The following is a 71,392-nucleotide window of genomic DNA, read 5'->3' as shown; positions in this document are numbered from 1 at the left end:
ACTCGTCCTCACCATGGGATGGTCCCCGGTGGCCAACGCATGATGGCGTGACTCCGGCCGGCGTAGCTCACATACATCGGCCACCAAATGGAAACACCAGCCCCACTATCGAGCCAACGAGCACCATGGAGCCAAGATGCAACCCTAGGTGGTGATTAGGAGTTAAACGGTGACTTCTACAGCGCTGCCCACGGCGGCGGCCCAACCACCATGGCGGCGCGAGTGGTCTGGCGAGCTAACGTAATCAACAGGCTAAAATGGGGTGATTGAGCATCAGCAGCTTACAATGAACATGGTCGAGGTGGTGGTGAAGTTAGAGACTGCCCCTGTGGCGCTGGCCACGTGCGAGCTGATAGGGTAGCGGTGCTCAGGGCAGACTCCAACACGTCAGCTCACCACCGGCGACATCCCAGGTGGTGCTAAGGCAAGCACTGACATAAGGGTATCAAGATGAGCCTATATCCGGATTGAATCGAACTAAAACCAAGCGTAACACCTTACCCCCAAACATGCCTTCCCATGGCGGTGGGATACCCGGCGGTGAGGAAAACCCAAAATTGACTACCAAAAGACCATGGCTGAGCTTGATGAGAATGGGATGTCCAGTGAACTTCCTATTCTACTCATAGACGTGAGGAATTGGAGTGGAAAGCTTTGAGCTAAGAGAATCAAGGGATGGAGAGGCAGCGGTCAAGTGCACGGGCAGTCGTGGAGCATGCGCACGAACGAGCCAAGCAAGTTAAGGCGGGGCTGCTCCAACCATTAGGGACAGTGCGAGTACTTATGCCTCGGTAACGCGACATGGGTGCTTAGCATGATGCGTTAGTGTTAGAGCAGCCAAGCTCAATCGGTCATGTCGGTGCCGGCTACCGGAGATAGGCGAGGCAGAGGGCATCACCCTCGCCATAGCGACCGACGCCAGCGACTCAATACGATGAACAGAAGGCATGCTGGATCATGATGTGGTAGCTGGATTCAAAGGTGAGGCAGGCGCCATGTCTACCAAGTCTAGCCCATCGCGGTCACGGTATGCTCTACGCGTGGCACCGTGGCCAACCGCCTAAGCACGACATGCGCGCAGTAGCGAGCCCAATCGCAGACTATGCATGAACTCAACCCTATGTGTGAGCTGAGCAACGGTAGTGGCCTGACCACAGCCTGAGCCCCAGCGCCAGCAGCGCCCTGTGCACGGTGACCACGAGTCCGAGTCGAGCGGCTGCTACCGATGTCCTGCATGAATTTCAAAGCGATGCAAAAATTGCTAACAATCATGACTGTGGTTCAACTAATTCCATGACTCTAAAGTTGATCTTATCAGCTATCTAATGGAGCAATCCGCACAACAAAAGGGCCACCCGAGAGGAAGATACATGCGTGCCAAGATGAGTTCATCCCCGAAGTTCCGGTCCGCGACAGATCGTTGACACAGAGCTCGCAGCGCGTTCTAATGAACTTAGGCAAATTTTTCTAAAACCCACATGACACTCAACATGACTATAACCTACAGCATTCTCGAGTGCTCACCTTGGGGCAACCAATAATGCTCCAACATAAAAAAATTGCTTAATCATTTTTGTTGGAATTTAATGTCAAAATGGCATAGTCGATTATCGTTACAGACATAGAAATAATGAGAGTCCCGCTTGAACTAAACAACCTTTAGCGCTTTTGTCGTAATTTTTTTAAAGGGTCTAAACCTTGCCGGATTCAACTAACAATTGTACCATTACCTAGTCCATACTTCATACTAACTGGTAGGAGCAAGGTATTTAAGCACTATTTAACTAATTCGCCCCATATAATTCACCAAAAATGGTACTTTAAATATAAATTCAAGTGTTTGCCGATTTAACGAAAAGAGCTTATCTTACGTCAAGTTAGATTTTAGAGCTCCCATAACACTAGTTAACAACATCTATTTTCTAAAAGTTAATGTTGCATCTCCATCTACTAAACTTGTACTTCAATTTTTATTTAAGTACTAAATACAAGTTATGTTTTATTCTTGTTTATAAAAATTGCTTTTTGTGCCAAACCATTAAAACTACTTTTCCTATTTCCTTGTTAGGTTTTCATTAGCACACTAAAGTAAACTAACTTACTATATTTATAGATCTACCTCTTAGGCCATAATCCTAGTGCTCAGCGAGCTCGTAACACTAGAGTTGTTACAAGCGGCGTCTAAAAATGCGCCGCGCGTGCCGCGTGGTGGCCGTACGCCTGCGCCGGCCCCACCGGTCAGGCCGATGTGGGCAACAAGGCCATGTGATGCCACTGCCCTCCCTCACTTGCCTGCATTTGTGCCATCATCGTCTCACCTCCGCTGAGCTCACACGTCACCGCCACCACGCCATTATGTGATTTCTCGCACACACCGCTTAGCCATCACCTCCTCCACCTCGTCGACCTGCCATTGCCTTAGTTAGAGCCTAGGTAATGCGACATTTTATGTCACCATCGCCGCCATGGTCACAGAGCGCCGCTGAGCTCCAAGCTCAAAGTGGCCAGCCTTATCCACCACTCCTCCCATCTCTCTCTCTCTTGATTCATCTTTATCGTAGGTCCAAGAAGCTATAGCCGTAGCTCGTTGAGCCGCTACCGCGTCACCGATGCCAAAACATGAGCCGCACCACCGTGAGCCAAGAGCGCCGCTGCCATGCACGCCGCCATGGCTGTGCATGCCCAGTTTTCTTTGAGCTAGGTCTAGCTCAAGACAAGAGCCTAAGGCCAATGCCGGCCTCGTTGGAATGGAACGCCGCCGTGCCGTCGTTGCGCTCGCGCCGCCGTACTACCATGCACGTGGCCAAGCTTTGCCACTGCTCCACCCTGACCTAATCCACGCCATAGAGCTTTGCTAGGGTTTGTAGATGCCATAGCGGTGCTCACATAGGCTCACCATCGCTAGAGACGATAGGCTCACCGCAGCGCGCCGCCACCATGTCGCCATGCTTGTCGGCGAGCTAGCTCCGGTGATCCTTTGAGCACACCGAGGGTACCTGTAGGTGCGCAAGAGTGTGGGGAACACGATGCCAGTGACCTCACCGCCGGTGACCTCGTCATCGACAAGTTTGTCGCTGATCAAGTCGCGTGCCTACTCTGTGTGTCGCTGATGGGTGGGTCCCGTTGACTCGCGGGTCCCAGCTGTCAGTCAGTATTTGAAATGTTTTTCTTGATTTATTTTCATAGATTTGAATACAAACTTTAAAAATTCATATCTAGAGCTAGGAGTATTCAAATGGGATGAACCAAATTTTGTTGGATTCATCTTGAAGTATACTATTTGATAAAAATATGAAATCTACTGTTTAGGGTATTTTTCTAGATGAATTAAATTGACCAAGATAAGTGCTTTTAAAATAGTTTCTATCTTGTAAATTGCATAACTTGAGCTAGGAAGGTGATAAAATGTGATTCCAATTTTGCTGGTCTTGTGTTGACATGCTCTAGCTAGAAAAAATATTAAACCTATAGTAAACATACTTGTAACATGGTCTTCATATTTAATCCTAATTAATTGCTAGTTTCTAGTGAAAATAAATGGGGGTAAAAATACATAACACATGATCATACAAATTTTTACATAGTATTCTCATGCTAGAAGGAAAGTAAGAAAAATATTAAATCTGTTGCTTGACACTTTTCACTATGCTAAACTATTTTTGCTAAAATAAGCATATGCAATTTGTCATTTTTGTAGTGGTAGATATACTAGTCCAAATGGCATGAAATTTGTACATTAGACTATTAGGGTCATGTGTAGGCTACTGTAATTTTCTTAGAATTTAGTAAGCACTGGAAATATTTATCCTTTAAATCACCTTATTATCTAAGGAAATTAATAAATGAATATAAATAAATTAGTTATGTTTAACCATGATGTTTTTTGTGGTGCTTATAATGCATATGATCTGTTGATGTTATTAGTTAGGCTTAGAAGTAATTGGTTTTTATGCAACTAGTTAATTATTTCTTTATAATTCAACTAGATGACTGTATGTATAGTTTCTGTTATGGTAATAATTTCATGATGATAATGACCTTTTCTGTGAAACTTATTAATAACAAAGTTATAGATAACTTACTTATCTACCTTGTGTTAAATTTTCATATTCATAGGCCTTATGGTCTAAGAATTATAGCTATTAGAAGTCTGCTGTCAGAAATGCTTGCTCTCTGGATAGATCTGAATGATTGAATTGTTTGGCCTAGATAACTACTGAATCACATTACGATGATTAAAAGAAAGTTGTAAAAAATTTTGTAAGATTTCCAGAAAGTCCACAACCATATTATTTTGATGTGTATAACTCCAGTTATGGTCAAAACAAATAGTTGTTGTCTTATAGTCCAGAAAATGATTTACATAAGTGTTTGTTTAAGTTACTAGAGAAGAGATATGCACCTACTCAGTAAAAGAAAATGTAACTTGTTATCACCATAATGCAATGCTGCTGAGAACACTTATGAGGATGCATTCATTACATCATATCATCTTATACATGTCATTATATATATGCATTCGTGATATCTTATTTCATGCTCATGCATATAGGATCTTCCGATGGGATAACTCTTTTGGAGTTCAATGAAGAAGAAGAAGAGGAACAACATAAAACACCTCAGGCCATAGCTCTAGAAGAAGAGGAGTAAACTCTAGAGGACCTCCCGGAGTGCCCATATCATAGGCCAACCTCTTTCCTCAAAGGCAAGCACCGGAGCATTTTAAGCCTCCCATGCTTTCTAAAATATCACTTGAGTCCTTTATGTTTGATGCATTAGGTTATAAGAGTTGATTGGAAACACTTGATGCATAGAACTATCTTGTCTAGATACATATACCTTTAACCCTATGTAGGTCCAGGATAGAATATATGCTTAGCTATGCTTAGACCGGTAGAAGTCAGGTGATTTTCTGTCACCTGCGAGATATAGGTGGATACCAAAGTACGGTTGGCTATATTTGCTATCATGGAATATAACCATGGGATAATGTAACTAGAGGCCAGGCGGAGTCTATATGTGGTTTGACTCATGTGATTCTGTCTGTGCTGCTTAAGGACCGTACCATTGTTGGCGACTCTATCGAGATTGAACGTATGCCTCTCACTTAGCTGGCCGGATAACTTGTTCCGATCGTGAAGCCGAATAGCTCAACTTAGGCCGGGCCTCATTCTATTAGAGTGCACACTCTAGATGGTAGTAAGGATGTGTGGGGAACCAGACATGAGCCCAAGGGCAGGCCGAGCCTAAATGTCCTAGCAGCTGGTTGTCCCTAATTGTGCGGCGCTAGGCGAACCCACGAAATATGGACCTGAGTTGTATCAAAGGTGACCTAAGGTGATCATTGATCTGGTCCGCCTGGGTTTGTGTTAGGAATAAATTTCCAGCTGGTTAAAATCGATTCGAATCGTCGTCTCTCCCGGATAGTGAAAAACTCTGACTCACACCAACATCGTAGTAACTGTGTTATGGAATATGAAGGTTCAGATGAACATAGAATTATTATACCGGCTACGGTTACTATTGTATGCTACTAAATGATATACCACATATTTGGCATAGGCTAGTTGCTAATCTAGAGATAAATAGCTATAATTAACTTGATGACCGAATTATAACTGTATACTTGAATTGGTAAGCTTTTTATGCAAAATGTTGTCAAGCTAGCTCCACTTATAAAGCCTTGCATAATCCTTGGAGTCACTTTATTTTTAGTTTATGACGGGTAAGTCTAGCTGAGTACCTTCTCGTACTCAGGGCTTTATTCCCATTGTTGCAGATGGTACAGTTTATCTTGGCTATTGTAAGAACTGCTTCTGTCCCACCATGGACGAGGAGTAAGTCCTAGGTAGCCATCTTTTATTATTCCCTCTCTTATGCTTTTGTGGAAGTGTGATCGTGAGTTGGCACTATATTTAAACAATGTTGCAAATGTTGGTTTTAAACTTTTAATTTGCTTCTGCTACTATTTTACTTGAACTTAGTTTGTAATAACCTAAATTCGTACTCTGATGGATGAACTGTATTTGTGAAGTTTTTGTAATGTGTCACATGTATGTTGAATCATGTACGATCTTGGTTGTATGTTGATGATTAATCGAGACCCTTCGTGATACTCGATGGACTACTGGGTTTATATGGGCTCAAGTATGATAGAGCGACCGCTTGCGGGCTACCATTGTACTTGTGCTCTTATAAATTGGTCGGTTCTGCTATAGTTTGAGCCAGGCGGTTGCTAAGTGCGCGGTGAGCGCGCCCACGATGCGACATCACGCGGCAGTTTTGCTATCTACCTCTTGTATCCGGTTTAGGCAATTGTTTAGCTAGTCTCTGTGTAATAGAGCTACTGGTATAAGTAGCTTAGACTTCTGTGTGTGTGTTAAGTCAAAAAAACTACCATTGTATCATGATGTACTGATCATTCCAATCTATGGAAAACAACACTGTCCTTTGACAGTTGCCAGTTCGTCACTCTATGTCCTTGTGTGTTCTTGATTCGTTCTTCATTTTTTTCTCTGGTCTAGGCTAGCCACTGCATATAGGGTTGTGATTTGCGTGTTCTAAAACCATCACATCCTAGGCCTTAGAAGCTGACCTTCTTCTTCTCTAGCAATGCCCTCGGCATAAGCTTTTGCGCTGTGGGCAGCCTGTGCTTCTTTCACTGCCCCCACCAGCACCGACACGCCATAGCCCATCGTGCTAGGAAGCACTATTACAACCAGAGGAGGATGGGCACCATCGTTGATCTGGATCAAGACGTGACACTGGCAGAGCTTGAGCGGCCAATGTCCGTTGCCGATGTTCATACGACCATCGACGTGTTGTGGTAGGATGGAACACGGCAGCATGGCATACCGTAGGGGTCGCTTCTCCATGCCCTATTGCATGACAACCAAGAATTCCTGCCCGAGCAGTGTGTCATCATCTACAATACAGCTCCGACTAGGCAGCAGGCGGTGGAGGCGTGTGTTGGCATCGTCAAAAGCTTCAACTACCAGGAACAGACTGCGTGCGTGTCGTGGACCACGGCGAGCACTAGCGCTACTATGGAAACAACATCGGAGTCTATAACACTCTAGTGTTAAGCATGCATTTGGCACTTGCATTTTATGAGCACAAGCATCATCCAAGCATTCATGAGCATGAGCATATGGAATTTCATCTTATTCTTTTCATATTATCACATCTGATGTTGATTATACACATGCATATGCTTGTGATCATGTGTGACCAATGTAAGACATGGTTGTGGGGTCACAAAAACACCTTAGGCATATCTAGGATGGTAAATGGAATAATGTTTGTATTCATGACTTGGTCCAACTATGCTTCTATGTGTTGGTTTGCTCAAAATGTTATTTTTCATGATCCTACTTTGACCAAAGTTGAACTATAGCATAGAGTGTTTGCATGGCAGTGCACCCTCAATAAAAGTTATAGTTCTTGACATGGGTAATAAACTTTGTTTAAGGGTCATAAGCTAATTCAATCCCTAACAGGGTCAAATAGGGCCCACAAGTAGTAAAAAAATGTTTTCAGAAATGAAAAATTTTGCTAAGTCAAAACTGATTTTTAGTTTCAAAGTAGCACACTTGGGAGCTTGTAGCTTGCTAACCATTGAGGATTAGATGATGATTCTTATATCAAAGTTGGAGATCTCACATAGCTCTACAACCTTCACTAAAACAGTTTTTGCTAATTTTGCACGGATTAGGAGTAACAGTGGTACGAAGTTGGGATGTCAGTCGGCCTGACGGATGATTTGAATCGACCGACCAGCCGTGTCATGGCTGCACGCATCGCATGGTGGCCACTCACTGGTGTTGGACCAGTCGGTCTAGCCAACAAAGGGAGTAAAGGGAGGCGCAACTGCTGCTCTCTCCCATTCCCACTCTCTCGCCCTGCCTCTCTCGCTCTTGCCCTCGCTGCCATTGCCGTGCCACCATCACCACCACCATGCCTGCGCGCCGTTCTCACCGCACCACCATCCAATCCATTTTGCCCATAGCTCCGCTTTGATGAGCTCCACCTCATCGAGTCGCTAGCACCGCCATTCGAGCAAGGGTAAGACCGCATTGCGCGTCACCGTGGCTGCCATGGCCACGGAGCGCCACCGAGCTCAAAGCTCACCATGACTAGCCCTATTTGCTGCTCCTCCTACCTCTTTCTCCCTTGGTCCGTCGTCGTCTTAGGTCCCAATAGCTCACGTCGTAGTCGGTTTAACCGCTATCACCACCGCCGCGCGAGAACGTGCGATTGCATCGCGCGCACCCACCATGGCCATGAGCTCAAGCTCATCATGTCAAGCACCGACTAGACCCTGTCATCCCCCCTCTAGAGTGTGTTTCCACATGGCTTTGAACCCTAGCATCATCACCAAAGATGGAGACCCGCGACCAACCACCGTCTTGTCAGAACGGCAAGCGCCGCCGCACACGCTGTGCGCCGTCGTGCCACCATGCATGTGGCCAGAGCTCACCACCGCTTCATCATGGCTCGATCCGCATCGTAGAGCTCCACTAGGGTTTGTAGAAGTTGTAGCCACACTCGCCTGGCCATGCCATTGAGTCCACCACCACGCACCGTCGCCGAGCCACCATGCTCGCCAGCGAGGTTGCTCTGGTGATGTGCTGAGCTAACTGAGGGTACCCCTCGATGCAGCTTGATGAGGCGAGTGTAGTGGTAAAGACCTCACCACCGGTGACCTCATTGCCGACGAGATAGGGCCAGTCAACCGTCGTGCCCCTGCTCTGTCTCTCTGTCTTGTGGGGTCCCATGACCCCTGGGAATCAGCAGCCAGCCATAGTGGGTGCATGGACCAGGTGCACTTTAGCTGCTGGGCCCCATTCGAAATTTGATTTTCTTTATTTAATTTTTAGATTTTGTAGCAAACTTCAAAAATCCATATCTTGAGCTAGGAGTGTCTAAATGGGTGATCCAAATTTTATTTAATTCATCATGAAGTGTACTATTGGATAAAAATATGAAATCTACTGTTTGAAGTATTTTTCTAGGGAAATTAAATTAAGCTAGTAAAGTGCTTTAAAATTAGTTGATATCTTGTAAAATGCATAACTTGAGCTATAGAAGTGCTAAAAATATGATTCTAATTTTGTTGGTCTTGTATTGATATGCTCTAGCTAGAAAAAATACTAAACTTATAGTAGGCATACTTTAAATATGGTCTTTCTATTTAATCTTAAATAAATGCTAGTTTCTGGTGAAATTAATTGGGGTAAAAATACCTAACATATTATCATGCAAATTTTTCAAAGTGTTCTTATGCTAGGATGAAAGTAAGAAAAATATAAAATCTGTTGTTTGACACTTTTCACTAGGCTAGACTATTTTTGCTAAAATAAGTATATGCAACTTGTCATTTTTATAGATATGGCTATACTTATCAAATTGGCATTAAATTTGTATAGTAGACTTTTGGGGTCATAGGTAAGCTACTTTAATTTTCTAAGAATTTATTGTGAACTGGAAGTATTTATCTTCTAAATCACCCTATTATATAAGGAAATTAATAAATGTATATAAGTAAATTAGTTGGGCTTAACCATGATATTTTCTATGGTGCTTGTGATGCATATGATCTATTGATATTAGTAGTTATGCTTGGAATTGATTGGTTATAGGTAGCTACTTAATCATTGCTTTATAATTCAATTAGATGGCTGCATGAGTAGTTTTTGTTGTGTTGACAAATTCATGATGATAGTGACTTTTACTATTAAACTTGTTAATAATAAAGTTATAGATAACTTACTCATATTGCTTGTCCTAAAATTTCATGGTCATGGGATTAATGGTTTAAGAATTATAGTTGTTAGAAGTCTGCTGTTAGATTTGCTTATCCTCTGGACAGATCTAGAAGATTGAATTATTTAACCTAGATAGCTACTGAATCACCTCAAGATGATTAAAATAGAGTTGTAGGAAATTTCATCAGATTTCCAGAAAGTCCACAACCATATTGTTTGGATGCGTATAACTCCAGTTATAGTCAAAACATGTGGCTGATGTCTTGTAGTCTAGAAAATACTTTTTATGGGAGTTGTTTAAAATTGCTAGAGAGAAGATATGCACCTACTCAGTAAAAGAAAAAAATAATCTTGTTATCATCCTAATACCTTGCTGCCATGGACATTTTAGAAATATGCATTTCATCATATCATATCATCCATGTCATTATCTATGCATCATTGATATCTTATTTCAAGATCATGCATATAGGCTCACCCGAAGGAGTAACCCTACTGGACTTCGAAAAAGAGGCGGAGGACCATCATGGGACACCCCAACCCGTAGCTCCCGAAGGAGAGGAGCATGCTCCTGAAGAACTACCAGAGTGCCTTGACCACCGACCCACTTTGTTCCTGAAAGACAAGCCCTGAAGCATTCTAAGCCTCCTATGATTTATAAAATATCACTTGAGTCCTTTATGTTTGATGCATTAGGTATAAGAGTTGATTTGAAAACACTTGATGCATAAAAGTACCTTGTCCAGATATATACTTTAAACGCTATGTAGGTCCAGGATCGAATATATGCTTAGCCATGCTTAGACCGGTAGAAGTCGGGTGATTTTCTGTAACCTACGAGATATAGGTGAATACCGGAGCACGGTTGGCTATATTTGCTATCGTGAAAAAGAACCATGGGATAATGTAACTGGAGGACGGGCGGAGTCTATGTGTAGATTGACTCATATGATTCCGTCTATGTTGATTAAGGACCGCATCGTTAGAGGCCCTCTTGTCATTTTAAACGCATGCCTCTCACTTAGCTGGCCGCATAACTTGTTCCGACCACAAAGCCGAGTAGCTCAACTCAGGCCGGGCCTCGTTCTGTCAAAGTGCGCACACCAGAGGTAGTAAGAATGTGCGGGGAGCCGGTGTGATGCCAAGGGCAGGTTAGAGTCCTGATCGACCTGGCATCCGGTAGTGTCCCTGAGGGTGCGGCACTGATCAAACTCGCGAAATGTGTACATTGTAACAAAGGTGACCTAAGGCTACTATGGCAGGTAGACCTGGGTTTGTGTTAGGAATAACTGCCCAGCTGGTTGCAATCGATTCGAATCGCCGTCTCTCTCGAATAGTGAGAAACTTAGCGGAGCCCCTTCATCGTAGTAATTGGATAATAGAATGTGATGGTTATGATGAACATGGAAAATATTACACCAGCTATGGTTACTATTGTATGTTACTAATAATATCCCACATATTTGGCACAGGTTAGTTGCTAATCTCGAGATGAATAGCTATAATCAACTTGGTTACCGAATTACAAAATGTATAGCTCAACCAGTGGCTTTTATGCAAAATGTTGTCAAGCTAGCTCCACTTATAATGCCTTACATGATCCTTAAAGTCACTTTATTTTTGGTTTATGACGGATAAGTCTAGCTTAGTACCTTCTTGTACTCAGGATTTATTTCCCACTTGTTGCAGATAACACAGTGTATCATGGATATTGTAAGAACTGTTTCTGTCCCGCCGTGGACAATGAGTAGGCCCTGGGCAAGGCGCTTCTCATTAACTCCTCTATCATGCTTTTGTGGGTTGTAATCGTAAATTGATAAAGTATTTGAACAACGGTGTGAGATGTTAGTTTCAAACTATATTTGCTTCTGCTACTACTTTATTTGAACTTGAGTTGTAATAACTTTAATCGTACTCTGAGGTATGGCAATGTATTTGTGAACTTTATATAACATGTGGCATATATGTTAAATCATGTACGATCTTAATTATATGTTGGCGATTAATCAAGACCTTTCACGGTACTCAACGGACTACCGGATTTATATGAACTTAAGTATAATAGTGCGACTGCTTCACATATTATTATTGTGATCGTGCTCTTATAAACTGGACGATTCTATCACAGAGTCGGAGTCATTGGATACCGTCGTCAGCGCGTACGACCTGCGCCGGAGCCACCACGATCTCTTCTACGGATATATGGTTGTTCGACGCCTGCCGCGGTCAAGCGGATCAGACGTGGTGGAATTGCAAGAGACGACGGCGACGGGCAAGGCTGCTTTCACCTCAGCTGCTACCACTGGCAATGATCTTTCATGGGTCGGCCATATTGTTGATCTTTGCGATGCACAATACATCCAGGTCAAGTGGGGTGACGGCAGCACGTCAAAGGTACGCACTAGGTCGTCAACTTTGATTTGATATGGCACTTCATCTTCTGATCGAACCATTCTACTAGTATACATCGGTACAGTAGTATGGAATAATAAGGACCATATGAGAGTTTTGACCAACTACTCATGATAACCACATCCATATCCAGGTTTTGCTTTATATGAGATAGTTCTCGTAAGACCACGGAGCGTTGCTGACATGCTCCAGGAAATGGGCGATTGGGTGGAGGACGACCATGACGACGCCTTTGACAGTTCTCGCCAGGACACGCCTCAAGAACCCCGGCCGGCCCCCACGGTGTCTCTATATCCTAACATCTGAATCATCCCCCTATCATATATAGTAGTTGTTTTTTTCGAAAGATCCGTTTTACCGGCTTTCATTGATAAGTGAAGAGCAATTTTATGTACAAGGGCAGCCAAACTTGGCAACAAGCAACACGAAAGGCGAAGCCAACCCACGCAGACACGACAGAGTGCACACTACCGCAAGTCATCCTTGGCGAGTATGGTTGCAAAGCAACCAGCAGCTTCGACTTCCCATGGCAGCTCACAGACGACCCAACTAAGATGTAAGACTGACAACCCGAAGCAGGAGGCCGAGGCGGTTATCGTTGCCAAGCTCAAGCACGCCGTGAAGAGCAGCTCCGACTTCCACTCACGATCTCCCACCCCGCCCGCGGCGATTGTCGTGCATCGGAAGCAAACCCAGCCGTCGAAGGGTGGACCAGACGCCGAGGAGCAAAGGGCAACCGCCACAGGAGACATCTCGACCGAGTCGAAGTTCCATAGCGACACCGTCGGGAAGGGTACGACGTCGAAAGCGTCGTTGTCGCTCATACAGGAATGGACCGGGTTTTCACCCGCAGAAAACATTGTTGGGGGGCACGACGCCCCCAACAGGGAAGCGGCACCCATAGACGTCGCCATCGCCAGGCTTTCGCCCGAGGACCCCCCAACAGAGACGCCGGCGAAGATGCCGGACCCCAGCCTGTTGCACTGTCGTCACTGCCAGTCGTCCCACAGAAGCCTCCCCAAAAGGGGCACCGACACGTCGGCTGCTCGCAGCAGTCGCCTAGCTGCGTCAACCACCCCTGCGGACCAGACAACATGCTGAACCCCGACCTCCCTCTGTCACGCGCGTCCCTCTACCGCACGCCGAAGCCATCACCGGTTGCCGCCGCCGGCTGAAGCACCTGCCGTTGATGTTGCCGAACACTTCTAGCCACCGTCAAACACATGCCCCATCAATGTGGGCGACGCCCCCTGCCCTGGGGCCGCCGGGTACGGACGCCAGGCCCTGAACCCGACGCCCCCTGCCGACACCGCCACCTCCATCTTGACCACAACCAGGGCACCATCCGTAGCCAACCCGGCGCAACCACGGCCACCCCGACCGTTACCCACCATTGGGGGCGAACCGCCGCTCGGCCGCGCCACGGGCAGGCCAGCCCGTCAAGACGCCTCCCCGGTCGTCGTCGCCGCAACCCAGGCCGTGAGAGGGAGGGGCAGGCAGAGAAGGAGAGCGCCGCCCCCAGCGCCTTCACAAGCCCGGTCGCCGCCGCAACCGCCGTCGGCCCCAAGCCAGATCGAGTTGTCTGGGGCCTGGATCCGGCCGCCCAGGCCCCGGATCTGACCACCCGGGCACTGAGCCCGCTGCCCCGGCCGTCGCCGCCATCGCCGTCAAGCCCAGGAGGTGAGAGACGCGGAGGAGAAGGAGAGTCCTGCCACCCTCCCCTGTGCTGGTTCGGGCACAGCCAACGCCACCATAGCCACGGCGGCCCTCCCCGGCGAGCTCCACGCAACTCGCGCGGGGGAGAAGCCGCCAGCCAGCTGTCGCACGCGCTGCCAACTCGCACGGGAGGGAGAGCCTTGCCGCCGCCATCCCTGCCGGCCGAGCGGCCATGCCAGCAGCCAGCTCCGGCGGCGGCAGAAGAGGGAGGAAGGGGGCGGCGCTAGGGTATGTGGGGCGGCCTCCCGTGTCGCCCGTGTGGGAGGCGACGCGGGGGCGAGAGAGTCTGTTCTGCATGCTGAGGATGTTCTCCATATATTGTAGTTGTAGACTACATTATTGTTCACCAACATTGAACATCTCATTTATGTGTCTGATTATATATTACAGGACAACAATAATGACTACGATACTGACAGTGGAAGTGATGCCGAAGACGATGGCCCAGCTGTACAAGGGACGCCGGCAACAATGGGTCGGGCTGGTACTGCGAGTATCATCCAGGCAGTGATTCGAATAGGCAGTGGAATGCTTGCACGGGGCAAGAAAGATATGGCGAGCCGGTCGGTGGCATCATCAGCTCCCTCGACAACGGAACCTGCTACCACAGAGAACATCGTCATCCGGACACGCTCGTCTATGTCCGGTGGTGATGGCGATGAGTGCAATGCCAAGGAAGCTGCTGAAGCTGTAGCACTGGCAAGCGATGATGCGGGAGTTGTCGATGGCGCCTTGATCGGCTTCAAGCATTTTGACGTTACGCAAAGTCCTCAGGATCACTATTACCTCCAGGAGAAGGTGCGTAACTCATTTGTCTAACAAGTATATATACTTATTTTTAGTACGTACAATCTCCGCTATTTGTTAAACTGCCGACAAAATCAAGTGTTGTGGGGTTAAAAGAGAAATCACAAAACTTCTTAAAAAGGCAATTATCTCTGTCAAATTGCTAGACTTTAAAATTATTCAAAAAAAAGAATCATTAGTAGTCATTGCTGAGTTGTAAGTCGTTGTTGTATCGTTGTACCCACTTTAGACTTTTCTTCTTTTTAATATAATCAGCAGCTCTCCTACCTGATTGGTTTAAAAAAAATAGTCGTCATTGCCGCTGTCATTATGTAAAACAGTATTTACGCAAGATTTTTTTTGGAATTATATCCTAATAACAATTGGAAATTTGACTCATCTTCTATTGGCATGTGTATTATATATATTTATATATATATATATATATATTTATATATATATATATATATATAATCAACTTTACATGGTGTCAATTATCTGTCATATCAGTTTATGGGGGGTACAAGTTTATATTATAGACGCACACATATCAAAATTTAAGCTTTACAATCTTTCACCAATAATTTTGGCTAACAAGTTTTAACTATTTGTAAATAAATGTACTTTCCAATAATTATAAGTTGTTTTAAAAAAATATAATCACTTCATAAATAATATAATATAAAAATAAATAAACAAACAAAGTGTAATTTAGAATATCATGCCATATCAACCTTCGCCTTATAAATTGGACCGAAGAGAGTAACCGATACTGTATATTGATGGTTGTTATTTCATGTTGATCCACTAACAGGGCACTGCTGGTGGTGGAAGGAAGTGGTTAAAAAGGGTGCAAAAGGAGTGGAAAATTCTTGAGAATAACTTGCCAGGTAAAGTTGAGAAAATTTCTACATGAAATCTGCACCGTACCTTGGCCCCGTTCGCTGGTCTGAAACTTGACTGAAACTGGCTGGAAAACACTGTTCCGACTGAATTATTGTGAGAGAAAAACACTGTTCCGGCTAAAAAAAAAAAGAAGCCGAACAAACCGAATATGAGGTAAGCCGAACAGTGCCATATGGCGTCGATCTTTAAATTATTCCTCTAAACGAATTTAATTTACCCGGCATGCAGACACCATCTATGTGCGGGCATTCGAGGATCGCATGGACCTCCTACGAGCAGTGATCGTGGGCGCGAGCGGGACGCCATACCACGATGGGCTCTTCTTCTTCGACCTACAGCTCCCACCGTCATTCCCTGCTACACCGCCGCTGGTGAGCTACCGGTCGTTTGGACTACGCGTGAACCCAAACCTCTACCCCTCCGGAACCGTGTGCCTCATCAGCCTCCTCAACACATTCGGCGGCAAGGGTACCGAGCTATGGTCGCCAGAAGCGTCGAGCATCCTCCAAGTTGTGGTCTCCATCCAGGGCATCGTGCTCACAGCCCAACCCTACTACAACGAGGCCGGTTACGCAGCGCAGGTTGGCACACCGGAGGGCCAGCGCAACGAGCTCCCCTACTGCGAGAGCACATACCTTCTGAACCTTCGAACCATGCTGCATCTCCTCCACCGGCCACCGGCCGGCTTCGATGCGTTTGTGAGAGACCACTTCCGCTGCCACGGGCAGCGCATCATCCGGTCATGCGAGGCGTACATGCAGGGTTGCCTTGTTGGCACGCTCGACGGGGAGGGCCGTCTCACGGATAGCAGCAGGGAGCGACCGAGCTCGACTGGATTCAGGCTTGCGCTACACAATGTCCTGCCGCGCCTCGTTGAGGCATTGGTCGTTGGTCGATATAGGCGCCAAAGGGTGCGAGCAGCACCGGACGCCACCGTCCACTTCGCAGCTTACTACCCACTAGACTGCTATGCCACAGTTTTGATTTGGTTAGTTTTGGGGCTACTTATTAAACTCCTAGTCCATCAGTTAAGTTTTTTGAGTAGTCACTGTTAGATTTGTTACTATTAGTGTTGATTTGGTAAGCTGTTAGACAGCCAAGTACTGGCTTTGAGATCCTAAGTTTCAACTGTTGTTTCTTAAATTCTGGTTGGAGTTTTTCGAGTTCTGATTGGAATTGAACTTTGTACTTTGTTCAAGAAAAGTCTCAGTATCAAACTTGTAGCCACGTAAAACTTGTAGCCACATACTCCCTCCATCCCTTTTAATATATTAATATTTATATGATACATAATTAGCATTACTAGATAGATATCTGAATCTAGTTCCATAATAAACTTATTTAGAGATACAAATGTTGCTAATATTTTCTAAAAAACTACACTACTGGAAACAACATTATTTCTTTGTGCCAAAAACCGTCAAGGAAACAGGAAAACAGTCAGAAAAATTCATTTTGTTCGAATTGCAACAGGCATATCCCATCAAGGATAGATGACAGAGAAATAGAATTTTTCCTGTGAGCGTCCCGACAGAAATATATTTGTGACGGTAATTTTTTTACGGTTGCTTGACAGTAAGTTGTACCATGAACAGGTTTAGTACATCGTTACGAATCGTCAGGTTAATTGTTTTCCTGTAGGCACGCTGTTAGGGATAGTGCTAATTTCTACAGGCTCACTTCTAATATATTAAAACATACATATTAGAAGTTCCATAGGAGATTACAGAGCATTCAGCACGGGCCAACATACCAAAGGTTTTGCCCTCACAAATTACATCTAAAATTCTACTACCAACATTCTACCACCAGCATTTGCTGCTCTTAATTTATACATGTATAGCCATGTCACCTACCACCACATCCTAGTTTTAGCTAAGTCCATCTAACATTCAGCTACTACTAAGTTAACCGTGCACAGCCATACATGTTCAAAAGACAAAAGACAACCACCAGAACCTATGTTGTTCCATGGAGCTACAAAAGTCACTTTGACAATCCATGTGCTATTTGTGTCAATAGCAACCTTACCATATATATATCCCAGATCACAAAAGTCATCGATGTTTGATCCAGCATTGCTGCCCCCATTGTTGTTGTCGATGTCCTCTTCATCCCTGTTCTCTTCGTTCTCTTTGTCCTCTTCATACATGTCCTCATTCATGTCCTCCGCCATGTCCTCTCCTTCCATGTACTTGTCATCTGTGTCCTCCAAGTCCTCACCATCCAAGTCCTCGCCAACATGAGATGAACTAGTGGGCAGCTGCAAAACGATAATACCATGTAAACATCAAATGGATTTTAGGATTGATACACACTAATTGTCTTCTTCATGATTACTTTTACACCAGCACCATACATGAAGAATATAGAAATGTCCAAACTAAATGACAGATAGTATTAGAGTCCTAATACTCATGCACAAGATCGGTGTAGGAGTAAGCAGTCATTGGTTGGACACAAAGCGACAAGACACTTGTTTGGTACAGCTTAACATGAGGTTAAAACTACGATGCAAAGTTGGAAACTACAGCAACCATCAACATGAGGCAACTCCCTCACTGCTGCACTGCGTGTTGTCATTCTGACATCAAAACATATCAGTTTACTTAAAATGGTTGTAGAACAGCTGTTTTTGCTTGTAAGAGCTTCAAGGCGCCTTTTCAGATTTTCTGGAACCTCAATATCCAATTTACAATAAAGATCCTACACCCAAAAAAGTATAGTAGTTCAAAAATAAACTAAGGAGTGGTGCTTTCTTAAATCATGAAAACAGACACATGAATTCACATCCATACCAGTATCAAGTCATTAGTAATAAGTTCCCCCATCTGGTCAAGGCATTCAGTATGACAGAAATTCCGATTGTCTTTGGCCATGCGTCGATAAGATGCTGAATTTGAAGATGCAAGATTTTTTTTTCTTGGCAGCAGACCGCACATCAGCCATTTTAACAGCACCATTTGCAATGGCTACACGACTATGGCGCAAGACATCAGACAGATCAAACAGAATTTTTCCACCAACTCTTGTTGCTCCAGCCCTTCTAGATGTGCAGCCTGGGACTTTGCAGTATACTCATCCTAGAAAGGAAAAGACATTAGTCAGTCAATTTTCAAGAACAATGAAATCAGCCATGTTTCAGAACTTGTTCTATATACAGGTCACATAATATTGTTCAAGAAATCAGCCATGTTCAACACTAGTTCTATATATAGGTGAAATAATATTCTGTTGTAAATATTCTCTTAGTGAGAACAGGGTGACCTATGTAAATTGATGCATTAGAGATTGACAGAGCAAGCCAACACTAATCTTTCAAGCACAAACATTCTCATATTGTCGTGGAAAATATTATAATTACAATGAGCTAATGTTAGACAACATAACTACAGTTGGCAAGCTGCTACAAACTGAAGATGATAAACACAACTTTTTAGTCTAAAACATCAAGCCAAGTATACAACAGACCCAAATTATATTTTAAGACAAACACTCTAATCTGTATTTTCTGCTAGATAGACCACTCTAATGTCTAAAAACCAAACCAGATTGAACATGAAGCATTATGTCAGAACCTACAAGCAGCAGCTTTTTAGATAAATACCACAATGTTTTGTGCTTTGCGGCTGCTGATTGCACCAGGTCACATAACAAATTTATTTTTGAGAAATACCACACTGTTAGATAAATACCACAATATTTCAAGATATTTCACCTCCATGGATTACAAAATGATATTTTTGAGGTAGGGAAACTAACAAAGAAAATTATTATGTGCGGCTTCAGCGATACCATAGCAACTTTATTGATTCAGTGGTAAATGCAAGTTGAGGACACATAACAAGATTAAAAAGAATGTTGCTAAGAAATTTCAAAGTTAGTGGATCATATTCAGCTCAAAAGAATCATCAAAAGGCACCAACCATGCACCTTCCATATGGTGGATTGAAAACAACTTGGTACAATACCACCAATCTAGGCTATCTAAAACTGGTGGTCAATGATCTTGATATGGCTATATCCTTCAGTGGCAGCAGATAATAGCACCTAGAAAAGGAAAATGGGAAAAACAAATAGAACAGTAAAAATACACAGGACTTGAAAAGTTGAATTTATGTTTTGTTGCCTAAGAGACTTACTGTTCGGCTGGCTGGAAAAACGGCTGATGCTAATTTGTTGTGAGAGAAAAACACGGTTATTTCGCTAAAACGGTACGGCTGATAAGTTCAAGCGAACAGGGCCTTAATATTTCTATAAGAGAATGGATAGCCAAAAATCATCATATTTCTTTACATGGGGGGAGTCGTTTTAGTTTCAAAGAGTGCAATATCTAATACTGAACAAGATGCAATGTTTCAAATGAGAGTTCACTTCAAAGTTTCCTTGTTCACCAAATGTGTCCACACAACCAAGATGTCATATTTGTTAAACGATTCATGGATCTCACACATGTTATTTGTCAAAGCAGGTGTGCGCCATCTAGTCACATATCAATAATCTTGAAACACGGAAAAGCTGGAATTTAACTCCTACATAGCCCTACAATTGCACTCTTTTGGATCATTCCCCTAAAACTCAGGGGAAAATGAATGCACCATTTCAGCACATGCCTCACAGAACAAAAACATGACATGACGCATAACAGGCCATCTGTGATAACTGCAAGGTGCATGCATACAAATGTAAGAGCACTACTTTACATAAAATCATCACATTGGAGAAAACTTTCCTCTTTCTTCCTATCTTTCACTCACATAGCTGTCCAAATTAATATCCTGATGTTCCTAATCACCAATCAATAATGCATCAAGGCGAATCGCAAAATGTGAAAAATACCACATTTCATTGAGCACCACAAACAAAAGCAGTGCACCTGGGCCACAATGGGACAGTGGGACTGCGAACAATACTAATGGCCGTGAAAATAGGCACCCTTAGGCTATTGTGCTTCAAAATTGCACAGTTTACTTTATTAATAGTATTTGCATGACATATTGGGCTCTAACAATATTTGTGAGCTACCTCTGCTCCACATTATTCTGATGAGAAATGTTACTATATCTTAGTCACGCCACATGATTTAATAAGTTCTATTTTCACAGCTTTGGATTTGACCACATGCAATGCATTTCTAGGACTATGCTCACTAAGTTATACTACCATATATTCAGTACATTCCATGGACTCCTTGCTTCAGCCATATTTAAAAACAAAACTTAAATTTCATTACTTTGAATTCAATATATGTTGCATACACGATCAACTTTCTCTCTTTAGTTCACAAATTTGAAGGGCGGGCCTGGTGCGAGCGGTAGAGTCTTACCGCCTGTGACCGGAAGGTCCCGGGTTCGAGTCGCGGTCTCCTCGCATTGCACAGGCGAGGGTAAGGCTTGCCACTGACACCCTTCCCCAGACCCCGCACAGAGCGGGAGCTCTCTGCACTGGGTACGCCCTAGTTCACAAATTTATGTAGCCGCAGCAAGGGTGCACTTAACTTGCAAAACATGCAGCATGATATGAATACTAGTGTTCACAAAATCATCGGATTTGGGCTCAAGAAACTTTCAATTGTTACAACTGTACAGCATTACCAATATATCTAAAGCTATGTTTTATCACTTACGTGATTTTTTAAAGTGGGAGAAAAATAAATACAGGATAACAAATTTATTACCATTTTCTATGGATATGTTGTATGTAAATATCATCATCAAGGGATAACATACACAGATGGTTCCATGGTGTAGTGGTAATCACTCCAGACTTTGAATCTGGTAACCTGGGTTCGAATCCCGGTGGGACCTAGTTTTTTTAAATAGAAAATTTATTATATGCACTCAAAGATCCATTTTTTTGGAAAATACTATCATGCTTAACACGACAAACAGCTATGAGCCAGAGAGTAGGTGGATATAGCCCTAGGGCATTGCGTCCTGCAATTGTGGTTGAGACAAAGGAGACTGGAGATGGAAACAAATGTTTAAAGGGAATAAGAGAGCTTTCCAGAAAAAGTTAACATACTGGACACGACAAAGGAGGTAAACAGAGTAGTTAATTCTCTTCTTTTCCTTTTTTGCTATCTGAAAATAATCTATCTATCACATTAATCAAAGGTGTGTGTGGACCTAAGAACCTTATCTGAAAATCAACTTGATAATTGTCTCAAAATCCTTTGGAGGTCCTACTGGTTGCTTCTTTGTAATGACAACATGTCTTTTGAAGGGAGAAATGTTTTGGCACTATGCATTAACAGTAGGCACATAACATCAGAAGGATGCTTAAAGAGAGACAAGAATAACGATATTGCCTAAGAGTCTTAACATACAATAGGGATTAACCAAATTCCCGCGCTAATATCCGGTTATTCAGGTTAAAATGTCATTTTTCACACTAAACCGGTCTTAGGCATCAACCGCTTAAGCAGAGAGCGACTCTAAAGCAAGTGGTCCTCCTGACTTCCACCATGGCACAAAAAAGCAGCAACTTCCTGCAAGCCCAACTGCCCAAGTGCCCGGGTTGTACATGGCCTAAAGCAGCAAATACTTTCCTACGAAATCAGAAGGGTGCAGGCAAAGCATGTATAATGCAGCAGAAACAAAGGCTAATGATCCCCACGTGTTCCATACCCAACTCAACCGTTGTGCCAACTTTCTGACCTTGATCAGGCCCATCTACATCTGTTTGGATTATATGGAACGAAATTTGGGACGCCAATGCACCCGCCAGCTTCAGTACTTGATTTGCTGAATCCTGCGCTGATTATATGGAACGAAATTTGGCAGGACAGGAACGGGCGCAATTCAGATGCAGACACGACCGTGCTGATCCAACGATGATGCGACCCAACCCAAGTAAAACAGCAGCCTACACAAGATTAAGTTAAGAGAGCGAAAAGCTCACAGGCTTCGGTAGAAGATTGGACACAAGGCAGCGAAGGGCGGTCACCTCACCGCGATGGAAACTGGATCGAAGCGAAGCCCGTCAAGCGCAGCGGCTGGGAAGTCCCACATTCCCCGGGCTATTAACCGTGGTGAGCAACGGTTGCCCATTCCCCGCCACCAGGGAGCGCGGAGAGTGTTTAAGCCCTGGAGGCAGGCCACGGCACGCTCGTGCGAGGATGGGCAACGTACATGGGACGCGGCGGCGAAGGGTTGGAGGCAGCGAGGATGCGCATGCCGTTGTGTTTGTTAGGGTTTCGGGGCTGCGGCGGCGGCGGCGGCGGTGAGATGGACGAGCAGACCGCGACGGACGATTTGGAATTTCGAAGGGGAGGCCCGGGAGGGCGTAGCTTGGTCGGCGTGAGGGGCTTCGTGGGGCTGTGGTTTTTGCGGGCCGTTGTGGATTGCCATTGCAGTTCGGATGAGTTAGCCCACAGTAGCCCAAATATGTGGACACGTCTGCATTAGTTGGAAATGACTTTTTTTTTAAACATTTCATGGAAGAACTTGACTAACATGGTGAGGGATTTTGGCTCCAAAGTACAAAAAAATTAGGATAGAAAACAATTGTTGAAATCTAAGTCTGCATGGTAGAGTTTCTGCAAGGATGTGTCTCTATAACACTCGCGTATTTTAGGTTCTTCCAACACCTGATTTTTTGTCCATACCTTCTTCCTCCTTCCAATGGCTGCTGCCACCCATCGTCCACCGCCTTGCCGCGCGCGCGGTAGGGTCTCGTCGGGGCTCCGCGGCCGCGACCGTGGAGCTCCAGCGAGACCCTACCGCCCGCGGCAACCTCCTTCTTCCCCTCCGGCCGTCCTTGTCGCCTGGCCGGCCTGCCTCCCCAAAACCCCTTCTAAGTCCATCAGAGGTGGAGAGGAAGAGAAGAGAAGGAAAAAATCGAATGTTGGATTGATCTTAAACACTCGAGTGTTGGATAGCATTTTTCTTCTGCAAAAAATGCTAGGATTCCATTTAGGGTGCAGAAAATTAGAATAAGAAAACAATCATTGAAACCGTAGTACGTATATCATGACAAGATCATGCCAACACTGTTATATGATATATATTGGCGCAAAGGCTGATGGACTCAAAACATGGAGAAAAATGGAAGCCGCGTGGCACCTCAAGCAAAGCTTCCGAAGAAGCCTCACTTTCTTCCGGATGAATCAACAGCTTTCTTTCATTTCCTCCTTTATTTTCCCTACGGGCTACACTATAGGAGTATATATATAGCATCAGTACTAGATTGAGATCTTAAGCGAGCCATTGGTGAGTCGCTTTCTATCCACGCGTTGAAAGACACAGAAAGGACGAACGTTGGACACGGGCAGGGCGTCGGCAAGCACTCCAAAGAGTAAATCTGAATGCAAAATGTGTCAAGCCGTCCGGCCGTCCGGCGCCACTGTTCAAAGTACAAAAACTGGTTCCTGAAGTTTCAGCATTGTACCAACCAACCAACAAATCTTCTTTTGACATTGACTTATGGTTAGGGGAAAAGATGTGGTCAGTTTAACAACCATCACCATCTATGTCCTAATGTTACATTTTTTTTATGATGTTATTTACATCCGCATATTAATTTATGGAAATTTTAGAATTGTGCTAAAATTTGAATTCTAATGTAAGTCGCATCGTGGACTCTGTGTACATGGGCGTATCCATTCTAATAAGCTGAGGAAATTTCGCAAAGGCAATGTTAGGTCTTGTTTGACGGAGCTCTTTGAGCCGCTTTAGCTCCAGCTTCTTCAGTGAAGTCCTACCAAATGTCAAAGCAAAAATGGCTCCTCCAGTTAAGCTTATGAGAGAAGGAATTGTTTTTGAACTACGGAACTAAGGTCTCCATTTCGCGGCTCCTCAGGCTCCTGGAGCTCCTCTAGTAAAGTCCTAAACAGTCGCCAAATACTCCCTCTGTCCTAGAATAAATAGATTTTCACCATAAAAAAATTTACAAATAAATCAATCTCTAGGAGGCTAAATGGTCCATCAACTCATTTATTTTCCTCGGAGTTCTCTCATATTTCCTACCGCTCCCAAATTCCCCAATTCAGACTTAGTTTCTACAGTTGGATGGATATGGTAAATGTTATAATTACCACACAACTAGAAAAATCACCGATAAGGTGCAACTACTCCAATTAATGAAGGGTGGTATTGTATTTTCTCTGTCATACTAAACTTGCTAGAAATCTATTTATTCAGGGATGGAAGGAGTAGGCTCCTACAATCACCTTTGCAATGCTTGACCTAACATCCTAGGCTAATTAGTCAACATTTTAGAGCTCCCTCTATACTTTCGAGGTTAAGATGGTGACTTTTCTCGAAGAGTTTTTTTTCTCATCACAAATTTTCCTAGATATATAGTTGCATTTTATGATTTATGCTTCCTAAGGGGTTGCATGTCCTCAAAAACTTGGTGCAATTTTTCTCGAGTGGTTACTTTAATTAAAACCATATCCGTAAGTTTTGGTCAAGTTACAAATGATTGTACCATAATCATTCAGTAAAGCGTCGACATCGAATGATAACGATCCAGTCAAAGTTCATAGGAACTAATAAATATTTAAAGACTTCATCGGGAATATAGCGAGCAACAAACCTATCTCCTTTTGTCCTTGATCAAACTTTATATAGTTAGAAGAAATATGCGCACAATGTAAAGGACCTCCATGTGGAGAGTACCAGTGCATATCTTCTTTGCCTTTACAAATGAATGAACAATGTACACGTACGTATTAGTGGTTGCATTGGTACTTGTCTGTTGCCTCACAGTGATAAATTTGGCTGATTGTTAAGCAGCCCTGGCACTTCATTTGTAGGTACCTAGCTAGTTGGGTTGTTATAGAAATATTCTTTTTTTCATTGCTAGTATGTGCTTCTCAAACCACCGATTTATTCCCTAACGACTTAAACGTGATTTATAGATGGGGGAAAGGGAAACGTGAATGCGCAGCTCCCTCTTCCTCTCCCGCTCCCATGCTCTTCCTCCTGCTCACGACCACGCCCGTGCCCCACTAGAGACTGAAGAAGAAGATGCCGGCGGCTCGGGTTCCGACGGGTTAGGGATCTGCTCTCAGGCGAGCTTAAAAGGGGGTTCAGGGCGAGGCAGACACGACACGACAGTGGTGGCGGAAGATACGGCAGCGGAGCGGGACAGCTCAAGAAGGTGGTTGGGCAGGGCCAGTGGCGGGGTGCCTAAAGATATTGAATGATATGAAACGAGTTACAACTTGCAACTACGTCCTGTGAAAAGAAATCTCTTGATGGTGCGCATTTGCATGCTTTTGTAAATTGTAAGTGTAATTAGGACTTGACACGGGCGTTCATCACTAACCTGAGGCGAGGAGCCAACCAGCCATCCAAAGTCTCCGGCCAGGCAATGAGACGCCATGTACATACAACCGGCTAAAAACCCTCCAGCAGCGACTGGTTCTTGGTTTGGTTTAGGATACCCTTGGAGATTTTCTTAAGGGCCTCTTTGGTATAAATTCGGTTGGCTCTAGCTCCAGCTGACATCCATAAAAAAGAGGCCCTTAATCAATACGAGTATGTTTTTACGCCACCTAAGCTGAAACACAAAATAAAATGGGAATTGGCAGGATGCATACTGACAAGGTCAACGGATGTCTGTTCATAGCATGCATGCGGTGCGCTGTCTGTACGGCTGTGGATTAGGATTAGCCTCTGCTAGCTGGCGCCTGCCAGGCAGCCAGACACAGGATCTTGCAGAGACCAATGGGGAGGAGGGTATAATTAATATATACGTATATGAGTATAAGGCCAGTCTCAATGAGAATTTCATAGAGTTTCATAGGCATTAAATATGCTGACATGGCACTGTCTTGACGAAAAGAGAGAAGATAAAAGTTTTATGGGAGTAGAGAGAGTTTCATGGGGATGAAACTCTTCTGCACTGTTTCCAAAATCCAAAATATGAGTGTGTTGGAAACTGGAAGATGAAACTCCCACTGAGACTGGCCTAATAAAATAAACCATCGGCTGTTTAATTAAATCAACTGACAACAAATAAATTAATTCGGGTTTTCAGGTGGGCGGTTGCTGTTGAGTGGGCGCGCGATGTGATTAGTTAAGTCATCGATCGAAGATGTCGACGACGACGCTTTTTGTTCTCCTCGAGGAGATGAGAATGCAAGATGCTCGGCTCACTCTCGTGATGTCCCTTTCTGTTTCTCAACCTGTGGGTTTGCTTATCAGCTGTGGTACAATATTTTCTTTTTATAATAAACCAACACTAATCGAATTTATCAGTCTAGAAATCGACCAACGATCAGGCTGTATGTTGCCTCTTGTTGCCAATTCTATTCTTATTTCTCCATGACCTTGCTTCCTAATCATTGCACCCCGGGATCTGCAGTAATTACTTGCACTGCCCTTGGTTAAGCTTGGGCTACCGGTCGACAACTAACCTCCATGAACTTGCACTGCATTACTCTTTTTTTTTTGTCTTGTCGAAGGAACAATAAAAAGCATGGATGCACTGCTTTTTCAACTGATAATGTTCATGGTGCCCAGCAACCCTCCGTACTGTGTACTGTAAAGTCGTATGATTGCTTTCTTCCGCATCCACCTATTGCGTTTATTTTTCACGAACAAATTACAAATGTTAGTATGTCACGGAATTAAGTGACAGATGACAATTAATTATCACGTGCACTTTGATCAGAGAGGCAAGCCTCACATGCAAATATAACGGCACATAATATATATTTTTCAAATGTTTTAAAAATATAGTAATATGCTTCATGTTGAAAATGACATATAATCCACTTTGAATAAATATTATAATTTTTTTTTTCTCTGATCACCCAGAACTTGTCAGGTTTTAGCACAAGAAGGGTAGCCAACTAAGGTACGCTCAGTTTTCTATCCTCTTGCCCGATACTCCCTCTCGAAAAAAATTCTTTGACCAAAGTTATATAAAAGAGTACTGACACTCATGATATAAAATAAGTACTATTAGATTAGTTATAGAGTATATTTTATAATAAATTTATTTAGAGACATATAAATGTTAATATTATTTATTATAAATTTAGTCAAACTTAAGCTAGGCTGGCAACACAGATCCCATAGTTGCATTCTTTTGTGGACGAGGAGAGTACCTGCCTTGATTATGTTAGGATTGTATCATGCAAACCTTTTACTGTGATGCCTTTTCTGAGCAATAAGCATGTTGCAATAACCTAGGAACGCTCCAGATCAAGGTTACACAGCAATGCGATGTAACTTCGGTTTTCATGTGGCCAATACACTTTAGCTTCCATCACCTTATAAATAAAGGGATCGAAATGTGGGGTATCTTGTGAAGAACGATTACATATCCTTGGAATACAAGCGAATCCAAAAGAGATGTGAGCAGATGGAAAAGGATAGATATAAGCATGTTTTGGTTGGTGCTTTGTGGTGGAGAGACGAGCGTAACCCGCTTCTTTGGTCGCCACCTTCCCCCTTGCACCTAAAACGAGAGGTGGCTAGGCCACCTTTACCGTTGTGTAACTAAAACTCAAATCTGGTCCACATCAGACTGCAAAAAGCAGCGTGAGAGAGAAAAAAATGAAATGGTCCACATCCATCGACCATCATGCATGGTGAGGAGAAGTGTATGTGGTGGCGTGTGGCCATCTTATTCTTACCATCATATACACAAATAACACAACTCAAATTACCTACTTAAGCATGCATGAAGTTGAGGCCTGACCAGGGGTCAGAGTCATGTTCAAGTTGGGATGGTGAATTCTCTATTTTGGATTAGCGACCTGTTTGGATCCACCGATCTAAACTTTAGCTAGCTAAATTTAGTTGCTAGGAATTCAACCCAGCTAAAAGATTAGCTAAAGTTTAGCTGAGTTTAGTTACTTCAACCCAGCTAAAGTTTAACTGAGTCTATTAGTTGAAGGATCCAAACACCGCGCTAAAGTTTAGCTGGGAGAACTTTTAGCTGCCTAAAATTTATCTTTAAAATTTTAAGTAGCTAAATTTTAGTTGAGTGAATCCAAACATGCCTAGATTGTTGGAAACAGATAGACTGAAAACAAAAATAAAATGCATCATGTCGCCAACAGGAAGGGGAAAAAAATTCCGGAACCGTAGCAGAACAAAATTAAAGGACCAGGCCACCAGGGGGTTCTGTTTGGTTGAGGCGAATGCGACCAAATACTTGCATGCCAAGCGTTTCGTTTTCAGGCTTATGTACGCATGCTTTGTGCTGCACCTAAAACGAGAAGTTGCTAGGCCACCCTTTCGCCGTTCGTTGGATAACTGAAACTCGAAGTGGTATCCAGTCCCCTGTCCGTCAAGGCGAGCGAGAGGTGCATGGTCATCCTCATATAAGCACGCGGTCACAAAATTCAAGTTGAGATCTATCTTCAACCTTTTTTATTTGCTCTTATTTTATTCATTCATATTTATTATACTAAAAAGGGGGGAAAAAAGAAACGAGGCATCCACTCAAGTCAAGTTGACAAGAAAAAAAGTGCTGCAAATTTCTGTATTTGATTGAAGTTATTTGCGGTTGCCTTAGAGATAAGGCCGGCCGGGGCCGGGGCCGGGTCCAGGCGCCAGTGTCTTCACCGAGCTTTCATGCGAGCAGGAGGGTCCAAACCGGGCAACGGTAACTGCTCACCAACCGTACCGGCCGGCGCAGCGTGGATGGGAACGGGATCAGCAATTCAGCGTCAGCGATGCCGCCCACGGCTGCACGGCACGGCACGACACGCACACGCCTCCCCTCCCCTCCCCTCCCCTCCCCTCGACCCTCGTACGCTGTCATCCCTCATCCATAGCAGCATGTGGGGTGGGGAGAACGATGGATCGTGCCTCGTACCCCCGCCTCTACAGCCTACCAGTTACCAATGGGGGGCACTCTAAAAAAAGGCTACCAATGGGGTTTCCCCATTCCTTTTGTTTCGGCAGCATCTTCTGAACTCGTGTCTTTGGTGATTATATTAGTCAAATTAGTTGGTTGTTGCTGGGTTTTTACTCTAAAAAAATAGAAGCGTTTTACTCATGCGATTCTGTTAAGGCCTATAGTGCAGGGCTCTATCTTTCTAACCTGCAACTTTCGTAATGTACCTGTGATTGCGATGGATCAACTACTGTAGGATTAGTATAGCTTAGATACACCGCTTGGCTTTTCTTCTTCTTCTTTTCCGAAACAGTTGAGCGTTGGCTTTTTGTGAAAAATATGGTGAATGAGTGTTTATATATATGTTGAACTCATGAATTTGTGGTACGAATTTTATAACTTCATCATCTTGCTTTATCAGGTTAATTCTATGATTATGATAAGTACGATTCTACTAGAGGATATGGGATTTCACGATCCCGCGATTGACATCAACTTGAGCTGTGCTGGAGGTAGGATTGCGTGATTGTCAATTTTTTTCGCGAACGTGGCTAAGCACGTTCTGCATGATTGCCAAATACCATTGTCTGATATTTTTTTCTCTTTTTCTGTTTTTTTCTTAATTTTTTCACTACCATACTGGATTTATGTCTCATTGTTTCCCTTTAAATGTGGATTAGAAGTACAGCTATGGAAAAATGTCTGTACTAACACGGACGGAATGGAGCTGTTGGCGTAGCATCTCTGTCGCAGGAAAAAAGAGGAGAGCAACCTCCTTAGGCTACGATAGACAGCATATATTCCTGTCGTACTTAGACAGCATGGATCAGCATGCATCCTAATCCTACTATACTTTGCACTGTACGGAGTACATGGCAAGCAGGACCCACGGGATTGACTGCTGTCAGGGTTGATGCTAAATACGCAGGGAGCAGGACGAGAGCTAGGCCCTGTTTAGTTCCACCAAATTTCCAACTTTGACACTATGCAAAAAAAAATTTCTCGTTACATTAGACTTGCGGTATATGCATAGAGTACTAAATATTGACGAAATCAAAAACTAATTGTATAGTTTGGTTGTACAGTGCGTTTGGCGGCGGCGGTTCGGCCGAACTAAACGTGGCCTAGGAGCTACTAGTTGGTACTGGGATGTACGTGCTGGCTCTGGCCTGGTCTTAACTCTTAATCCAACTGCCAATACCCACCACGGTCGGCGTTAGCCGTTAGGTGCGGCCAATTCTATTTCTATCGGACTTGCATTGGAGTGCTTGTTATTTATCCCTAAAAAAAATGCAAAATCATTTACCAGCAATCCTTCACTGATCCGTTTCCAGCTTATTATTTTGTGCGTATAATTTGTTAGTCCCAAGCAAACCGTGGCCGCGGAGGAGATGATTAAGGGCATAATTGTCCAATCGTTATGTGGCGCAACACTTTTGGGAAGTTTCAGTTCAGGTGCTGATGGTTGTTGCGCATTTGGGGCCTTTCGCTATTAGGATTGACCTTTTCTGTAATACTCCTCCGTTGTTGCGGTCTTGCTACGGTACTCCATTTATTTGCTAAGGTAATATCACATCAAAACAATATCGTTAGATACATTGTGAAATATATTTTCATAATGCACATAATCGATTTCATACATGTGGTACTCTATAAAGATGATTAAATTTAAACATAAAAAATTTGACTTAGAATAATTCTAGAATTTGATTTATTTTAAGAGGGAGTAATTTTTAGCTACCGCGCCTAGAGATGTTTCTTATTAAGAGGAGAACGAGTAATTAGTCAACAAAAAACATGGTGGTTCACTACACGGTCACTAGTCAACAAAACTAGCTGACTTGGTATGCCATGCCATGCCATTAAAAAAATCAACATTTCAACGACCCAAATTGACAGAATATCGTCACCACCTTGTTCCAATGATATGATGTTGTTTGTTGTGGACTTTGTTTAGTTATGGTAGCACTGTGTAGTCGTGGTACTCTGACATTTTTTTTTTTTTTGCCGAGAAAACACTCTGAGTTAGATATAGGTAATTTTTGGACATTGTGGCCAGTGGTTAGCCTGCAACTTCACCATTTATGAGTAATGACCTACTGTGATGTCAGGTTCATACCGCCTGAAATCTGAACGCATTGTCTTACTTGTGCACATGTTCGTGTGTGCACGCGTTAATTTTAGGAAATAAGGCTTTGCATAACTATTTATATGTACCTTCTTTTTTTATATAAAAAGAGACAACCAGCTTAAAACAAATAATAAAGTTTAGTAAAGGGTACCCCTCCCCGTCGCCTCCTAGGGCAACGGGAGGAGTGATGTTGCCGTTGCCAAAAACCCAACGCCTATCATCGCAGGTCTATGCGTAGCGGCGGCGGTGTACGCCCACACCACAACTCCCTCCCCCTCTCTTGTCTCTTCTCCATCTTATAGTTCTTCAGCACACATTGAAGGGTGCTGCGGCTTGTGGGTGCAAGGATGGTAGATTCGGGGCTCCTAGGCCTAGATCATGTCCTCCTTGTCCCGAATCTGCGACCTGGCGGGGCGAGCGCGGCCACCTCGTGGCGCCTGCTGCACCATGGGTACGCTAGTCTACGCCTTGGGCAGCCTCTCGTGGCTAGGCCGAGGCGTGATGAGCGCTCAGCCAGAGCAGAGCCTAGACGAGAGAGCGGCTCACATCCTTGGGGCAGCACGTAGGTCGCGGCGGGCTTGAGCCGTTGGTCTTGGCAAGGTATGGTGGCATACGCGTGGCGCAGCCGACGCAGCCTACGTGCCCGTCTTGTCGCATTTGATCGGCGGAAACCCCTCTGCCTCATTGTGCTCCCGTCGTCGTCTCTGGCTTCCTATGTCGGAGGCTTGTGACCGTGGATGCTTGGAATTTGGGTGAAAGTCTTGCCTGGCTTTTTGCTGCGGGCCGACAACGGTGGTCCAACTTGTGTCACTACCTCCTTGGAGACATTTGAAGGTTCTGTCCCTGCTACTTTGACTAGTGATGGTGGCATCCGTGGATGTCACTCTCCTTCTTGAAGATGACATTTAAGCACTCCTGCCATTGTGTCTCCATTCGTTCAATGCTCCTATCGCCGAATCTGCTCCCTTTACTGTGCCTGTATGTGCCTTATGTACTTCTTCGCAGTGGTTTGTCCTGCTGAAGCGATTGGCTTTGTCGCCGTCGTTTGGTTTTGTGGAGGATGCTTTGCCCCTACTATTCCTTCCTCGGCGAATGTTTGGTTGCCATTGGATTCTCTAGCGGATGGTTTGTCGTCGATGTTGCTTTGGTCTTTTCTCTGGTGGATGCTTTGCTACCAAAGGTGTGTTGGTCCCTCCACTTGCGGATGCTTTACCGCCGAGGTTGTTTTGATCTTCTCTGGTGGATGCGTTGCCACCAATGTTGCTCAATGTTCGTCTCATCTTCTCTAGATAGATGCTTTGCCACCATGGTTATATCCCTCCTCTATAGGCAACTCTTGTGTTGATGACTATTCTTCTCACGGGCACAACCTGGCAGGGTTTTAGGGCTAAGGGTCGCTTTCTCATCGCTTCTTTTTTTCTTGCTACTTTGGTTTGCTCTAGGTTGCTTACCACTGGCTTGGTGGTTTGTAATATGTGATACGGAGGCTTTCTTATAGTTGTGTCATGTAATTCTCTCTCTCTTAAATATTAATCAAACACATGCTAAGCCACGTTCGCGAAAAAAACGTTTGTGAAAAAAAGAGACAACTAGTTTGTGGTGACATTCCAGAGCATATCTTGCCACTTTGGTTGTGGCTAGACCCTCAAATAGTTGCCTAGTTCACACAACAATCCCGTGTATCGAAATTTCTTGTGTTGTGGTTCGATGTTATCGTCTAGGCTAGATAATTTCTCTAGGGCATCAACCTAACAAGGCCTATGTGCATCCGACATACTCACCTAGGCCGACTCAATAAGTAAGCTTGGTTTGGCTCCTTATACTCTGTACGTCTACAAAAGAATACAGTTCTCGCTTTTCGAAAAGTCAAATGGTTTAAACTTTGACTAAAGTTATACGAAAATGTATTAACATCCATGATACAAAATAAGTACCATTAGATCAATTATGGAATATATTTTCGTAACAAATTTTATTAGAGACATAAATATTAATATAATTTATTATAAATTTGGTCAAATTTAGACTAATTTTAACTAACACAACTCTTTGTAGACAGAGGGAGTATTAGCTTATTAATTTCGCGTTCTCAGCTCGATAGCAAAATAAAAAAAGAAAAAGAAACAAAACAAAACCTGCCTGACTTGTCTCGTTAAGCTACCGAGCTAGTGTAAAAGTAGGATTGAAAAAGCAATCTTATGCAAAAAGAAACAGGAATGCTATACAACACATGTGTGTTTTTGGGTTTGTTGGCACATGAATTTTCTGACCACAGGATGAAGAACGGAAGGTCCGATCTGTTTGTTGCTTTGTGTCTCTGTCGTGTGGGTCCGGATTTGGCGCCGCTGTCTAATTTCCCCCATTTCTCCATTGTCTTGTCCCACCTCACTGATGCTCCGCCCCTTCCCTCCGACGCTCTCCTGGTAGGAGAGGCTACCTCGCCGCTCCGCCCCTTCCCTCCGACGGTCTCCTAGTAGGAGAGGCGACCTCACCGCTCTGCCCCTCCCCGTCTCTGTGCGTCTCCCCGCCCTCACCAATCGGCTGCTCACTCGTCGTCTGCCATTGCTAGAAATGGAGGTGGTAGAGGTGGAGCCTGAGGCGAAGGGGGCTCTCCGTCGTCGATTTGCCATCGTTGGTTTGTTTTCCTTCCATTTCTTCTTTAGATGTTGTAGATTCCATCGGTGTGGATGTGGTTTTGGTTGAATTTTCGCCATTTTGATGTTCTGTTTGTTCTTTTATTTTGTGGAGGTAGAGTTCGAGGTCTAGGCAGAGGGTCACGTCGTTGTCGATTTGCCGACGACGAGCATCCACTACGTATGCGCTCCTCTTCTAACGAGTTCTCGAGACCTAACTTGTTAAGTTATTTGGCTATTGGTATTGGGATGTGATCCAGTTACGAGGCCTAACTGCATAGCAGTCTAGGTGTTCGACGAAATGCCTTTGACACCGGTTGTGTTGGTTTCTGTCCCGCTGTGTCTAGGACGATGGTGGGTCTCTCTGAAGGGGAGAAGCACTTCATCCGCGGCGGCATTGCGCAGGACCTTCGCAGTGATGGACGTAAGCGACTGCAGTTCCGGGCCCTCTCCATCCAAACTGGAGTCATTCCATAGGTAGGTTTCACAACTTGTTTGGGCAGGCATCTGCATGCCTTTCACTTTTCCTTCTTTTCTGGAATGCCCCTGCGCCTGCGGTTTTATGTTACTTCGGATTGGTGGTTGTTACAGGCGAATGGCTCAGCGCGTGTTAGATTGGGGGCCACTAAAATAATTGCTAGCGTCAAGGTAAGAGTCTGTCCTCACTAGCATTTTGCTGCAAATATGGCAAGGCGAATGTTTTTCCATGTCTCGTTCAATCCTCTGTACGCCATCTTCTATTGTCGACTTAGCTTCCAAGCAACTCTGATGTTCCCAAGACAGTGAGGCTGTCAGTTATTGATTGTTATTAAGCATTAGGCACCTATGTTGCAAAGCTAATGCTTTAATTCGATTTTGTTATGTTAAGCTATGAACTCTGAAATCACAATGCTAGTTTTGTTTGGGCCAGTTTTGAGTGACAATAAACATCACGCTAGAGAGTCAACAAGTTGGTGTCTATCTGTCTGTTGATATTGTTACTACTTAGATAAACTCGATAAAATAAAGCCATTACAAATAGTGTGCTGTACCTCCTCCACTGTGTCATTTTATCTGACTTTCTTTGATTCTGATAGGTTGGCATCTACAGGCTGAACTTGGAAAACCAAGCATTCTTCACCCAGACAAAGGAAAAGTTTCCATTTTTATTGACTGTAGTCCAACCGCTGAGCCTATGTTTGAGGTTGGTGATTTGCTGTGACTGGATCAAATGAAAATAACCAACAGTCTGATACATTACTTGTGTTCATCATATACCCAATGTTTGGCACTGTGGTCTGGACCCTGGACTTTATTCAAACTCTTTTAGATCTTCTATGGAACTATGCATATAGACTTTGCTGAAATTTTATGTTTGAATGCTAATGATGTGACGTTGAATACGAAGAAGCAAAAAGCTTGTTGACTATGAAAAATAAAGAAGTCACTGGGATGCATTTGAAGAAGCATATTGTTTTTTCTGATAATAGTTATTTTATATTTTATTACTAGTGGCCTTTATTATTTACAGGTGCTTCTGCATATATGTTCCTTTTGTAGATGTGCTCATTTGATTCCAGTTAGTAGAAAAACAGTATTTTCCTTTGTACATTGGTTACCGATTGCCTGGTAAAACGATGCTACTAGAGAGGAATATATATAGAAAGGAAAACTTTATTTTGTTCCTTTTCAGATTTCATTCTATATGAAAATTGAAAATCCTATTGTTTTACTTTTGTATACATCTTATTTCCTTTATTTGGAGTTTTCTAGGGTAGAGGTTCTGAAGAATTGTCTGCTGAGCTCTCTGTTTCCCTGCAAAGATGCTTGCTGGGTGGTAAAAGTGGTGCTGGTAAGATATAACTTTATTGCCTCCCTTTCATTACTCTGTTCTTATCCATAATAGTCACAGTGCTCTGTTCCTATTAATCTGTTCTATTCACGAAAAAACAAATAAAGCATTCCGTTACTTAATAATTGCAACCAGCAATGCTGTAAATTGCAATTATTTAGCACTGCAATTTTAGTGTTGAGGATATGCAATATGTCCCTTTTTACTTTCAGGGGTTGACTATTAGTAAGGAAATCATTCTTCCACTGAGAATCCTTCCAACTTTTTTGATCTGGGTTTTGTGTAGTGGGTTGTACTAAGCGGTTTGGGATTCATAGTTTGTCTGTTTCCCACATTTTCTACAATTGTGTAATGTCTTACTGGGCCATAACTTTTTCTTTGTTTATTGTGATTTGTGCTAGCCCACACCATAGTTAAATTAGTAATAATACTAGTACTTTTCTAATAGCCAGAGGCAAATCATTTCTCCCTTTCATTACTGAAGCTGCACTTGCATGGCAATTGTCTCATGTGTTCTTGTGCTAAAACATATTGAAATCTGTTTTTTGTGATTTGTGCCAACATACACCAAGTTTTTGTCCTTGTCCTTTCATAGAAAAAAAATTATCTCTTATGATCTGTGCTAACACTTCATGAACTTTGATAATTCTGATTTGTGCCAATATCATTGGCTTTGTCAATCGAGGTTTGTTTGCCTCTTGTCTAGTTGACTTGTTTTAGAGCATCTTTTGCAGTTAAAATTTTCAGTTGTATTCTTGCATTTGTGATGGCCAATGATTGCATTTGTGAGGAAGTTGAGAAATTTTGCTTCTGCTTTGCCAATAGGTGGAGTTCTACTCCTAGAGAATGTTAGATTATACAAGAAGGTAGAGAAGAACGACACTGAGTTTTGCTAAGAAGCTAGCATCTGTTGGTGACCTTTTTTTGTCAATGATGTATTTTTCAGCACGGCACACAGAGCTCATGCTTCAACTGAAGGAGTTACCAAGTATTTTTTTGAAGGCTGCTTCTACATTCTAAACAAGTCATAAGAGAAAAATGCCTGATTATAGTTCAGAGTTGTCTTTGTGCATAGTTGCCTGATTTTATTAGGTGGTTTTCTGTCAATGATACTGCTACAGGAGCACTTATGTCTTATGCCAGTTGTACTTTAGTGATACCAAAGAACTATTTCTGATCAAGACAACTTAAAGATTCAGTAAATCAAACAATTTAAAAATTCAGTTACATAATTACAGTTTGCTATAATATAGATTGCAAGTATCAGGCACTGCGATTTTAGTTCTAAGCATATGCAATATGCTGTTGTTGAACCGTTAGCCTCGTTGTTACTAAATTGTTACTTGTGATTTGTGCTAGTATTTTGCCATACACATGTTTTATACATGATATGGTTCCTAATTTAATTTTGTTTGACTATATTTAGCGTTTATATGTGCTATTCCAAATTCATTGAAAACTGCTATTCTACTTTTATGTTTTCTTTACTTTCCTCATATTTTGTTTGCTTGCTGTATAGGTGTTCTCATTCAAATTGCGGGGAGCATACAACATGATGGCAAAGCTCCCCCGTGAGCAGTTAGAGAGGGGCGTCATATGCTCCTCTGCTGGAAACCATGCCCAGGGTGTTGCTCTTTCCGCTCAGAGACTGGGATGCGATGCTGTCATCGTCATGCCCGTGACAACACCAGAAATCAAGGTTTCTGATCTTTAGATGCTGAACTTAAGACATCCCTTTACATGATTTAGTTTACTTTAGTGCTCACTGAATAATGCAACACCTTAATTCCAGTGGAAATCAGTGGAGAGGTTGGGTGCAACGGTGGTCCTTGAGGGGGACTCTTATGATGAAGCTCAGTCATACGCAAAATTACGATGTTAGCAGGAAGGCCGCACATTCATACCTCCCTTTGATCATCCTGATGTCATCACTGGACAAGGAACTGTCGGCATGTAAATTGTTCGGTAGCTGCAAGGTCCACTGCATGCAATATTTGTACCTGTTGGAGGTGGTGGATTAATTGGTGGAATTGCTGCCTATGCAAAACGGGTTCGCCCATAGGTCTGCTTTCCATCTTACCATTTCTTTTTTCTTTTAAAAATCCTATGCTGAAGACAACAAAGTTTCTTTACACGCCTTCATGGAGACTGGCATGTCCCTGATATATTAAGTTCATTTTTAAGTTGAATCATTTCATATTGGATCAATCTTGTTAATGTAATTTCTTTCTGGATCTTACATTGGTTTCTAGTCAGGCTGATATTTTTTTGGAATGTTTTTGAAACATTTTTCTTTGTACAGGTGAAAATAATTGGGGTGGAACCCTCAGATGCAAATGCAATGGCATTATCCTTGTGTCAAGGTAAGAGGGTCATGTTGGAGCATGTTGGTGGGCTTGCTGATGGTGTAGCTGTCAAAACTGTTGGGGAGGAAACATTTCGCCTGTGCAGAGAGCTAGTAGATGGCATTGTTATGGTCAGTCGAGATGCTATTTGTGCTTCGATAAAGGTGAGAACTATACATATGGGTGTTTTACTTAACACTGTTAAAAAACTTATAGTCTGAACTCACTTCGAGCTCAGTATACAATGTTCAAGAAAAGGAAGATAGTAATTTTGTTGCACCAGTATTCTCTGCTGTAGTGGTCTGTCAATATAAACCACCCAGTCATGAGTTTTTTAATGTTACATGTTCAAAACACTATCTAGGGGGAATGTTGTATAATGTTATGTCATTAACTCTGTAATCTAGCGTCAATTCCTGTGATGTGTAGAGTGTTGTCTAATTTAGTGAGGTGTCTGGGGTTTTTATGGATACACATATAGGATGCATAAATATTATGCAATGTCTATTGCATTCCAATCTTACATTCATATTCCTATCATACTTTATTTAGAAGCACCATTTTCTTGATTGCACATTTATTAGTAGTAAATTGCACACTTCAACTACTGTAATTATAGTGTGTAACATGTGCAATATCTGTTCTTTATAAATAACTTTGTCACTATTTTAGTTAACTTGGAGCATGCAATTGTTCTTGCTTTAGGGCATCGATATTCTTCTGGATGGGCTATTTGGGACTGGAAACGGGTCTTTTGTTTCAGTGTAAGCACTAGACAGTACATTTTTAAGGAGTGCATCTCATTTCTATTTTAATACAAGTCTTCTCTTTAAGGAATAGATCTAATTTGGCTTGATACAACAATTGTTTCCTTAACTATAGTGAAAATGCTGGTTTTGCTTGCTTTGACACTCGTTGGTAGCCGAAAGGTAGTGTAGATATCAGCTGGTTTCATGATATTTTTGTCCTTGTCTTTTTTGGGCATGTTCTGTTGGGTTCAGTTGTACCTTTTAAATGAACTCCTTTAGAACATTGTATAAACTTGTTTTCATCCGTTTTTAAGTGCAAAGTATATGAAGGGGTTAGTAATATTAAGTATGTCTGCGTTAACCTTTGTTTTGAGGTCTTCACCCTTGTGCCTTATACTCCCTCCAGTCACTTGAGGTCTACTCTTATGGCTTATATTCCCTCCAGTCGTTTGTACTTGATGCTCAGATAGGGAAACCAAGTTCGTTTGAGCTTGTTTTTTTTGTCTGTAATGTCAACTGTATATGACTGGAGTTAGTATCATTCATTATCACTATATGACACTGTTAGCAAGATCTGACCGCATTAGCAATTTAACAATTTTTGTGTACATGTGGGACAGTCCTCTTGAGATTCTTAAGAGCATATGTTTTGGCATGATACAGGATCCACTTGATTTTCTTCTGCTTTCCTAAAACCAGGAGTTATGGGAGTTGAAAAATGGCCTTTTACCCCCTGTCTTTTTTATAAAATGTTGCATGTTCTTGATTCATAGCATAGTCTTGATTCATAGCATTGTCTCTTATGATTTGTGGTAACACATTTTAAACTTTGTTTATTGTGATTTGTGCTAGCACACATCTCTTATTTTATCATTGTCCTTTCATAGAAAAAAATTGTCTCTTGTGATTTGTGGTAACACATCTTGAATTTTGTTAATTGTGATTTGTGCTAGCACACACCTCTTATTTTGTCCTTGTCCTTTCATAGAAAAAAATGTCTCTTGTGATTTGTGCTAAAACATATTGAACTTTGTTAATTGTGATTTGTGCTAGCACATACGTTTTATTTGTCCTTGTCCTTTTATAGAAAAAATTTGTCACTTGTGATTTGTGCTAACACATCTTGAATTCTGTCGATTGTGATTTGTATTAGCACACACGTCTTATTTATCCTTGTCCTTTCATAGAAAAAAATGTCACTTGTGATTTGTGCTAACACATCTTGAATTCTGTTGATTGTGATTTGTGGTAACTACATGCAGTAACAAAGGCATAGTGGGCTGACAGTTGTGTGTTGATGCAGTTAGAACACCCCTGTTTGTTGTGATTTGTGCCAATACAGACCCCACACTCTCTTTCTCAGCCTCTCTGTCTATATTTGTGCCAATATAGACCACATTTTTGTCCTTGTATTTCTGTTCTTTGTGATTTTTGCCATTGCCTGGACCTAGATTACTGTCCGGCTCTCTTCTTCCCCAACCGCCCACCCACTCTCTGATGAGTGATAACCAATGTTGACTGCTTGTAGTATGTAAACTAACCAGAGTTCTTTGTAAGAGACGAACAAAGATGTGCCAACACACATCTTATTTTTGTCATTTGTGTTTCTGTCTGTGCAGGATCTAGTTGTTCCTATTAAGTTCAGCAGCAGCAAGTAAGCAATTAACTTATAACATTCCTTGGTTTTTAGATAGCAGCAGCAAGAACTCATGAAGCCTTCGCTGTTTGGGCTGGGCAATTATGTTTATTTTGTGGAATGCATGCAGCAGCAAGGTAAGCAACCTGGTCATCCTTAAGGTATATCGTCACTGAGAATTGAAGATGGATTGTTAACAGGTTTATCATTGTCTAGGTCATCAAGCTTTGTGATTTAGGGGTGGATGACAATGTTTGTTCTATGGGTTGGGCACAGTGTGGCACTCACCTATCTATAGGTACAAATCAAAGAAAAGTTCAGGTTATGTCCCATTCTCAAGTATAAACATTATCCTACTGAAGCTTCAATTTTCTTTTCTGATAACGTATGGTCCCTAATCTCACATATTTTCCAGGTTTGTGGACTCAAGTGGTCTTATAACAATCGTTAGCTTGCATCAGGTGGCAATGATAACAGAGTAAGATGCCCGTCCATTTCTTGTTAGTTTGGAATGCATTGTTCTTAGGACACTGACACGTAGGTAGTTTTCAATGTGTCAATACCTGCAATCCTTGTTTATCTCTCTTGTCACCATTACAAAAATTGCAATCATTTTCTGAAGGCCTGTCAGCCTGTGATAATTGTCATGAAATTTTGAAGGCGTAAACCTTATAACTAGTCTTTTTTTAATTTAAAGCTGGGAATGATGAAGACATTTTTACACAAAATGACAGATGGAACTTCAACAATAAGGTCAGTATTTGTTAGTCTGCAGTCAGTTAGTTTGCCCTAAAATGAGAAATGTCTTGCATTCATAACCCCACACTAAAAATACTAGTTGCACTATTTGAAATCTACAATTTTATCTTTCAGATTTGGTAATTCATTTAGAAGAGGAATATAGGAAATGCAGAACATATATACATGCTGTGGCTACAAAAGTACTTATTGAAATTATCCAATAAAAACGTGTTTTCAGTATGTGTGTGTGTGATTCTTCTAGCTACGTGATCCTCTTATCTCGCATAATATATGCTGGATCTGCTTGTTCACAGTGAGGAACCAGGGAACCATGAAGCACAAGCTGCGTGGGCTTTTTTTCTCTAATAGAATTTGTGTGCTAGCTTCTTCCTAAAACACATGATTTTTTCTGTATTGTAATTCATGTATTTTTTAGGCAGCCAATAACCATGTGCTAGCTTTGGCTGAAACATATGGTTGTTGGGTAGACAGATTCCAAAGAAAACCCAAAGGTATTTCTTCACATGAATTAATTAATGCTGGCTATGCCAAATTTGCCGGCCGTCCAGCCAAACAGAAAGTGAGGGAACCCAGCCACACTGTAATTCTTAATCCCTTCCAGGGACAAATCCGTAATTTAAACCCCTGCCCGCACTATACCATGCCACCTCACCCCTAATCCTCAACTAATCATCTTTTCCCTTTCTTTAACTCCAAATAAACCAAAAAGGAAATAACGCCAACGGAAATAGAAAAAACAAAAGCCACTTCTTCCCCAGTCCACCGCCTCCCCTCTCTGCTCCTCCAGCGAAGCGCACGCACGACGCGCGCAGGCAGGAAGGCAACCGAGCTCCTTTGCTTCTACCCGCGGCAACGCCCCAGGCGCGCGCGACGCGTCGAGCTCCGGAGGCCGAGGGCGAGCGCGAGTGCGGGAGCGGAGGAGAGGAGCGCGCCCGCGACACGGCTGGGACCCCCCACCACGCTCGGGTCCGAAGCCGGATCTGCCTTGGGGCTCGCGCCCGCGGCGTGAGATCAGGGGGGCGCGGGGGCCGCTGCGGCTGGTGGAGCGCACTGCCGGCGGATGGAGGGCGCCGGCAATCGAAGGCGGCGGTGGAATGCGGGTGGGTGACCTGTTTTTCATTTTAATGAGGTGGAATGCGGCTTCCCGAGCTCCTTCCTGTTTTTCATTTTATAATGAGGTGAACGATTTTGTTGTTAATTTTGTGTGGGTGGCCTGGGAGGGGAAATGTGGAGCATGGGATTTGGGTCTTCGCCAAATTAGCGCCATTTTGGATGAATTTTGGGGGTTGGTATTCGTGTACTGCTAGCTTCTGGGTCCAATTCGTTGCTCTCAGTTTTCGAAACAGTTTTTTTGGCGCAGGATTTGCTAGTTTATGGCTCTGGGAGCACGTTGCTTGCTGGTGTTCCTTGGGAAACTAGTAGAATTGAGCGCGTGTTGTGTTGCTCTGGTGTCTAGATTCGGTTTTGAACTAGAAACACAGGCGTCGCGCCTCCAGCCCACTTATGTGCTGGTTGCCCTCTTTGCTGCTGCCAGCGATGACTAATCCACTAAAATCGGTCATCTGGGCCACTGTATTTTCTTAGACTTCCAATAATGTATTTGGTGCATTTTCTTCCTGAGTCAGGCCACTGTGAGACCATGAACCTTGACTGCATAAGCTCCCTGATGCTATGATAACCTGCCTGGCCTAAGCCCTAGCTGCCAGCCTGCCACCAAGCGCTGCAGTGTGCAGTTCCTCTTAGATCTCCGTAGAATTCAAGCGTGGTGAGTAGCACCAATGTGCCATATCTAGTGTTATAATGTGATACCATGTTCTCTCTCAAGTGAATAAGTTCGTCTATCATGTTTGCGTTAATGGTAAAACAATTTAGTAAGTATCTTGAAGTACCTCAGCTTCCATCTTAAATGAGGAGTGCTAATGGTACGAGGACGACCGGATAGGCTGGCCGATGCAGCCGTGCAGGCGCTATAGCTCATTCCAGAAGCCTTAGCATTGGATGGACAGCTCGATCTCACACTGGTAAGCATCCGATGGCCAGAGAACTATGGGCGATGTGGCCCAATCATTGCCCGGTTCTTGGTGCAGGTTTTTATATGTAGAAATTGGTTGCTCAATCGCCACCGATCTCATGCGTTCTTTCTTTTACTCTTGGGTTGCTTCAATTCTGCTCCCCTTATGTTGCTTTGCTATTGGGGAGCTGTATTTTGTGATGTGACTGATGCAAATTTATCTTTGGGGTTGCAAATAGAGATGTTGCAAGGTCGAGTTTGGGCCCAATTTGTGCTGTCCGATTTGTCGCTAGGTCTAATTTCGATTTGTTATCATGCTGATTTATCCGAAATGTTATTCCCTCCAAATTGCCTGAATGCCTGGTGATTTAGCTCTAACACGGGATGAGGTGAGCGTGCTTGATAGTTCAATTGAATATGAACTTTTAGGTTTTCTAGAGATACTTTTGTTGTCCATAAGTGACTTTGGGAACTTTCCAATCAATTGGTTGATTGTTGCTGACTCTTTTGAAGACTTATTATTTGACTTTTTTATGCAATATTTCATTTGATGCAATAAGATGTGCAGTGGATTGTAAAATAGCAAATTTAGATGCTAGGAATACCTCATTACGTTAGCAAATTCTGCTAGTTGGTACGTGTTTTCATCCAGATGTGATGGATTTGGCAGTTTCCGTACTTCAAGTGGTAGAAATAATGGTAGCTTCAACTTTGTGTGCCTTTCCGTGGCCTTCTTTTGTTGGTGTATTTTGTTTTATTACTTTCTATGAATGTATTGGTATGATTGCTCTGTGGGTGCAATTGGGTGGGCTATTTCTGATGGTGGCATGCTGGATTGGTTATTTTTTTGTAATGCATGATGAGAGTGATGCTGTATTTCTTTTCATATATTTGCCATTTTCATACCTTATCCTTTGTTTTTCTACACATTTAAAAGTTATGATAAGTTGGTGCAATTTGGACCTGTTAAGTTCTTTATTAACACTACCATATATTGTAAGCCATGATATATGTTCCGGATGGAATCTGACTGCATTCTACTGTCTCTGAAAGAAGGGTACCAAGCTTAAGAGGCCAGGAAAAATGCCACCGTCACCCTCACTGAGGAGATCAAGGTCTCCTGCACGGGAGACTTATCACAAGAGGACCAACAGTTTCGGAAATGTGCTTCCTGCGAAATCAAAGGATGACGAACTCGCTTTGTTCTCTGATATGCAGAAAGTTGAGACGGAGAGCTTCTTACTGGAACCGTCAGAGGATTTTGATGACTCAATCGGTAATGCTTGTAAATTTCATCTTCGTCCCTCTTTATACAGTCCCATAGTGTTATTTTTTTTTGGTTACTTACCATTTTTAAGTTATTTCTTTCCATCCATCAGCAAAATTGAGCTATTTCCCGGAAGTAAAACTTGGTGTTAACATTCCTGCCCATGGAGAAAGCCATGATTTGCTTAATGCGGACGGCGATAAAAATGATTATGAGTGGTATGCAAACTTGATTGTACATTTTATATGTCTTGATTGAAATGGTTGATAGTTGCTGTAGCCTTGATTTGCTTACCTTATGAAGCACCTGCCTTGCATCGTACATTGTAATGTAACGTTTGCTTCGTTGATATTTAAATATTATGGATTGAGTTCTTGTTTCCTTCATGAGTGGTGCCTGTTTTTGTTTAACTTGTTTAGCATGTTGCATGGTCAGTTCTTACAAATCTGGTAATTCTGTGTAGATTTTCGTCTGAATTTTGGCCACAACTTGTAAGGTTGTTGCTTCGTTAAAAAAGAGCTCACGTGGACACGTGGTTATTCTGTAGTCCTGTTTCAATCCTATTTTACATTGAAAGGAACAGCGTCGAATCTTCAAATATTTATAAAAATATTCACATTGTTATCTTGTATTTCTGTTTCTTATCACTAAGCACTCTTGATGACTGCCAGTTAAGACTAGAATTTTTAATGCTGTTCAATCTTGATATGAAGTGATTCCATATTATGATAGTATGAGTTAGCCAATAACCCTTTCGTAAGCATTAGATTTGATGTTCTGACGTTCTTAGTTCATAACAGCTAGAATGTTTTCATCGCTTAAAACATGGAATATCATTGAAAAAAATGCCAAATGCACCTTTCATGTTTGAAGAATGTTAAAAATGATATGGTGACCTACTGGCTACTTTTGTTGTACGGATGGTATGAATGTATGATGCTAACCATTAATTCACTCTTGTTATTGGAGGATCATTGCTCAGAAGAATTAGTAGCATAACTCTATGTCTAAATGGCTATTTGATTTATCTTACAGAAAAAAATAAATGTAATTGGTGGTTCTGAACTTAATAATACTTCCTATGCTTGCACTTCTATGTAAGTGTTTATATCTTGGTGCAGGGTAATGACTTGACCTCCATTAAATTTTCCAATTATCAGGTTATTAACTCCTCCAGAAACTCCACTTTTTCGATCTTTGGATGACGAAGAAAACCAATCCATCACTCAGGTTTCTAGGGGCAGAGCTCAGAGCAAGCCTATACAAATTTCAAGATCATCCACGGTGAGTGCTTATGTCCAGAGGGGTTTATTCCAAGAACTATATTAGGTTGCATCCATTACGTATCAAATATATTGTGTTCTATTCATATACAGATGGATAATAGTCAAAGAGCTAGTAGAAGCAGTGCAAGCCCAAGTAGGCTTAGCCCATCGCCACGCTCTATGGGAAGGACAAGATCATCTAGTTCAGCTTCTCGCTCTAGCCCACCACTTGCTGTTCAATCACAAACGCCATCACGAAGATCGTCAACCCCTCCGATTGCTAAGACATTAACACCTCCTCGAAGGTCTCCAAGTCCTGTCTCAAGGAGGATGAGTACTGGTTCAAGTGGTCCAACTTTGAATGGAACAAGAGGAGCTTCACCAGTGAAACCTAATCGCAGATCTTCTTCACCAAAGCTGCATGGATGGCAATCAAATGTTCCTGGTTTCCCTTTCGATGCGCCTTCAAACCTTCGCACATCTCTAACTGATCGTCCAGTATGCCGGTCAAGGGGTGGATCACCTTCATCTTTTAGTGGACTAGAAAAGGGTTCAAGAGGTAGAAGACAGTCAATGTCTCCCACTCCATCTAGAAGAGCCAATTCATCTCACAGCATTGAACGGGACCGAATGAGCTCTTACAGCAAAGCTTCTGCAACATCATCTGGTGAGGATGATCTGGATTCTATGCAGTCTGTACCAATTAGCTACTCCAGTAGCCCAGTTGTGAAAAAGAGCTTGGTTGTGATGAAAACCAGAACCATTGCATCATCAAAGAATCTGTCCAAAAATTTCACACCTAGTTCTGTCCCGAAGCGGTCATTTGACTCTGCACTTTGGTTGATGGTAAGCATTTCTCTGCTTTTTATGTTATAATAATAGAATATTTTCTCATGTCTTGCAAGCATCTCTTGTATTGTGTAATTAGCAGTTGATTTGGTAGATTGACACTTAGCATACATTAATTTTCTCGTGTTGATCTTGGTCAATTGGTGCATTTTTTCTACTCAAGATACTAGTTGGCACCTTATGCAAATGATTCATTTCTTACTGCTACTGAGAACTATTTTTATATAGCACATTGTTGTATAGTTTTATTTGAACAATGTTGTGGGCGTACTTTTTCAGCAAATGAAGACCATACTTCTGTTTATTGTAGATTTTCTAAAGCCGAAACATGAAACTAAGATGTGATGGTCTTTCTTCCCAGGATCACCGCAAAGCTCCACAAGATAGGTTCCGACCACTTCTATCAGGTGCCCCTGCCAGCACATTTGGGGCTGGGAATGGAATTGATGTGCACAAACCTATGTTCTCACACAATTCCTCTTTGACAACTAGCAGCAATGCAAGCTCTTACCATGGTGCCACTTTTGGCTCTTATACGCCTGGCAGCCAAGAGCAACGTGATTTGGTTGGTGAATGGGAAGAAGATGATAGTTCTCGGGGTCATGAGGATATATTTATGTTTGATAAATTGGATGAGCTAAATGAAGAAGCCATTCATTACAAGAGCACGGAATCTACGGATAATTCACTGGTCATAGTAAAACATCTAGTAAGTGGAAGACAGGACTTGGAAGGAAGCAGAAGACCTAATCAGTCCTTATGCCATTCTACTGATAGTTCTCAGGTTGGCAATAGTAAAATTGCTACTTGCTCTAGATGTGGGAAGTTATTTGATGCGATGGATGTGGATGAAGAGGGTGTCTATTGTGATGTATGTGCTGCAAAGGTTGGGAATATCTTCACTGGTTCTACTGTACAAACTATAGGAGAAGAAAACCAGCAATATGATAAAACTGCAAAATTGAAACGTTGCATCGCATCTGATCCTCCCATACCCACAGATTGTATAGGCTATAGCAAAGAAGTATCTCTTGATCATCAACTAGTGAACAGTGAATCTTACACTGATTGCCTGGATCAGGTCCCTCCAATTCACTCAATGGGTCACACACCTCAGGAAATGCTACTGGGGCAGGAGGAAAAGATAGACGCAGAGCATAGAAAGAAACATGTTGGGGACTCATTAGGAAATACAAACGATATTTCCTTTCATCGATCTAGTGTGACTGAATGTGAAGAAACAGAACCAACATCTGTGGGGCATGACCTTTTCATCCGAGACCAAATGGATAACCATAATCATGGATTGTCCCAATGTAATGAAACTGTCTCTGAAACTATGACCAGTGACAATTCTCCACAACTGGGATCAACTACATATCAAAATCCTAAACTTGAAACTACTGAGGGTACTGGGATATCAGTATTGTTAGTCCCTAAGTCAAACAGCAATAAATGGCCTGTTGTAGAAGGGAGGGCCCTGGCTGCTACAAGTATTCTCTGTTCAGAACCCTATTATGCAAGAGATGGTGTCAGTATGATGAAGCGTAGCTTTGGACTGGACAGCTCTTCAGCTGCTTCTTCCAGTGATCTCGGGTCTTCGAGGCAATCAACTATATGTTTTGAGCGCCTTAGGAGTGGTAAGAGGGGTGACTTTGAGAAGTCTCAGATAAGCAGTACTATGAGTCGTCAAAGCATTGCTTCTGTGTCAGATATGTCAATTTGTAGCTCTTCAGCTTCACTTTGCCCTCAGAGTGATGCAGTAGGAGGTTCCTGTTTCCCAATTGACACTTTGGAAAGCAGTACTTCAAGAACATTGATCTCTTCTGAAGAAAATGATGCTTTTTGTAAGGATGCTTTGCCAAGTGCTATGGAATATTCGTCTTCTTCACAGGTTATTGCCGATGATGACAGTCCCGTTGACTTGAAAAGTGAGCTAGGAGATACAACAGTTGAGAATCATAGTGCTGGCAGAATGGCTGACGTGGATCATACCAGTACAAATATGTATTCTTTAGATACTGAAATGCCAAGTGATACCCGAGAGTCATCAGGCCCAGAGGAAAGTTGCATGCCTGAAACTGAAGAGGATACTTATGCCATCAGTCAGTGCAATAAAGGTAGTGCCCCCGGACATTCAAGTGATGAGAACAACTTTGATGATATTCAAATGCAGTCCGAAATAGTTCAGGGTTCAGCTGAGGAAAACAGATTGGATGATTGTTGCATGTCTGCCATCTCCGAGGAGGACGTGTTGATTTCTGGACAAGAAGCTGACATAAGGAAACTTCCCAATGATGGTACGGATTTCTGTATGCTTTTTTTTCACCTACAAGAGTTATGAGTTGTGCCTATCTCAAAGCTCATGTATATATGTTACTTGCTTGAGTCATGCATTGGTCCTCTATTTGTCTTGTCTGGTATATAGTTTTTCTGGTCCGGAATTAGCTGTTGTATGTATATAACAAATCTTTTGTGGACATGATTTATTCTTTGGACCAAATAAAAGAAAATCCAGGGTGGACATGGGTCTGTTTGGTTCATGTCCTTTAGTGCCGAGCTAAATTTTGTCGCTGCTTAGGTTATCTGGCTAGCATTTTTTTTCTCGAACACGCAGGAGAGTTGCGTATCATTGCATTAAAAGAAGAGAGTTACAACACATCCAAGTATCCCTAAAAAACATTTGGTTTAGGGTCCAGTTTGTCCGAGCCAAGGAAATTATGGCCACGCCGTGTAGAGTAAGCAGCAAGCCGCAGAAGATTCCAGGGCGGCTGATTTTTGTGCCACATTTTGGCTTGGCGACACTGTTAAGCACAAGCTGAAGTGTCAGCTGGCTGCTGGTTCCAAAAATTGCATTGATTGCTGCATTATCAATGTTCAGATCACAATATTTGCTAAACCAAGTATCTCATTGCAAATCTTTTTGAAGTATTTTGTATTGTACAACAACAACAACAACAACAACAACAACAACAAAGCCTGTCAGTCCCAAGCAAGTTGGGGTAGGCTAGAGTTGAAACCCACCAAGAGCCCCTAGTCACGGTTCAGGCACATCAACAGCTGCTTTCCAAGCACTCCTATTCAAACATAGATCTCTAGGTATATCCCAAGCTTTCAAATCTCTTTTTATTGCCTCCCCCATGTCAATTTCGGTCTACCTCTACCTCTCCTCACATTATTAGCTTGGCTTAGGACTCCACAATGCACTGGTGCCTCTAAAGGTCTCCTATGCATTGTGGAGTCCTAAGCCAAGCTAAAACAAGAAGGAAGTATTTTGTATTGTATTCCGTATAATTAATCTGATAAAATAAGACCTATTTTCCCTATAGTTGATTAAAAAATACTTATGACATAGGCCCCACATGTGATGTTCTTGGTTTGACAGGAAAATTAGGCTACTTTGGCTTGGCCATGAAACAAACATATCATTTTTTGCCAAAATTTTGCACTGTCCAACTTTGTCCACTGCCAATATTTGGTCAGGCCACCTGGGATATGCAACCAAACATGCCTATAATTCTATGATTAAGCAGTCAGTCCAATTAGGTGTGTTAATTATTTGAAGGGGCCATGCATAAAAATACCCTTGATGTGTGAAATTTACAAGAGGGGTGGGTAATTTCCAAGTCTTTGGTTTCAAAGAACATCTTCATGATTGTTTAATAAACCATTTTACTCCCTCCATTTCAAATTATAAGACGTTTTGGCTTTTCTACATACATAGATTTGCTATGCACTTAGATACACACTATATCTAGATACATAGTTAAAACAATGTATCTAGAAAAACCGAAACGTCTTATAATTTGGAACGGAGGGAATACTGTTCTTGTGCACACTGCAGCATAGTAGAAAAAAATTTGCAGGGCATTTTTGGTTGATTTATCATCTTAAATTGCTAGTCCCTGATGTATCTTCAAAGATATGCATGCCTTCTATTTTCTTCTCATAATCAATGAAATTATTTGTATCCTTTGATGAATATAGGTGAATATATAAGTATTTGATACTTATTTGCAGTAGGGGTTCCACCCTTCCTGCTCCTCTTAAAAAAAGAATATATAAGTATTTGACACAATATTTTTCTCTGAATTGTAGAAGAATTTTGTGCGGAAGTAGAAGGATCAAGGAAACAAATCCAGAGATGCTTCACATTGGAAGAGGCTGCTGATACAATTCTCTTCTGTAGTTCTATTGTCCATGACCTTGCATACAAGGCTGCGACTATTGCATTGGAAAACAAGAAGGAATCAGAGTTTGTCGACTCTATTCGCCCAACTGTTACAATAGTCGGTGGATCTTTTCCTAAGGAAGAGAGTTTACCAAAGCTGCCTCACAGACGAACTCCAAATCGTAAGGTCAAAAGGAAAAGATTGGAAGGTGAAACAACTACAACGGAAACTACAGAGAAAGATGCTGTTGCGAAAGACTCCCCCCCTGTATGTTCTGCATCGGGTATTGCAAGGAATTCTGATAATATGAAACCTCCAAAGCTGGAGTCCAAGTGCAACTGTATAATCATGTAAGTAACTCAGTCACATCCAGATCGAAGGAGATTTGGGATATTGGTTGGGACAAAAATCGATGCATGCTGGTTTCATGTTACATGCAACTTGAAGAACGCCTACCTGCTTGGTTTAACCCGTTGTCAGCAACGATGGAGTTCAACACAGTGGATCTTCCACTAGATTATTTTACAAAGGTGCATTTGCTGTGTTTTAGGTGACAGAATGCACTGCGAGATATTCTTTTGTAAAGTATTTTCTTCTCCTTCTCTGTTGTGGAAATTTTCTGCTTGTCGTGAGGTCCATTGCGGTTTGTCCAAAGTGTGAAAGACTACTAGAGTTGTGCTGATAGCCTATTTACTTGCAACGCACGTGGCTGCTTGTGAAAATGATGGTCGTATACTCGTATGCACACGGCCTGGATCTCAGTTTCTGCATTCCGCAATGCATCTCTTCATTCTGGCCAGTGGCTGTGGGTGTTGGTTCTTTTGCCCCACACCATATATGGTGGCGTTCTCAGCTCTCCAAGTTCTTACTTTGAGATTTTTACCTGGACTGAAAGTAATGGCTTTATTTTCCATGCCTCCTAACATACGAAAGGGCGTCGATTGATATCTGCACATTGGCTTAGCCTGACGCCTTTACCTGAACGTAGAAAATTTGTTGATATTAATTTACTCATTGAATCTGAGAATTGGGGAGTCCATTTATATTGGTCATTTTACTATAGAGATACTTCGGAGCGTAGGATTGTATTGGAGAAATTCCATTAAATTAGATTTATTCCTTTCCCTGAAGTCCATCTCTAACAAGGTACCCTCATATCTAGCTGTGGACCTTTCGTAATCAGGTGTATTCACTCCGTTCCCAAAAGAATATATTTCTCGCCTTTTTTTTTTAAAAAAGGTCAAACAATATTAAGTTAGACTAAAATCTATAAAAAAAGTATTGATATTTATGATACCAATTAAGTACCATTCATCCAAGTGTTTGACTTAGCAATATATGCACAATACAAGTATGCCTTACATTCATTCTCTACCCATGAGCTCCACATGTGCCTTAGAAGATGATGTAAAGGCTAAGCATCATGGCCTCGGTGAGTTTCATACACCACTAAGAGACTTGAGAGTACCATCTAAGGAACTTAAGCATGATTCTTTCAAAACTTACTCAAAACCTCCGGAAGGTTTGATCAAACTAAGGTGGGAGAATGAGCACTCTGTCTAGCTGTTGTCTTTCAACTTCTCATAATAAGGTGAAAGCTATAAGCTCCATGATGGCTACCAAACCAACTGCTGAACTATTGGAAGCCCTAAGCTCCCAATAGTGTATATAATTTTATAATAAATAACTATCATTAAATATATTTTTATGTAATAAACATATTTGGAGGCATGAATATTGATATTGTTTTTACGAACTTAACCAAACTTAAGAACATTCGACTGATGAGCAAGATCCCAACACAGTATTTACAAGCCTGATGAGCAGGGTACACCATTATGTACACAGAACTAGGTTTTCCCTAAGCCAGATGAGCAGGGTACACCTTATGTACACAGAATAGCGTGCTGTCGTCTTCAACTAAAGTGAGTACTGGTGCCCGCTATTCAGCACTCTGCCAATGACATCCGTGTTCCATCCAAATACAGAATCCGAGCTGTCAACACATCCAAGGAAAAGGGGTCACCTGGAGATCGAGATATATGTAGAGAATCTACAAAAAATTGTTTGGGCTAACTAAGGATGGGCCTTATCACAGACCGACCAATATCAAATATAAGACTCACCTTGGGATCATGATCTCGTGATAGAAAATTCTGTCAGGGATGGCAGGAATGTGGTCCTTTTTCTCATTGGCGAAGTTTATGATCTGGAATAGCACTTCGTTAATCACCGACTCCAATGCAGCACGCCTTGTGCTGGTCTCCTCCAGAGCATTCGCTAGGAGCATATTGCATAAAATGTTACTGCTACATTCAATATGTTTATGACAGCGTCACGAAGGCCATGAAACTTTAGTTAACCAAATTACCTCCGATGTTTGTCAGCCCTTTGGAGCTGTTTGACTTGCTGTATCTTTTTGGGCTCATGACATGCAAATTGATGAACCATTGCTCCCAATAAATGCGCTCTGTTTTGTTGACAAACCAACCTGGGTGTCTCTGTTTGTCGTCGAAGGAGAGGCATATCTGAGATATTCAGTTCAGTAATCAGAAGAAAGATAACATAGTTCAGCAGCAACAGAAGTAAACTGCAGCATAATATCAAAATGGCTAATTGTTGTAGTTCAGACCTGGTTTCTCCACCCAAGCAGTGAACTGGTCTATCTTTTCATCAACTTCCTTTTCTAGTTCCGGTAACGGACTCTTGGCTGAAATGGCTAGAGCGGCCGCATGGCACCCCTGTGACCCGGGTTCGACTCCCAGAGGGAGCGGATTTACGTGGTCAGGGTAAAAAAATCCCCTCGTCCGACTTCACTCAAAGCACGGTGGTTCCGAACCATCTCACGTGGTGAACGGTCCCAGTGTAAGGATGCAGGGGCAGAGGTTCGGGGATTTTCTTGATCTGCGTGAGAGATCTTCTCTACCAGGCATTGCCCGGGGGCCGTCTTACCCCCCGCAGGTCAAGTTTTTTTTAGTTCCGGTAGACCACATTGTACCTAAACACATGAAAACATCGAAGTAAGCAGTGGCAAAGGAAATGCAAATGAAATAAAGTTATTAGCCTGCAACAAGAAAGGTAATCATATTTGGACAATACATATGCCATCGTGGTTAAGTTGGAAACTGATACAGAGAAAGCAACTTGCTGAAACGCTTGTTAAATATCTATCTATCCAAAGAGCGAAAAAAATTGAAAATACATCTTACCCAAAAGTTTTTTACCCACTCTATATTAGAACCCTCAGGTCATTCATATCTCTAAATCTAAAGGTGCAAACTAATCTGTCAGCGGGCCATCAATGCGCTTACAGTCACCATTGAGAGTCTTACGCGTTCCTGCCGCCCTCCCCAGACCGTCTTTTTTCACCGAATAACTTTTTACCCACCCGCGTACACGCAACGCCCCCTCCCGTGTGCTTCTCTCCCTCCCGAGATGTAAATCACAGTTATGCATCATTCCTTCTTGAGAACTCTTCTATCTACTGCCTCTTCCTTTCCCTTGCTCGCTGATGCTAGGGTTCCTGTGCCCGCAGAGGATGGACCAGCGTGTACCAAAGGGCGCGGGAGAGAGAGCAGCGCCGCCTGCTCGAGTAAGCTTTGGATTTCTAACACACAAAACATGAGTTGCTGCCCACAGCACATACTCCCCCTGTCCCAAATTATCTGTCGCTTTGGGTTTCCGTGCCGCAAGTTTGAGTCGATTTGTAGAAAATGCATGCAACATTTGTATCTCCAACAACAACAACAACAGCAACAAAGCCTTTTAGTCCCAAGCAAGTTGAAACCCAACATGAGCCCCTAGTCACGGTTCAGACACGTCGATAGTTGCTTTCCAAGCACTTCTATCTAAACAAAGATCTCTAGGTATACCCCAACCCTTTAAATCTCTTTTTATTGCCTCCCCCATGTCAGCTTTGGTCTTCCTCTACTTCTTCTCACATTGGTATCTCGACTTAGGATTCCACAATGCACTGGTGCCTCTGAAGGTCTCCTTTGGACATGGCCAAACCACCTCAACCTATGTTAAACAAACTTTTCTTCAATTGGTGCTACCCCTAACGGTCACGTATATCATCAGTTCCGAACTCGGTCCATCCTTGTGTGACCACAAATCCATCGCAATATACGCATTTCTGCGACACTCAGTTGTTGGACATGTCGTCTTTTTGTAGGCCAACATTATGCTCATTAACATTTGTATCTCCAAATAAATTTATTAAAAAACTAGATTCAAAGATCTTTCCAATGATACTAATTTTATACCATAAATATTAATGTTTTAATATATATTTTATCAAAGTTGTTTCTCGGGAAGCGAAAACGACAGATATTTTGGGACGGAGGGAGTACTAATCTGTTGATCACTTTCTCTGTTGATTCTAAACTTCACAACTACACATTAAAATCAGTTAGCTCCTTTTGTTTCCGGTTTACCGAAAAGTAGATCTCAATTAGACCTGACAATGGATTTGGATCATCCAAAATCTAAATGGATTCAACCCACTTTGGATTTAATTGGATGGATGTTGTTTGGACCTGGACATTCTTTCCATGAGATCCAAACGCATTGGATTGGTTTATAGAAAGAGCTGGATATCCAAATATCCATTGGACCTCGCCCCTCTCCTCCCGGTGCCTCTCCCAGGTGGGCGGCAGCACCTCCACCGTGGCATCTTCAGCTTCTAGCAGTTGCTCGTGGCGTCGTCTTCCTCCGGCTGTTCCTGCTACTGCGGCGCATCCAATCAACCCAGTTCAAAAGGAATCCAACTAGTGAGGCATGCATCCAATCCAAACCATTGTCATGCCAGAAAATCCAGTCCAGTATCTCGTCAATACGAATCCAATCCAATTGTCCAAATACTTCCGTCCCTGAGGTACTCACTGTTCCAGCAGCCCGTTCCAGCTTGCCGGCGTCACCGACCTTGTTCGACATCTCCAGGGACGGAGGCAGAGAAGCAGTGGGACGCCATCATGGACGTGCTCGCCATGGTGCTCGCGCAGCCTAACCAGGTGGTGTTCCAGTCCCAGACGATCCTCGCTGCACCAGCAGAGGCCAACAGCACCTGGGGCCACGAGCCAACGACGAGTCGATGATTTAAGCCGGAGCGCGTCGACGCCGTACGCGACAAAGGTGGCCAAGGTACGCAGACGTGATCTGGCAAGCTGGAGAAGCATATCACCATTCACTTATTAGGCGGCAGGCATAATCCACTTCCAGGTCTAATCTCAATATTAGTAGCAGTAATACTGAACCATGGCTAATGGCTACAGCTAAGTGAAGTATTACAATGACACACATAACCAATTTGATTGGCCATAATAATACGAGGAAAAGAGAAGACAGGCATTCTTGCCCACCGCTAGACAGTCGTATAATATGTGAAATGCCAGTAAACACTCTAGTCACAGATTGGGGTTCCAGACATGTTCTTAAATAATCCTAGGTCGCATCTTCTTGTAAGTTACTAACTTTAGAACACTCAATTATTGGGATATTGGGTCTTTGGAAAAGTTGTCACTGAGGAATATAGGTTACATTTTCTCTTGAAACAAAATCTGGTTTTAGAACCATATATTGTGAATATAAGTAGTGGTGAAAATTGCAGTTGGGAGTCTGTGAAAAGTGAATGCATCAATAATTTTCAAATGGAAGTAGTAAATATATAAATATAATTACTTAAAGCACAACACCGTATGCCTTGACCATGGAAACAAACCCAGATCTTAATGCAGGGAAATACTCACATAAGTGATCTCAAGGAAATCACAGTCAACATCTTTGGGGCGAACCAGGCTGAGGGTTCTATGGAAGAATATGGTGTGCAAAATGCCTGCAGCATAGTTCATATTTACCATATCCATTAGCAGGTGCTATGTAGTATAAAAGAACACACAGAAATACTCCAATTTCTTATTACTAATAGAACGACCTGAAGTTAAGAGAGATAAGGATCCCCAGAGAAATCTCATGAAGTCATCTAAGTGATGAGTGCACTTACTAATAATCAGGGCAAGTATAAAGTTTAACTATCTGTAGAATGGAAGGAGCTCGAGCACATAGAAAAAGGTTAAGAACTCACAGCAGCAAGGACTCTGGAACCAAGATAAGCACAACAAAGTAGTGAAAAATACACAGCATAGTGTCGTGTCGTATAATAATATGATCTGCTGCAGAGAGTAACTCCACTATTAGCCCAATTTTTTTGTTAAGCTTCCAGTGCCATACATCCATACAACATTTAATTTTCCCCATGGGGGAAACCTAGGTGAAATCCACTAGTTAACCATCATCATGATTTCAAAACTGCAACATGAAATTACTCTATTCCAAAATGGAACCATAACAACAAAGAAGCATGTGAATGAATACAGCACATTAGAAGCATGTGAATGAATACAGTACATTAGGGTTTCCGTGTCGTGTCAATAGAGAGCAATTTGTTGAGGTAATAAAAGACCCCTTTCAACGAAGATAGAGAGATGACAAGGGATGCAAAAAGCTAAGATCTGAGCACTCACATCGCAGCACGTCCTTGATCTCCGTCGGTTCCAGCTCCTGCGGCCCAAACAACCAGAACAAAAAAAGAAAACGAATTCGTCAAAATAAGCGACGAGAAAGCAAGAAAAGAACCGTGGTGAAACCGAGGCAGGGCATAGGATCGGTATCGGACCAGCTCCTTCAGCTGACAGGTCTCGCAGTTCATCTCCGCTCGCCGCTGCGGATCGGGGCAGAAAAATCAATTCAAGCAAGCAAGCCACCTCACCAACAGGTGAAGCAATCGGTCAGAACCGGATGGATCTGCGATTCCAGTAGTTGGAGTAGGGGGGGAGGGGAGCGGAAGAGGTCGAGGGTTGTGAGAGCCGAGAGAGGAAGTCGAGGAGGCGTGCTTCAGTTCAAAGTTTCATTCTGATGTGTTCATCAATTTATAGGATTTTTTCAAAAACAGATAACGACCATAGGGATTTCAGGTCATGTCCATAGTTAGGGTTTGGAATGCGGAATTTTTTTTCCTATTTTTAAGTTTTTTCTGTGAAATTGAACTGATTCCTGTAAAATTTCTGTGTGATTCCTGTGAAATTCCTGTGTTCCAAACACATCCTTATTTCGGATAGAACTGGACCGCGGTTAGATCGTAAAAATCACCGGTCCGGTTCGTTTAAAAGACCACTCAGCAATCGAGCTAGTAAAAACCAATAAAACTAGCTGAGTTTTTATTTCACGATGTGTAAGAGAACAAGGCTTCGGCTGATAAGCCGACTGATACTGTTTTTTTTACGAGAGAAGATAAGCATTTCAACTGAACAGGGCTAAGTGATGCAGTTTTCATTTGTATCTCTTCTCCAAGTCTCTTCTCTACAACTAAAAAAATATAAAATGTTATTATCTACTCGTCTCGTTCGCTCATCTGTTCTCTGTTCAATTTCGCGCACCCTCCCAGCTTATTTCGCGCACCCTCCCAGCTTATTTCCTCCACAAAGACATTTCGACCCGCTCAGCTAAACAATCAATCACAGTAACACGTCCCTTCTTCACATCACAACGGGCACAACCGCACAAGCTTGTTCTATATGGAAATCGATTCGATAAACAATCAATTACATACACGTGAAAAAAACAACAGCTTACAAGATCAGCCTCACAATCATCGCATCCTTGAATCTATATCTATATACATATACCTATAATATTAAAAAGGTAAAATTTCTCGACCTCAATTTTTCATCCCACCCATCTTCTTTTTCTCTGCCCAAGTCATGAATGCATCTTCACATTCGCTCCATCTTTTACCAATGTGCGTATCGAAGTCCAGCTTGGATGCTTGTTCTCAATTTTTTTAACCGTCATTTAGTCCTTCGTATTTGTTTTCAGCTCAAATTAAGTACTGTCGTCTTTGGCCTTTCTGAATCCTTTTCTACGCTTTTTCTATTCCCAAAATATCCCTCGAGATCTAGGCTTTGGTTCCTTGTCCGTCTATACAAATCACCCACCTACACAATGATTCGTAGTAGATTATGCTGTACACAATGGAGTATACTACACAATAACAGAAAAACGATATAAAGGGGGAAAAGGAAACAGAAAACAAGAGAACATGAACCGGCGTTCTTGGTAGTTGTTAAAGCCTTAGTGTGTTGATGGATCAGAGCTAAAACTAGGTTCCGCACACTGTTAAAGGTATCCTTGCAAAAAGCCTCTAAAGAGGATGTTTTTGCCTTAGCATTCTACTTCTCGTGTTCTTGCTCACTTGGAGTAAGATTTTTGGGATCTTAGGTATTGGAAATCCTTATGAGGCGACCCTAAGCACACCAACAACTACGGCCTCAAGATACGACTCCATACGGATTTTCTAATATTAAAGTCGTCTCCTTCAAAGAAGGGAGGGGGTCCATCCCCATGGGACATTGTTGGTATTTCTTAATATATACAGAAATAATCCGTAAGCTGCACGGAATTACCGTTGTAGTATTTCACCCAGAAGTATTCAGGGTATCGTATTTCCACAGGGAACGGTTGTGTAGAAGTCTCTTAACTAGTTCACCTAAGATAACAAGAAGAAAGATAGCTCAGGTAGCGAGGTTTTCTAGGAATAGAGATCCTAAGTTAAGATAGGTTTGCCACTATAGACTTGCTTCGGGCACCGGATAACACTTGGTCTGCCAAGCAGTTGCCGGCCTACGGCTCTACGCCGTACCCAGATGTGGGGGATTACGAGAGATGGACAGGGCTATCACCACCTGTCGTCTACCCCTCAATCGTGGAGTATGAGGCAAACGAAGGTAGCCTCTAGCCTAGACACCACGTCTATGCTATCGACTACTACTTTAGTGTCGATCAGGGTTATCCATCTTTATTAGGGCCCTCTACTAGATTACCCGCTACGAGAATGGACGACGAACCCAGCGAGTAAATAATGAACATGACTAACTTAAAGTAGAACTCACCACTGAAGATAAACACGAACCTTATACTCCAAATAGTATTCAGATCGTAGAGGTACAAGTAGAGAAGAGCCATTGGTTCCTGGCATTCCTTTCGCTAAGTGTACAAGGGGCCCCGAGTACACAAGAGGAGGTATCTGACAACTCCGGTACTTCTCCACTCTTACTCACTCCCTACACTAGAACTAGCCAAAGATCTAAGGTAGGAATGAGCTCTTCTCTTCTTGTCACATTGTGTTCTCCATTGTGTTGTGTGTTCCTTCATGTGCTTGATGAATGAATTGTGAGAGGGTGGCCTCCTCCTTTTATAGCTCACCAAGGACGGTTTGCTGAGGTATTTTAGGAAAGCCCCACCGCAACCGAATCTTAGGGGCATTGAATGCACCGCCCTGCCGAAGGTGGGCCTTGAGAAGCGCCAGTGGCGGTGCGGACCGTACCCTGGCTGGGCCGCCTCAGCACCAGCTTCAGCCAAGTGGGTTGCTTGATGGGTCTGGAGCATAGCCACGTGGGTGTTCAGCCCAAGTTTGAAAGGTAAGTGGGCCTTCTTATTCCTTTGTGCAGAGTATGCGTTTACGCTTTCCTGTTTGCGTATTTTGACTATTTTTCATATGTATTCCACGTATGTGTCCTGCAAATGCACAATTCACCAAAACCTATGGAAATCATTAGCTTAAAGCCCTATTACTAGGTTTAGTTTTCATTTGAGTGAATTTTATACTGAATGTTGGCAGTTAAAATTGTGAGTTAAGGACCACCAACAAGCTCCCCTACACTTAGCCCTTTGCTCATCCTCGAGTAAAGTTTAAGGACTAAGGTGGCGGATCTCCTTGATTTGAAATCTGCATACAAGTTACTCCAATCCTCACTTGAACCTATGAACTTCTGAGTGTCTACCATAGAATCTTGAGTGATTGGATAATGGAACAGTAAGGATTCAAATCTTTTTACTCCACTCTTGCTTAGAAACTTGGTTTTTGTTTTGATTTTGAAAATGTAAATGTTAGCTTTGCTCCTTAAAATGATTCTCTCAGGGTCACTCAAATTTGTATTTGGTTCCTCACTTAGGCAAAAGATGTTGCCCTTTTCTTCCTACCTCTAGAAAAGCTTATGTGGAGTTCTTAGGCAGGGTAAAGTGTGGCATACTTACCTTGCACATGTTGTGAAGCCAAAATCCGGATCTAAGGAGAAATAAGTCATACAATCTGATCAAGAGGTGCAAGTGTGTGGTATTTTATGTTTTTTGTGGAAAGAAAGTACTCCTTTATTGTTTTTGATCTTTCTTTCTTCACCATAGGTCTCTTTTCTAGGGATCATGGCAATCTTTTTGTTCTTATCTTTTCTTCTTTCTTTTCTCTTTGGACTTTCCTTGAGTCCATTCTCTCTCTCTCTCTTTATTTTGGACTTTTCCTTTGTCCATTTTTTCCTTTTTATCGCCATGCCTGTTTTTTTATGAAACATTGGTGAAGTGAGATCGAGGATTTTGATGAAGCTTTCTTTTTGTGGGAGGATGGATGGAATTTTTGTGCTAGCTTCTAGTGTAGAAGCTTAGCTTTATTTTGTGGGTGGCGTGTATGTGCTCTTGAGTCAAGAAGGCATGAAATATTTCTTCATAAAGTATCACAACATTTTGACAAAGCTCAGTACAAGAATAAGTAGCATACTTGACAAAGCTTTGAAAGGAATTCATTTTTTGGCCTTGGTAGGTATTTAAATATCATTTGAGGTTCATGCTAATTGAGATTTTGACTTTGTAAAATAAATCCCAAGTACTTTGCAAAAGCGAGCAAGTTTCATTTCCATCCTACTATATCTCATATTCCAATCACTTAGATAAAATAGGGGTCCCTATGATAAGTGTTCACAAGTTGTAGAAAAATTGGCGAGGAATAAAGTGTATGCAAAATTTAATCAAAAGGATGACATGGAGATGGAGTGTCACTTTTTAGTTTGCATTTTTGAATTTATTGAGTTTTATCCTTTATTTACCTTTATAAATATAGGGACTGAGGATGCACAAACCAAATTTGAAAAATGTTAACCTTTGGTGCATCAGTTGGAGGAGTGTTTGAATGGGCTTGTCTCTCCCACACTTGGGTTAGTACCTGCTTTATTTAATAAAGAAAAACAAAAAAGGAAACAAACTAAGGGCTCTTCCAACTTAAACACCAGGGAGCCTTAATTTTATTATTATGATTATTTATTGCTATTAATATTGTTATTTGTTTATTTATTATTTCATTTTTTATTTGTTCACCTAACTTTTTATCTTATAGCAAAACTCAAACAAGGCTTATGGTAAAGATGCAATGTATATCCTGGCCTTGGTTTATCTCCAACATAAGGTACTTCCATTGTTTTTATGAAAGTAATACCCCAAAGTTCATTAATCAAATTTCAACACCGTGTCAAATTTTGATTAAAGAAGGCTATTTTAACCTAAGCACCATGCTTAATTTAAAAAAGCCCATGGATGTACTCATGAATACACCCAAACCAGAGCATACTACATAAACAAGGGAAGCATGGATTTGCATGATCAAATTTTATTCTAATGGAGATAAGTATGAGTAAAAAAAAGAGTTGGTGAACAATGAGTGACCTTTGCATACCTGAGTATACTTACCGGCAGCATATGTGGATGGAGCTTCGAAGTTGCCGTAGCGGTTGCATGATTGCATATGGTCCAACTCAGGCGAACCACAAGGCTAGGCCACACACAGAACTAGTGTGTATGGACCAAGGACCTTAGTGGTAGCAAAGGTCTAGGAGAGGGGAACCCTCCTTTCTCTCTCTCTCTTTTTTTCTTTCTCTTTATTTTTTTCTATATATATATATTTTTTCTCCCCCCCTTTTTAGTTTTCTTTCTTTTTTTAGCAAGGCAGAGCTGCACATCATCTTTTTTTATCAGGATGGCCTTTAGTGTGTATGGAACTTGAGATTCTCGCCATCCTTCCCCACACTTGGACTTTTGTGTAAAAGTCAACTGTGCAGGGTCAGGGTCTCCTGTTGAGTGTATTCCATCACCAAAGAACATCATGGTGTATAGTTGATGCAAGCTCCCATGTTTTTAGGAATCGTTTGCCCTTGTTCTTCTTGTTCTTAACCTAAAATGGTTAGCAAACAAGAATACTCGAAGGCGCATACTATCCTGATAGCATGTTCTTGCTTTTATTGATAAAAAGTTAGTTTTTTATAATCCGGGGTATCACCCGGCAGTGCTTAGTTTATGGTCATAAGCTTGACCACCAAAGCTAGGACTGGAGTTCATACCCAGAAGTTATGATTGGCTTCGATGGTAGTGGCTCTATGAACTCGTCCTTCAGAGAAGAAATATTTTTTTTGGATGGAAGGGCTTCATGGTGAAAAAGGATAGTATGAATAACTTTTTTTCTTTTTGAAAAGAAAGATAAAACACAAGGATACACGGGTGGACTAGGTTAAGAGACAATACAACGACCGTTCCCCGTCAATGGCGCCAGAAATGCTTGTTGGTATTTCTTAATGCATACATAAATAATCCGCAAGCGTACGGAATTATCATTGTAGCATTTCACCCGGAAGTATTTAGGATATCGTATTTCCACAGGGAACAGTAGTGTAGAACTCTCTTAATTAGTTCACCTAAGATAAAAAGAAGAAAGATAGCTTAGGATAGAGATCCTAAGTTAAGATAGCTTTGCCACTATAGGCTTGCTTCGGGCACTAGATAACACTTGGTCTGCCAAGCATTGCCGGCCTACGGCTCTACGCCATACCCGGACATGGGGGATTACGAGGCACGGATAGGGCTATCACCACCTACCGCCTACCCCTCAATCGTAGAGTACGAGTCAAACGCAAGTAGCCTCTAGCATAGACACCACATCTATGCTATTGACTACTACTCTAGTGTCGATCAGGGTTATCCGTCTTTATTAGGGCCTTCTACTAGAATATCTGCTATGAGAGCGGATGACAAGCCTACAAGTAAATAATGAACAAGACTAACTTAAAGTAGAACTCACCATCGAAGATAAACACGAACCTTATACTCCAAGTAGTATTCGGATCATAGAGGTACAAGTGGAGAGGAGCCATTGATTCCTGACATTCCTTCTGCTAAGTGTACAAGGGGCCCTGAGTACACAAGAGGAGGTAGTCGACAACTCCGGTACTTCTCCACTCTTACTCACTCACTCCCTACACTAGAACTAGCTAAAGAGCTAAGATAGGAATGGAGCTCTTCTCTTCTTGTCACATTGTGTTCTCCCTTGTGTTATGTCTTCCTAAAACGATCCACGATTTGCTCGAAGGGAAATCTACATATTACATCATAATGTGATAGTCCAGGAAGACCAAGCTATCACATTATCATTATTCAGTTGATATCACAGTTCATACATTGTGAAATTATAAGTTCACAGGGCATTACAACACTTAGTGACACACCAAGTACAACACCAGACTAGCGGAAACACACATAGAACTGACATCAGAGTAGACGTAGTGCATCAACGGGTGAAGGCTGCTCCTTCACTGAGCAATCATCAGAGTTGGCATAGAATGTCAGCAGGGCAGTAGACTTCATCTCCTCAACCAAACTTGAGCATAGGAACGAGACCATCTAGTCCTTCTAATCTCCATTGTCGTCATCGTAGATGACGTCTGAACCTACCAAATATCTTTTAGTACGATTTGTACTAGGCCATTAGGTCCCACCCTATGCTTTGCGTTTGCTTTGTGGTAAGTGGAATGCAAGGGTAGAGTAAAAGACCTATATATGGCTATAGTTTTCCTATGCAAGTTCATCAATATTTTATAATAGTTCATCTAGTTTTAACCCATCTCATCCACATGTTCGCCCATCCTATCACACACCTCTCACCACACTCTCGCTCTCTAGGTGCACAAGGACGACTCCCTCTCGTGCCTTGCCTCATCAGGCTCACACCGGAATCCAACATCAACCTAGGGGAAGAAGAGAAGGGACTCCACTCTAATCAAGGGAAGCATAGGTCATAGGAATATCCATATCCACAGACACTGACTATACGTATAGATCGATCAACTCTGTAGAGCATGTACACCTGGAACCACAAGATCACCATCATCGACGGTGGCCACCATCTAGGCTGATACCGACTGCCTCCCAATCGGTACGATTCCACCCTACCACTCAGCCCTGAGTAACCCTAGAGTCCACCGTCATGCTGAGACTATGAGACATAGTACTGGGCCCTCAAGGTCACTACGCTGTCTTAGGAGGGTGTGAGCCATATGCCCGTACCTCCCTACACTATCACCTACAACCCTGATAGTAGTGCATCGCCCTAGCTGGTTGGGTAATCGTCCCTCGCCCATTCAGGAATGAGTGGTGTGTACCTAGGGTCCTATGATCCGGTTCTCTCAACATACCAGTCCTTAGGGGGACCAGACATGACATCTTCTCCAGTGGGGTTAACCGACACCCCATGCCTCAATGACACCTCCCTCCCATGGGCTCACCCCTATGAGGCAACCTAGGATCTACTCCACTCACATGTACCCACCATAGGTACCTCTCATAGAGGATGCTCAGGTCACACCCCTGGCAAGACTTGTCCTAAGGACTCATCGTAGAATCCTATCCAGCCGACTTGACCCTCACCACACACCCAAGATGCACACCAAGATCTCCCCAAGTTATTACCATTTTATCAGCACCAAGTGCCATAGCCACTCACAAACAATCCTCCACTAATGCATAGTAGAAGTAAGCAGTAAGTAGTAAGCAAGCGTCTAGCCTATCAGCGGGTGTACAGGGGTAAAGGTTGCATCAAGGTAATGGCTTCAAGCAATTCTACCATGCAACCTATCACAGTTCATTTGCATAAAAGAAAAGCACTAGCAGCTACATTATTGCATGTCTAATAGGATTCTATGAGGTTGGGTGGGACATAGCACCTGTTGACTGGTCGTTTTAGTTGGTCAGTGTAGTCGATTGACAAGGGCCTCCACCTCCAAGGTTAGCTCCACTCCATGGGTCCTCTTCTAGCGCTGATGCACGTCCAACCAATAACCCTATGATCTATAGATTATCACAAAGAGCCAAAAGAATGAAAAAGAACCAAATCCACTCATACATGGTTGTGAACCTAGGGCTTTGACCTAAGCTTTGGCAGGCACAAGGTGGCTTTGGGTCTAGGTTAGGTGCCATAGCAAGACTATGTTTAGTATGGATGCAGGGTTGATTGGCCCTGAATATTAGCATTAGGTTCTCGTGGCTATAGGATTGGACCGCTGAAGTTATGCTAGGTTAGGAATGGGCAAAAGCGAGGCTAACGAGCGGGGTCTGTCTATGCCATGGGTTGGAAATAGATCGGTCCTAGCATTACCTCACTCGAATGCTGAAGTAGGTTGAACCAGTTGTAGGTCGGGACTCTACTCTATCTTGCTTGTGGCTAAGTCATAGGTTAGCGAGTGCGGCATAGGTAGCGTAGATGTTCTCCGGGAGTTCGATCATGGCCGTGGTTAGGTCGTGGCATCCTCGGCGCACTTGTGCATGTGGTGGTCATGATAGTGTAGGGGCTTGTCGAAGACATTCATGGCAAACTAGGGCTTTGCTCTAGTCGGCTATAGCCAATAGCAGCCTACTGTGGCTGGCTACCAGCGAGCTATAGCCAGCTGTAGGCGAACTACGGCTAGCTACGAACAGCTAGGGGCGGTTGCAGCCAGCCAGCAGTGGCTGCGGCTAGCCATAGCATGGCTTTGGGTAGCCAAAGGTAGGGATAGGTTGGGCCTAGCAGTAAGAGAGGGAAAGGAAGGGCATAGGTCTCTCGCCAGCTAGGTGCTCGATGGAATGCCTGAAGGCTCGACGAGTGTGCTCAGCTCATGAGTTTGGTAGTCAGATGAGGTAGGTGGTCAAGGCCAGTCCTTTGGTGCTCTCCGTTAGTCTGGACGATGGTGAGGTGATGAGGACATCACTCCTTTAGATGTACCTGCTGATCCTCCAACCGTTATGCAAGGTCCAATGACCCGGGCTCGAATGCGTCAACTCAATTTTGAGGTGAGCTCGTTCTTAAGCGATCCTTTTCATACTTTTGAGAATAGACTACTACCTAATGATGTTATCTTGCTTAGGAACATTGGAGAGGGTCATGAGGGACTTAGAGGAAGAGGTGGAGGCATTGATGACCAGCAAGGATGTTCAACAGAAATCGGAGGCCCAGTCCAACATGATTTTGAGTCTGCCTCGGCCTCCAGGACCAGTCTGCCTTAAACTGGTCACCCAAGATGCATCTAAACTCCGTTTTCAACGATCCACATATGGTTGGAAAACTAATTTGATAAGGAAGCCGAATCCAAGTGGTCTCACATCAAAATCCCTTCAGAATCAATAGGAATTGTCGAAACAAGTCAGCATCTAGAATCTGCCAGGGTGCTACGACACCGTCTTTTGGTCCGATGGACCGTGTATCGTATTTGGGCCCATTAGGGGGCGCATACAGGGGTCTTGCACTGACCCTAGAGTCTTCATAAATAGTCACCACCCTCTCCATTAGGGTTTGAGTTTTGGTTAGATTAATCTATCAAGAATAGTTTCATCCATTCATCGGTTTGTGAGACCCCAACTTCATGAGATTAATCATTCATCTGCAATTTGGTTGCTTTCTTTCTTGTTCTTGTTTGTGTTCTTCGTTGTGCAGGCAGGGATTAACCTTCTTGGTGAGGTCAACTGGATTCATGTCTTGGTTGATAACTAGAGGAGTTGTGCTAAGATTGCAGGGTTTGATCTTTCGATCTGAAGCCGGATCGGTGTGTCATTCTCCGCCACAACGATAGTTATCACTACCTGACAGAAGATCAAGATCCCCATTCCCATTATGAGGTCATGGTGCTCCAGTGAGCCATTAGCATTGTCAGTGGATGCCACCGCTCCTGGTCATGGCTTTAGGTTCGAACAGCATTAGGGGTGAGGTGCAAGGCGAGGTCGACGGCATGGTCACAGGCAGTCGGTGTCCTAGTGATCATGGCGCTGGCTACAAGTAAGAGGCAAGGCACAAGGTCCATGCGAGGTTGAGCATGGTTGTGGTGAGTGTGAGCTCGAGCTTGAATGGCGGTGTGTCCGGTCCTGGTGCGATGTCCTGACAAGGTCATAGCCGGTGCACAGGAGTTCCCATGGTGGCTTCGTCTAGTGGCGAAGTGGCTCCCAGGGGTGACATCTCAGAGACATTGAAAGGTCCTAGTATGGCTAGAGGGGCAGGGGTGAATAGCCTATTAAAAATCTACAAACCAACTAGAGAAATTTGATTAGTATGACAAATAGCGAAAAGCAAACTTGCTCTAGCTCTACAAGGGTTGCAAGCCACCTATCTAACAATTCTAGTTACTATGATCACTAGACACACAATTTACTAAGTCACTACTCACTAAGAGCTCTCACACTTGCTACACTAAAGAGCTCTACTAGATGAACTTAAGCTACAAAGCAAGCTCTCAATTCTAGCTACGCTAAAGAGCTTACTACAACTAGTTTGCGGGTATGTAAATGAGTAAGTAAGGTGATTATACTGACATGTAGAGGAGTGAACCAATCACAAGATGAATATTAAATCAATCACCAGGAGAATACCAATGGGCAAGACACAACTAATTTTTCTTCTGAGGTTCACATGCTTGCCGGCACGCTAGTCCCTGTTGTGTCGACCAACACTTGGTGGTTCGGCGGCTAAGAGGTGTTGCACTGAACCTCATCCACACAATTGGACACCGCCTAGAACCTACCCATAAGTGAGGTAACTCAATGACATGTGCACTCCATAACAGTTACCTTTTGACGCTTCACCGGGGAAGGCACAAGACCCCTCACAATCACCGTGATTGGAGCCAAAGACAATCACCGACCTCCGCTCGATGATCCTTGCTGCTCTAAGCTATCTAGGTGGACGGCAACCACCAAGAGTAATAAGTGAATCCCACTAGTTAAACACGAGCACCAAGTGTCTCTAGATGCAATCACTCAAGCAATGCACTTGGATTCTCTCCCAATCTTACAAAGATGATCATATGTGGTGTCCAATGATGGAGATGAGTGGGAGGGCTTTGGCTAAGCTCACAAGGTTGCTATATCAATACAAATGGCCAAGAGAGTGAGCTTGAGCCAGCCATGGGGCTTAAATAGAGAGCCCCCATGAATAGAGCCATTGGCTCTCTGTTCACTGAGAAATTAGGGCGACCAGACACGTCGGTTGAATTGACCGGATGCAGGACCCCAGCGTCCAGTCCTTAGATTTTTGCCATGTGTCCCTACTTCAAATGCTGATTGCTCGATCTCAATGGTCATTAGTACACTTAAGTTGTGACCGGACGCACTACAGTGTTGGACTGGATGCATAGTTGCCTAGCATCCAGTCACTTACAATAAGGTTCTAGTCACGACCGGACGCGTTCGGTCACGCCCGACCAGTCTCATTCAGCGTCCGATCAGTCTCCCTCTTCTCTGTGTGCCACCACATCAGCATGACCGGATGCTAAATAGTGTTCAGCTAGAGTCTAGTCGCCTATGTCCGGTCTCAGGCCGAGATACCATCTTCTTTTATAATTGACTAGACGCTGCTCCCCTAGAGTCTGGTCACCACATGACCAGTGTCCGGTCACTATTTGATAGTGAAAAATGCCTCCTTCAATTCACCAACTTCTCCACCCTTGCTCAAATGTGCCAACCACCAAGTGTACCACATTGTGCACATGTGTTAGCAAATTTTCACAAATATTTTCAAGGGTGTTAGCTTTCCACTAGATCCTAAATGCATATACAATGAGTTAGAGCATCTAGTGGCACTTTGATAACCGCATTTTGATACGAGTTTCACCCCTCTTAATAGTATGGCTATCAATCCTAAATGTGATCACACTCTCAGTTTCTTGATCAGTAAATGAAAAAGCTCCTATCAATTTCACCTATTGCCTTGAGATTTTTGTTTTTCTTTCTTCTTTTGCAAGTCCAAGCATTTGATCATCACCATGCCATCACCATCATCATGTCCTGATCTTCATATGCTTAATCACTTGGATTAGTGCTACCTATCTCATAATCACTTTGATAAACTAGGTTAGCACTTAGGGTTTCATCAATTCACCAAAACCAAACTAGAGCTTTCAGACATGATTGCTATGGCGGTAGCAAGGGTGGCCTCATGCAATGCTTGAGGGCTTGCTAGTGTGCTCATGCTAATGCTACCACTGAGCATGCATGATGGCTGCCTAGAAACCGCACTCAAGCGTGTGTGCACCGGCGTGCGCATGTTAATGGTGAGGCTTCAGCGTCCGTGAGTGATGCGGCACCGCCATGCTATAGTTATAGAGGAAGGAACAGGGGCTACCATGGTCGGGCTCATAAGGCATGGGCTTGAGGTCATGGCGAGCACATGACGTGAGTTGCCTAGATAGGTTCATGTGATGGCTGAAGGTTGAGGCTCTATGATCCTGTGGGGTGTGACAAGTCCTGGTGGTCGGCAAGGCTGATGGCAGGGAAAAGGCGAGGCCTTGGCAGTGGGTTGCCAACCAAATTGGCATCGGGCCACCGAGGAGTCTCACGATGGGGCTTGGGTCAGTGTGTGTGCGTGCTTCTAGGGGCATGTGTGTGTGGGACGCGTGCAAGATGCCTCCATGAGCGTTTAGTCATGGTGGCGTTGCTGTGGCCGTGGAGGTGTGAGTGCATGCATAGGTGCCATGGCAGCAGTGTGCGAGAGCACAAGGCCATGGTCGTGGTGATCGGTGGCCGTGGTGTGCATGTTTGCGCTATACGAGTGTGGTTGCCTCAACTCTCGACGCCTACGACTGATGTAGACGAGGGAGCCAAGAGGGTGGTGGAAGGCCACACCTTGGTTCCTGCCTTGTGTCGCAGTGTGCGACATGTGAGTGTGATGGCTTGCTGTGCTATGGTCGTGGGGTGGCTACTATTGTAGCATCATGCCTCTGTAGGGAAACCACACCAACACAAAGGCCAGGACAGGCACACAAGATGGCTGAGGATGGATAAAGGCTGGGTCTTTAGGGGTGCTCACTAGTGGGCTCGTTGGTGGTAGTTGGCATGGTGCAGGTTGGGCTCAGTGCTAGTAGATCACGCGTGCTGGTGCGACGTGTCCCGACGAGGTCATAGGTGACTCGATGGGGCAGCTGGCTCTAGGACTGGCTTCGTGACTTAGATCACTAAGGCACTCTCATCAACAATGACCTAGCATGGGGAGAGGAGGTGACCAATGTCCCGATGGCTAGTCAGGTAGGAAATGACACAAAAAGAATGACTTTTGGGTCAGGAGCTCACCGATAGAAAGATGATGACAACAGATGCATGAAGCTAGGGTACTCGATGCCATGATGTGCCTCGGCGTCTACAGTCCTGATGGTGGTGCACTAGGTCATGGGCTCACCAACGCCGTAGCCAGT

The 71,392-nt window shown here is 43.1% G+C and overlaps 3 protein-coding genes, 1 non-coding gene and 2 pseudogenes across 17 annotated transcripts; 4 read left to right on the top strand and 2 right to left on the bottom strand.

The window, feature by feature from the left end:
- Positions 1-14,534: 14,534 nt before the first annotated feature.
- LOC136507446 (probable ubiquitin-conjugating enzyme E2 23) lies at positions 14,535-16,550 on the top strand (annotated as a pseudogene).
- A 735-nt stretch (positions 16,551-17,285) lies between these two features.
- On the bottom strand, positions 17,286-22,909 carry LOC136508546 (uncharacterized). 10 transcript variants are annotated; one of them, XR_010772024.1, is made up of 5 exons: positions 22,536-22,909; positions 22,217-22,454; positions 18,386-18,670; positions 18,125-18,293; positions 17,286-17,850 (listed from the first exon to the last, which is right to left on the bottom strand). XR_010772024.1 is itself a non-coding variant. In XM_066503237.1 (4 exons), the coding sequence occupies exons 3-4, from the start codon at positions 18,548-18,550 to the stop codon at positions 17,473-17,475; spliced, it is 543 nt and encodes a 180-aa protein (XP_066359334.1). In that variant the 5' UTR covers positions 18,551-18,670; positions 22,217-22,454; positions 22,536-22,909; the 3' UTR covers positions 17,287-17,472. The 10 variants fall into 10 exon arrangements, 7 of the variants coding, with proteins under 7 accessions (XP_066359334.1, XP_066359335.1, XP_066359336.1 ...); XR_010772025.1 differs by having other exon boundaries at positions 18,197-18,293; XR_010772023.1 differs by having other exon boundaries at positions 17,286-18,293.
- TRNAQ-UUG (transfer RNA glutamine (anticodon UUG)) lies at positions 21,323-21,394 on the top strand. Its single transcript has one exon. It is a non-coding gene; the product is annotated as a tRNA-Gln (tRNA).
- A 14,371-nt stretch (positions 22,910-37,280) lies between the features above and the next one.
- On the top strand, positions 37,281-40,740 carry LOC136507444 (threonine dehydratase 1 biosynthetic, chloroplastic-like; annotated as a pseudogene).
- A 1,449-nt stretch (positions 40,741-42,189) lies between these two features.
- LOC136508208 (probable GPI-anchored adhesin-like protein PGA55) lies at positions 42,190-51,698 on the top strand. Of its 3 annotated transcripts, none has more exons than XM_066502847.1 (7): positions 42,190-42,580; positions 44,548-44,767; positions 44,871-44,976; positions 45,919-46,042; positions 46,135-46,869; positions 47,234-49,172; positions 50,971-51,698. In XM_066502847.1, exons 1-7 carry the CDS (start codon positions 42,575-42,577, stop codon positions 51,396-51,398), a joined length of 3,558 nt encoding a protein of 1,185 aa, XP_066358944.1. In that variant the 5' UTR covers positions 42,190-42,574; the 3' UTR covers positions 51,399-51,698. The 3 variants fall into 3 exon arrangements, with proteins under 3 accessions (XP_066358944.1, XP_066358943.1, XP_066358945.1); XM_066502846.1 differs by having other exon boundaries at positions 44,545-44,767; XM_066502848.1 differs by lacking the exons at positions 42,190-42,580; positions 44,871-44,976 and having other exon boundaries at positions 44,640-44,767.
- Positions 51,699-52,801: 1,103 nt separating this feature from the next.
- On the bottom strand, positions 52,802-57,939 carry LOC136508293 (uncharacterized). Of its 3 annotated transcripts, XM_066502950.1 has the most exons (8): positions 57,718-57,939; positions 57,566-57,602; positions 56,792-56,877; positions 55,929-56,209; positions 53,677-54,042; positions 53,416-53,572; positions 53,171-53,324; positions 52,802-53,040 (listed from the first exon to the last, which is right to left on the bottom strand). In XM_066502950.1, exons 1-5 carry the CDS (start codon positions 57,748-57,750, stop codon positions 54,018-54,020), a joined length of 462 nt encoding a protein of 153 aa, XP_066359047.1. In that variant the 5' UTR covers positions 57,751-57,939; the 3' UTR covers positions 52,802-53,040; positions 53,171-53,324; positions 53,416-53,572; positions 53,677-54,017. The 3 variants fall into 3 exon arrangements, 2 of the variants coding, with proteins under 2 accessions (XP_066359047.1, XP_066359046.1); XM_066502949.1 differs by having other exon boundaries at positions 53,171-53,572; XR_010771919.1 differs by lacking the exon at positions 55,929-56,209 and having other exon boundaries at positions 53,171-53,572.
- Positions 57,940-71,392: the final 13,453 nt, after the last annotated feature.

This window comes from Miscanthus floridulus, chromosome 15 (genome assembly GCF_019320115.1).
Source record: "Miscanthus floridulus cultivar M001 chromosome 15, ASM1932011v1, whole genome shotgun sequence".
NCBI lineage: Eukaryota > Viridiplantae > Streptophyta > Magnoliopsida > Poales > Poaceae > Miscanthus > Miscanthus floridulus.
This window is presented reverse-complemented; position numbering and strand designations above follow the sequence as displayed.

Bases quoted from the DNA above. Each gene is read 5' to 3' on its own strand.
- LOC136508208 (XM_066502846.1), top strand. The intron at 44,768-44,870 runs GTAATGCTTGTA...TCCATCCATCAG, and splicing joins GGATTTTGATGACTCAATCG to CAAAATTGAGCTATTTCCCG. The intron at 46,870-47,233 runs GTAAGCATTTCT...CTTTCTTCCCAG, and splicing joins ACTCTGCACTTTGGTTGATG to GATCACCGCAAAGCTCCACA.
- LOC136508546 (XM_066503237.1), bottom strand. From the start codon at position 18,550: ATGGTGCTGTTAAAATGGCTGATGTGCGGTCTGCTGCCAAGAAAAAAA. The intron at 17,851-18,385 runs GTATGGATGTGA...ATCGTTTTGCAG, and splicing joins TTACTAATGACTTGATACTG to CTGCCCACTAGTTCATCTCA.
- LOC136508293 (XM_066502949.1), bottom strand. From the start codon at position 57,750: ATGAACTGCGAGACCTGTCAGCTGAAGGAGCTG. The intron at 56,878-57,565 runs GTGAGTGCTCAG...ACTATGCTGCAG, and splicing joins GATCAAGGACGTGCTGCGAT to GCATTTTGCACACCATATTC. The intron at 54,043-55,928 runs GTGAGTACCTCA...TCATGTGTTTAG, and splicing joins TGGAACGGGCTGCTGGAACA to GTACAATGTGGTCTACCGGA.